A 72,089-nucleotide genomic window follows, 5' to 3' on the forward strand; every position below is an offset into this window, starting at 1 on the left:
GTCTCTCCTCTTCCTTACAGGCCTGCGTCTCAGCTGTGGAGAAACTTTCTGAAAAGGTTCACCAACTTGAAGAGAATCTATTGTCCTCCCCACCTGAACCAACCAGTGCCCACCGACCAAAGGAGAACACTTGGGAGAAACTTTCTGAAAAGGTTCACCAACTTGAAGAGAGATTATTCTCCTTCGCACCTGTACAAAGCAGTGTCTCAGCTGTCAGGGGTAGGCGTTCACCCACACAAGGAAGACGATATGGTGGGTACTCACCCCGTGCCACCCTGTGGTTTTACTTACGAGACCATGGAGAGGACATGAGAAAGTGGGATGGAAAATCTACCGCGACCCTAGAGGCACGGGTACGTGAGTTGCAAAAGAAAACAATCAGGAAAAAGGGATTCTCCGAAAAGTTTGCTGCTCCAACTTCCAGCAGACAGTCCTTCAAACACAGAAACGAGGAAGATTCTGACCAGGATTAGGGGGGCCCTGCCTCCAGCCAGGGGGAGGAAAGGGACAATCGAGTTTATTGGACTGTGTGGATTCGATGGCCTGGCACATCACGCGCACAGAAGTATAAGGCTTTAGTAGACACCGGTGCACAATGTACTATAATGCCATCGAGCTATAAAGGACCAGAGCCCATCTATATTTGTGGAGTGACAGGGGGATCTCAGCAGTTGACTGTATTGGAGGCTGAAGTGAGTCTGACTGGGAATGAGTGGGAAAAGCACCGCATTGTGACTGGTCCGGATGCTCCATGTATCCTTGGCATAGACTATCTTAGAAGAGGATACTGCAAGGACCCAAAAGGGTTCCGGTGGGCTTTTGGTATTGCTGCCTTAGAGACAGAGGGCATTAAACAATTATCTACCTTGCCTGGTCTCTCAGAGGACCCCTCTGTTGTGGGGTTGCTGAGGGTCGAAGAACAGCAAGTGCCAATTGCTACCACAACTGTGCACCGGCGGCAATATCGCACCAACCGAGACTCCCTGATTCCCATCCATAAGCTAATTCGTCAATTGGAGAGCCAAGGAGTGATCAGCAAGACTCATTCACCTTTCAATAGTCCCATATGGCCAGTGCGAAAGTCTAATGGCGAGTGGAGACTAACAGTGGACTATCGCGGCTTGAACGAAGTCACGCCACCACTGAGTGCTGCAGTGCCGGACATGCTGGAACTTCAGTATGAACTTGAATCGAAGGCAGCCAAGTGGTACGCCACAATTGATATCGCTAATGCATTTTTCTCCATCCCTCTAGCAGCAGAGTGCAGGCCACAATTTGCCTTCACTTGGAGGGGAGTCCAATATACTTGGAATAGGCTGCCCCAGGGGTGGAAACACAGCCCTACCATTTGCCATGGGCTGATCCAGTCTGCACTAGAGCAGGGGGAAGCTCCTGAACACCTGCAGTACATCGATGACATTATTGTGTGGGGTGACACAGCAGAGGAAGTTTTCGAGAAAGGGAAGAAAATAGTCCAAATCCTTCTGAAAGCCGGTTTTGCCATAAAACAAAATAAAGTCAAAGGACCTGCACGGGAGATCCAGTTTTTAGGAATAAAATGGCAAGATGGACGTCGTCAAATCCCAATGGATGTGATCAACAAAATAACAGCTATGTCTCCACCAACTAACAAAAAAGAAACACAGACTTTCCTAGGTGTTGTGGGGTTTTGGAGAATGCACATCCCAAATTACAGTCTGATTGTAAACCCACTCTACCAAGTAACTCGCAAGAAGAATGAGTTTGAATGGGGCCCTGAACAACGACAAGCCTTTGAACAAATCAAGCAGGAAATAGTCCATGCAGTAGCCCTTGGGCCAGTTCGAACAGGACCAGATGTAAAGAATGTGCTCTACACTGCAGCCGGGGAGAACGGCCCCACCTGGAGCCTCTGGCAGAAAGAACCTGGGGAAACTCGAGGTCGGCCTCTGGGGTTTTGGAGTCGGGGATACAGAGGATCTGAGGCCCGCTATACTCCAACTGAAAAGGAGATATTGGCAGCATATGAAGGAGTTCGATCTGCTTCGGAGGTGGTCGGTACTGAAGCGCAGCTCCTCCTAGCACCCCGATTGCCGGTACTAGGCTGGATGTTCAAGGGAAGGGTCCCCTCTACGCATCATGCAACTGATGCTACATGGAGCAAGTGGGTTGCACTGATTACTCAGCGGGCTCGAATAGGAAACCCCAGTCGCCCAGGAATATTGGAAGTGATCATGGACTGGCCAGAAGGCAAATACTTTGGGATATCATCAGAGGAGGAGGTGGGTCGTGCTGAAGAAGCCCCACTGTACAACCAGTTGCCAGAGAATGAAAAGAAATATGCCCTGTTCACTGATGGGTCCTGTCGTATTGTGGGGAAGCATCGGAGATGGAAGGCTGCTGTATGGAGTCCTACGCGACGAGTTGCAGAAGCTGCTGAGGGAGAAGGTGAATCGAGTCAGTTTGCAGAAGTGAAAGCCATTCAGCTGGCTTTAGACATTGCTGAACGAGAAAAATGGCCAGTTCTTTATCTCTACACCGATTCATGGATGGTAGCAAATGCCCTGTGGGGATGGTTACAGCAATGGAAGCAAAACAACTGGCAGCGTAGGGGCAAACCTATCTGGGCTGCTGCATTGTGGCAAGATATTGCTGCTCGGGTAGAGAACCTGGCTGTGAAAGTACGCCACGTAGATGCTCATGTGCCCAAGAATCGGGCTACTGAAGAACATCAAAACAACCAGCAGGTGGATCAGGCTGCTAAGATTGAAGTAGCTCAGGCGGACCTGGATTGGCAGCATAAAGGTGAATTATTTATAGCCCGATGGGCCCATGACACCTCAGGCCATCAAGGTAGAGATGCAACATACAGATGGGCTCGTGATCGAGGGGTGGACTTGACCATGGACGCTATAGCACAGGTTATTCATGACTGTGAAACATGTGCTGCAATCAAGCAAGCCAAACGGTCAAAGCCTCTTTGGTATGGAGGACGATGGCTGAAATATAAATATGGAGAGGCCTGGCAGATTGATTACATCACACTCCCTCAAACTCGCAATGGCAAGCGCCACGTACTTACAATGGTGGAAGCAACCACCGGATGGCTGGAAACATATCCTGTGCCTCATGCTACTGCCCGGAACACCATCCTGGGCCTTGAAAAGCAAGTCCTATGGCGACATAGCACCCCAGAAAGAATAGAATCAGATAATGGGACTCACTTCCGAAACAACCTTATAGACACTTGGGCCAAAGAACATGGTATTGAATGGGTGTATCACATCCCCTATCATGCACCAGCCTCCGGGAAAGTTGAACGATACAATGGCCTGTTAAAGACTACCTTGAAAGCAATGGGCGCTGGGACGTTCAAAAACTGGGATACGCATTTGGCAAAGGCCACCTGGTTAGTCAATACTAGGGGATCTACCAACCGAGCTGGACCTGCCCAATCAAACCTGTTACGTACTGTAGATGGGGATAAAGTTCCTGTAGTGCATGTAAAAAATATGCTGGGTAAAACAGTCTGGGCTACTCCTGCCTCAGGAAAAGGCAAACCTATTCGTGGAATTGTTTTCGCTCAGGGACCTGGATATACTTGGTGGGTGATGCAAAAGAACGGAGAGGTCCGGTGTGTACCTCAAGGAGATTTAATACTGGGTGAGAATAGCCCATGAACTGAATTGCACCATGTTAAATAGTATATTATACTGTATGTTATCACTACCATGATTACTATAGGTGACTAATTAGAATGTATGGAAAAGAGTGTAACCTGAGCATGACATAAATGGTATGGAATAAGGGGTGGATAGATGTCCTGGTTTCAGTTAGCACAGAATTAATTTTCTTCCTAGTAGCTGGTGGAATGCTGTGTTTTGGCTTAGAATGAGAAGAGTGCTGATAACACCCCGATGCTTTAATTGTTGCAGAGCAGTGCTTATACTAAGCCAAGGACATCTCAGCCTTCGCTCTGTCCTGCCAACGGGCAGGCTGGGGGGTGCAGTAAGAGCTGGGAGGGGACAGACCCAGGACAGGTGACCCAAACTAGCCAAAGGGGTATTCCATACCATCTGACGTCATGCTAAACAATATATAGGGGTGGCTAGCCGGGGGGAGGGGGCCGGACTGCTCGGGGTTAGGCTGGGCATCGGTCAGCGGGTGGTGAGCAATTGCATTGTGCATCACTTGTTTGTACATACTATTATTACTTTCGTATTATCCCCATTGTATCATCATTATTATTATTGTTATTATTATTTTTGTTATTTTTTTTTTTTCCTGTCTTATTAAACTGTCTTTATCTCAACTCACGGGCTTCACTTTCCATTTCTCTCCCCCGTCCCAGAGAGGGAGGGGGGAGGGTGAGCGAACGGCTGCGTGGTGTTTAGCTGCCGGTCGGGTTAAACCACGACACACAGGAAAAGAAATGTGCAGAAACTCTGGAAAACACTGTCACAGCAGCTTGATACAGAAGCTACAGAGTTGTAAGGTAAAGGTAGAATGAATATTAGCAAATGGAATGACCCTTACTGCTACATAGGTTTAAATACGTAAGATTCTGTATAGCATTGGAAAGTATACATATGCACAGGCATGGACATCAAGAAGTAGATCGAGGAAGATCTCTTCTCTGAGAGAGACTTCTGAAAAGTAGGAAGTTCAAGGCAAAAGGCTGTAAGTTGGAAACACCAGCTGTCAGGTGTTGAAAAGACTAGTAGCAGTAGTACAGAGCCTCTGTATTTCAAGGTCTGATCCATGATCTAAGAGAATAATGAGTAGGAAAGGATCAAAGTGGTATGGCAAAATGCCCTGTCTTCTCAACAGTGGGAGACCTAAAAGGAGTCCAAATGTTACATATGATAAGAAAATCAGTATGTAGTCTGGTCAGACTGCTTTCTTAAAGGTGAAAGTGTCATCTACTTTCAGAAAACTACTTCAGATCTGTGCACAAATAGTAGCAGGCTGCCTTAGTTTCTCTTAATATTATCTTAGTGTACTGATCTCTTCATTGTCTGAACTGATATTTCTCATTATCTTTCTAGATCTTGAGTTACTCTAGTAGTCCTACTGAATCTTCTGAATCTAGTAATTTTCTGAATCTTTACATGATGCTTTTACTCTTTCTAAACTGTGCAGACAAAAGTACTGTTACTACTATTATTGCATGTATTTATGACCAGTACAATAGTGTACATGTATAAATGAAATATACCACAAATGAGTATAGTGGCTGTACTTAGTCTGTTGAATAGTAATTTGGGACACTTTTTTTTTTTTTTTTTTAGCACACAGACATCATTAAAGCACAACACTGTTATAGAAAATGTATTACACAGTCAAGTTTTCCTGGGATAAAATACTTTTTATTTCCCCAGGAAGTACACTTTTATAAAATTCCTTTCCTGCAGGGATTTCCCATCTGCAGACCCAGCAATGTAAAGCATTACAATGTGCTGCTCTGCTTACCTGAGACCCTTCAGTGAGACTCTGTCTGGGACTACAGATCTTCTTCAAAGGTCAAGGGTGAAGCAAGGCACAAATAGTACAGACAAACACTGATGGGATTTTTATGGCATAGCATGTCAGGGAGGTCATCAGCAGCTGCAATATAATTGTATGCTGGCTTGTGGTGTTGATTTATGTCTCCCAAGAGTGAAAATATTTTTATTGTTCTTGACAATTATTTTCTTCACTTTCACCTTCACTGCACTGAAGCACACATGTTGATAAGCAAGCATAAACTCTAGCAGATACAAAACTTTCTTATCCCAACATCTGGTGAAGCTGGGAATCTATTATTTCTATTGCACTGTTCACATAGCAAGTTAGATTTTTAGAAAGCAAGAAAGGGAAAAACTGATCACCCATGGTGGTCATTGGCCATCTAAGGCCAACCTAAGTGCACAAATCAATGGAATCTGAGAAGATGCACCTGATGGTCCTGAGAGAACTGGCAGATGAAATTACTAATACACTATGACATTTGAAAAGTCGTGGCAGTCTGGTGCACTTCCCACTGACTGAAAAAAAGGGAAAAGAAGAATATCCAGGGAACTACAGGCCAGTTAATTTCACCTCTGTGCCCATCAAGATCATGGAGCAGATCATCCCGGCAACTATACTAAGGTATGTAACCTTAGTATAAGTATAACCAAGTATAACTAGAAAGTCAGATCTACTCCATTCCCCAAGAGATCCCACCAAGAGTACTGACTTCAACTCTAGGGCCTGCAGCCTAAGAAAGACATAAGCGTGTTATGGTCCAGAGGATGGTCACAGAGATGATCAGAATGCTGCAGCACCTCTCATATGAAGACAAGCTGGGAGAGTTGGGGTTGTTCAGCCTAGAGAAGAGAAGGTTCTGGGGAAACCTTATAGTGACATTCCATTACCTAGCGGGGGGCCTACAGGATAGATGGGGAGGGACTCTTTATCAGGGCTTGTGGTGATATGACAAGGTGTAACAGCTTTAAACTGAAAGAGGGTAGATTTAAATTAAATATTATGAGAAGTTCTTTGCTATGAGGGTAGTGAGACATTGGAATAGGTTGCTCAGAGAAATTGTGGATACCCTATTCCTGGAACTGTGCAAACCTGGTATGGCTTTTAGTAAACTGTTGTAATGGAAGGAATTCCTGCCCATACCAAGGAGGTTAGAACTAGACGATCTTTAATGTCTCTGCCAACCCAAACAATTCTGTGACTACATTTTATGATTCCTGAAAGTACAACATATTTCTGAAGAGTGAGAATCACAGAATTGTAGACACAAGTCTGTGAATACAAGTCAAAGAAAATTGGTTTCTTAGAGATGATTTATTTTGCAACTTCTTCTGAGATCCGCTCAGCTAAGAGAAAAATACTTCTTTTCGGGAAAGCGAAGTCAAAAGAGGACCTGAAGTCACATTTCAGCAGCTCAGATTTATTTATTTTTTTTCCCTGCCACTGAGCAAAAAGAATCTTACTGTGATTTGGCACTTATAATTAATTCCTCTCATTCCCTGAATGCTGCAAAACATTTTGTCCTTTATCTTTGTCTCATTAGTCTTGTCTTCTACATTTACTCTTATTAGCTTGGTATGTTTCATATTTAACTCGGGTATCTAAATCAAGTTCTGCTCAGCATACCTTTTTAGCATATTTGTATATTCATACAGAAAAAAATATTTTTGATGTTATTTTCACTTATTAAATATCTTCAGCTAATGTGATAATTTTAAATATTTGTTCAGAAAATATTTCAAATGAAAACATGATAATATCTGTATCAATCAAGGAATAAAGGAAAAATGTTATAACAGAGAAAAACACTCTTTCACAACACAGTTTGGATGGCAGACCACGTACCACAGCAGAAGAAACAACCAGTATGCACTTATCTACTCAGAGACTGCAGAGAATAAGCCAAATGAACACATTCTTACTGCAGTATGAATATGGAAAAGCAAATGGCAGTGTAAAACCTTGGAAAATAAATTATTTTGAAAGTTCAGTCAATACAAATATGATCTTGCAAATTTAGTGATAAAAAAAAAAAAAGTGTCATATTTATAAGGTTCCATCTTATTTCATTCAGAATTAATAGAAAGGAATTAAGAATATTATTCCACTTATCCATAGCCCTATGGAATCTTTATAGACAATTTTAGCAATTTAGCTGATAACTGTAGTTGTCAGCACACTAATCTGGAGAAGAATAAACTAAGGAAAATTAATGTTTTATATTATCTGGCCAGATTTTTCTCTAACATGCAAATGCACCAAAAGATTTTGCTCATCAAGGGAAAAAAATATCAAATTAAACATATATTTGAAATGTAAGAGATGACCATTAACCAGTGTAAACACAGGATCTCTCACAAGATGGTAAACCTGAAATATTATTTATTTTATTTTATTTTATTTATTTTATTTTATTTTATTTTATTTTATTTTATTTTATTTTATTTTATTTTATTTTATTTTATTTTATTTTATTTTATTTTATTTTATTTTATTTTATTTTATTTTATTTTTTTATTGTAACAGTAACTTGGAGGATTTCATCACATTCAGTTGCTTTCATCACATTTAATTCACTAATGGGTGAAAAATGTATGGTAAACTGACACAACACACAAACACAGAAACACAATACAGTCTTCTATCACTACTAGGTTAATGTCTCTTATCTTGCTTTAACAGATTATGACTGAAAGTATTTTAGTAAAGGTGCCACACATAGTGACATATAGAATAAATAAACAAATAAATAAAAATAAATGAAACCTTAAAATAATAATAATAATAGTAATGATAATAATAATAACAATAATAAAATAATAATAAAGCCAATACTCCTTCTGGTTGAAGTTAGAAATATATGTTAAAGAAAAGCCACTTTCACAATTATTCTTAATTGTCATCCTTGTTAGTAGAAGTGAAACAGAGTCCTGGTAGGACACAGAGACTGAGTCTCTGTTCTCATAGTCCCAGAACAGTCTTGACATCTTTGGATGCTGGCTGGTACACATTAGTAAGGGAGAAACAGAGATTAATCCATCAAATGGTCAACATAGTAGCTAGTGCAAAGCACTGATGCTCTTTTAAGAAAGGGAAGAATGGAAAAGATCACTAATTAACAAACATATTTTCAGGTGTATATTTTTCACTCACTTAATTGAGCTATAGTGACTCATAGAATCATTTAGGTTGGGAAAGACCTCTAAAATCTTAAGTCTATCCTTCAACCTGGATTACCAAGTTCCATCACTAAACCATGTCCATATGACCCCAGCACCTGGAGACAGATTATAGAAAATTTTAGCACTTTTTATAATAGAATCCATCAATAAACAAGTGCACTTGTACACACAGAGGCATGTATGCATAATTCCATGTATGCCAGATGCTGAGTTTCTGGAAACAGTTATTAGACATACACTAACATTTAAGATGCAGAAGAAACTTTGCTTCTTGTTTCTGATGACAGAAACCAAAAATATGTCTGTAACTTTCAATAGCAACAGCATTTAGTAAAGTCTCAGGATAGCTTTAAGAGTAGCACTGTTACATCTGTTCAAGATACTGACAGTGCCTATGCCTGGGTCTTCCGCCTCAGGAAACAATTCTGATTTAGAATTACTGTTCCATGCCAACAAGACCTTCAGGATGAATGTGATGGCTGTAGCGTTCTTGATAACACAGTCAATGGCATCATTAAATATTGTCTTTCTTTGGTGTTTTCATACTCTAGATTCGCAAAAATGATTTCCTCCAAAGTTCTGCAAAGCAATATTGCCTGAAGTATCAAAACCTGTATGACCTTTCATAAATTTTGTCTTATCGTTGTGTCAACTCAAGTCAGCAAACCCCTCAAGTCTACACTGAGTAGACTTGAACTACGTTAGAGCTTCAAATATGAAGCTTCCAGCAAAATGTCTAAGAGCATTGCCGTTGACATTCCACTGAGTCAGAAGTGAACTGATGTTTTACAGGGCATTGTGGTAGCAAAGAGGCTGTCTTGTTGAACAACGTATAAAACTGACTTTTTGCTTATCCGTGACAAGGAAGAATTCCTTGGAGCTCTTCACCAAAAAGATGACATCAATCATATTGTCTTAACTAAATAAAAAATGGAAATTCCAACCCCACTCTTTTTTTTTTTTTTTTTTTTTTTGTAATGAATAGCATTATTTTGTTAGACACAATTAAAAAGTTGCTGTTTCATACAGTATCTTACAATCAGTTCACACTTTGGTAGATAATTAAAAATAAGCAACTGTCTGTATTAGTCTTTCTTTGTAATAAATTAATTAAAAAAATCATCAGTTTTATAGTCGATGTTAGGTATTTATAGAAGTTGCACTTCAATGAAACAAATTCTATTAACTGGGATATAATGCAACTGAAATCTTCTCACTTGATGAATTTGACAATCATGCAAAGACAGCTTTTTATTTTATTTTATTTTATTTTATTTTATTTTATTTTATTTTATTTTATTTTATTTTATTTTATTTTATTTTATTTTATTTTATTTTATTTTATTTTATTTTATTTTATTTTATTTATTTTTCAGCAGGAACAGAATTGAGAAGCAAGTTAATGATAGGAGAAACATAATTAATAATAGTGTGATACACATTTTTAGCATAACAGGTTGCTTGATGTCAATCCATTAATCAGAAATTTCATTCAATTTTTGCAGTTATAGCACAAATCACAAGACTTCATCTTACGCCTAAAGGATTTTATAATTTGCTTTACAAAGTAAACTCATTTCTAAAGGAAAGATCAGATCTTGAACCAGATGCCTCTCTAATTTTTACCTTTACTTCAGGGAGAAAATGAAGCTAGTGATGTTTCCCATTTTATACATGTCAAGCATTTTAAGATTCATCCAACTCACTGAAGACTTTGCAAATCCATTTCCTTCTGTTGCTTTTTCTCCATTAAGTGATTCACTTAGCAATACAATCTGGTTTTCTAGGGAAAAAGAAATGCAGCACAATTTTACACAAGGCATAAAAGCATTCAGTTTCCCTATTTATCAAATACACATGGAAAACCAAACAGTATTCACATAGGTGAATAACATTTTTTGATATATAAACATGAACACAAATATGTGGTAAGATCGAAATGAATAATTTTATGTCTCATTTTGAAAATTGGGCTGATAGGTGGTAGGTGATTCTTTATATCACGTCAAACTATAAACCAGCAGTTAGTATGTGTTTGTTTTAAGGTTCGTTTTTTAGCGCTACATAGTGAACTAAAAAAAAAAAAAAAAATAATAATAATAATAATAATAAAAAAATCAATACATTCAGGCATATGCATATCCTATGCAGATATGGTTATTGCTATTTTTCCCCCCATTTGTATGTTGTATTTATTTATTTAATTATTTATTTATTTTTGAAATCATCATTCATATAATTTCTATTTTAGTACAAATGATTAGTCAACAGAATTCTCTTACAAGATCCATATTTACATTAATATCCATGTAGCAAACTTAATTGAGCAACAGAAGAGCTGTTATTCTGTTATTGATGTCTTTGCTGCATCACGAAGGCAGCAATTTAGCACTAAACTATAAATAGAAAAATACAGTGGATGGAACTGTCTGGTCTCATGTTTCTAATATTCCCTTCAGGATAAAGTATGACATAACCTAATTACAGTGGTAGAGATTTCACTGCAGGGAAAACTCTTACTCCATTTGACAATCAAGTAATTATGTTTTCTACTGGATGCTTTACTGCATGTTACTTATTAATCCACACACTAGAAATTATTTACAATTTAGCAAATAGTGCTAGAGTTATAAAAATAAAATTTTAACGTCAATAATTTTTACAAAATTATTTTGGGGCAGTCTTTTAAGAGGTAACTGTCAGAGTGCTTACTCAAGCAGAAAGAAGGTGTTCTTTCTGGTTACATCCTTGCTCTTTATTTCAGGGCATGGACTCAATCTGCATCCCCTTCGTCCTTCTCAGGGCCGTGGGGCTTCTGCTGAGTGCTGACAGCAAGTTCCTTTAAACAGTAACTAACAAAAGTTACTGAGCTGTGTAAATAGGTTAGTGGAGAGATAACTGGACCCAAAATTTCATGTAGTTGCAGAGATGTTTCATGAAAGATATTCCCCTCCCTATATACATGTATTTGAAGTATTCCCCTCCCTATATACATTATTTGAAGTCTTCTTCATGAAGTGCAGAATTCCAGTTCATGTTAAGTTAAATATTAACAATGAAAGGATTTGTTCTTTATTTTCTTCTGCAAGTAGCCATAAAATTGACTGGTACAAAACAAGAAAGAATCTTAAAAAAAAAATAAAAAAAATCAGCTGCATCTTAGCAAAAAAATCTGTTTATATTTGAATTTACTTTAACAACAACAACAAAAAATCATAATCCTGTTGTTCCTCAATAATTTCTTATTTTTAAATTACATTCACTGTAATCATATTGATGGAATTATAAATAATCAAACTTAATTGCATAAATTTAAGTGAAAAAGAATAACGAAGGGATAAGAGGGAAATATTTAATTGTAATATTTGAAAAACATTCTCACTGAAACAATTCAGAAATTATTGTCTTAGAGTCATAAACCTAAAGAATGGAAACAGAATTCACTAAAAGTAAAAGCTAGAAAAAATTCTTTGCATAACATGTCCTCAGAAGTTATACATTATTTCTGAACTGTACTTGCTGCATATACACAACATATAAATGCAATTTGTTGTGCTAATATAAAAACTTTCAGGTGAATAAAAAAATTGGAAGCACATGTTCACAGTTCAGGCATTTTTGTCATTGTAGCAAAATCTACATTACAGCATGTAGTCCGGAGTCAGGTGTATTTAAATCTGTGGGTAATTGTTATTTCTGTTTTTATCACTGCTCTTCCTGTTTAAATGTAGTCAACACAAATTGTGCTTGAGTTGAATTTTCAGTAGTTGGAACACTTGATTGTACAATTACTTTGATAGGCAGATTATGTTTGTCTTGCTTCTTCAAAATAAATGCAATTTGAGGGTCTTGTAGTTTGTTCCTGGTAAGTATGTGACTTGAAAATGAAAATATGCCATGACAGCTTGTTGGTTATACTTGAAAAAGACATAAAACTACCACTGTTGAGAAAGAAGAAAATAGTTCATCATCCCCATAAACTCGAAGGTTTAGGAGATCAGCTGTATTTACAAAGTTTCAGACACTGTTTTGTTCAGTAACTATGTACAACTAACAGAATCACAGAATCACAGAATCACAGAATTTCTAGGTTGGAAGAGACATCAAGATCATCGAGTCCAAACTCTGACCTAACACTAACAGTCCCCACTAAACCATATCCCTAAGCTCTACATTAAACGTCTTTTGAAGACTTCCAGGAATGGTGACTCCACCACTTCCCTGGGCAGTTTGTTCCAATGCCTCACAACCCTTTCAGTAAAGAAGTTCTTCCTAATATCCAACCTAAACCTCCCCTGGCTCAACTTTAGCCCATTCCCCCTTGTCCTGTCACCAGGCATGTGGGAGAACAGACCAACCCCCACCTCGCTACAGCCTCCTTTAAGGTACCTGTAGAAAGCGATAAGGTTGCCCCTGAGCCTCCTCTTCTCCAGGCTGAACAAGCCCAGCTCCTTCAACTGTTCCTCGTAAGAATTGTTCTCCAGACCGCTCATCAGCTTCATTTCCCTTCTCTGGACTCGCTCAAGCACCTTGATGTCCTTCTTCTAGTGAGGGGCCCAAAACTGAACACAGTACTCGAGGTGCGACTTCACCAGAGCCAACTACAGTAGGACAACCAGTTCCCTTGTCCTGCTGGCCATGTTGTTTCTTATATAAGCCAGGATGCTGTTGGCCTTCTTGGCCACGTGAGCACATTGCTGGCTCATATTCAGCCAATACTTCCACGTCCTTCTCTGCTAGGCAGCTTTCCAGTCATTCATCTCCCAGCCTGCAGCACTGCTTGGGTTATTGTCCCCCAAGTGCAGAACCTGGTACTTGGTCTTGTTGAACTTCATACAGTTGACCTCAGCCCACCGGTTCAGCCTATCCAGATCCTCTTGCAGAGCCTTCCTACCCTCAAGCAGATCGACACATGCACCTAACTTGGTGTCATGTGCAAACTTACTGAGGGTGCACTTGATCCCCTCATCCAGGTCTCTGATAAATATATTGAAGAGAACTAGCCCTAATACTTAATCATAGAAGGAGACCAGATTCATCAAGGACCTGCCTTTCATAAACCCATGCTGACTGGGCCTGGGCACCTGATTGCCCTGTAGGTGCGTGATGACACTCAAGATAATCTGTTCCATGAACTTTCCTGGCACCGAAGTCAGACTGATGTGATCCAAACCATTCTATGATTCTATGATTTACTGCAATATTCTTTACAATACGTAATAAAACTATGACTCATAACTAAAGACAATGAATAATACTTAATTAGAAAACCACTAAACTCTCACTCACTTTAAAAAAAAAAAAAAAAAAAAGAGAGAGAGAGAAAAAAAGGAAAAAGATGATGGAATATGATAATTCAAGCATATTAAGAGGAAAAGACTTCTCATGCCAATTGGGAAATTTAGAAGAACTTAGACCATATTTATTAAAAGTTCACATTTTAGGATGCCGGATTTTCTGAACAAAACATTTTTAATATAAAATACACACACAAAAAAAATATTGAAGTTTTATTGCCATTTTTATGATCTTATGTATCTGGAAAGACCATACATTTTAGGTAAAGATGTGATACAAGCACTGATAAAAAGATTGTAATGAAAAAAATAAAAAGCTTCCCCTCCATGCTTTACATTTCATCTGTACTCTGTGTCCATCTTTACCTGAACTACTGGACATCACTTCATTATAAATGCACATGTAAAACAATAATATATATATATATATATATTTTTTTCTTCCTAAGGTAGAATGTTTTTCCATGAACTTTAATCAGTAGTGTAAATTATCCTTCTAATATGACAGCATAAACCTATGAGATTCTAAGTAAGAGAGTTGTACATCACAACTCAGTGTTCATAAAACTATTATAACAAACTTTAATGTTGTTTTAAATTCAAAAGTTCTAAAGTCTGTTCCCAAATCTGCAGTGAAAGAAATTCCCCTCAATTAATCACTACATCAGCTTTGTCCCCTAATTAAAATATATCAGATCTTATATTTTGGCTGTCCAGTCAAGTTAAAGGGTGAATTTGGATAAGGCAAAAATAATTGAATAATTTTATCATACCATCAATATATCATCCGCTTGAAAAACAGAAAAGTACAACCAAAATATCTCCCAAAGAACTTTCACAGAAATATGTCAGAGAAATTTAGGAGAGCTGTCTCTTCCAGGAAAATCTGGTTTCTGAGTGAGGACTTCCAATGCAGGGACAATGTTTATATTGGTTTCAGTTAGGATAGAGTTAATTTTCCTCCTAGTAGCTGGTAGGGTGCTATGTTTTGGATTGGGATGAGAAGAGTGCTGATAACATGCTGATGTTTTAATTGTTGCAGAACAGTGCTTACACTAAGCCAAGGACTTTTCAGCTTCTTGCTCTGTCCTGCCAGCAGGCAGCAGGAGCTGGGAGGGAATAGACCAAGGACAGCTGACCCAAACTGGCCAAAGGGGCATTCTGTACCATATGGGGTCATGCTAAACAATATATAGGTGTGGGGGCTGGCTGCTCAGGGATAGGCTGGGCATCGGTCAGTGGGTGGTAAGCAATTGCATTGTGCATCACTTGTTCTGTACACATTATATTATTATTATTATTATTATTATTATTATTATTATTGTTATTGTTATTATTATTATTATTGTTATTGTTATTATTATTATTATTATTATTATTAGTAGTAGTAGTAGTAGTAGTAGTATTTTATTATTATTATTATCCTGTCTTAATAAACTCTTTATCTCAACTCACAGGCTTCAATTTCCCATTTCTCTCCCCCATCCCAGAGAAGGAGCAGAGACGGTGAGTGAATGGCTGTGAGGTGTTCAGCTGCCAACCGGGTTAAACCACAACAATGTTATCCACAAGTTGAACATTTTCCCCCTTTTCCTCCATACCAAAATACATTTGACCTTTGCTTGTACTAAGTTGTGCTGGACATTGCTTGTAATGGTATTTTAACAGAATGTCATTGTTTGTTCAGTATGTTTGTTCACTGCCAAACACAGTAGAGAGAAAAAGAAAAAAAAAATAATAAAAAAGTCGTTATAGCTTTCTTGTGATTATGAAGTAAAGTAATTATCTTGGAACTGTAGATCTAACTTCATTGTTGGGTTATGTCCTAAGAGATAGCCAGAAAATTTTTGTGTATTGCTTCAATATTAAATATAATTATTACTAACCTGTGCTTCTAGGGATTTTCTAGATTCAAAAGATCAATTCTCAGAGTTAAATCAGATACATAAAATGGGTTTCAGAATAATAATTTTCAAACATGAAACAACAACAAAACAAAACAAAACAAAGGTAAGATTCTTGTTGCTCCCTGTCCCAGTTGTTCTGCTCCCCGTTACAGACTTCCAGGTTGAGAGGCTGAGTATTCCAAGGGCAAGTGGTCTGGCTAGTAAAGACAGATGTAAAGAAGGAATTAAGAACCTCAGCCTTTTCCTTAGTCATGTTCCCCACTGCATCAGTAAAGGATGAAGACTCTCCTTTGCCCCTCCTCTTACTGTTAATATATTTGGAACAACATTTTTTTTTTGTTTTGTTATTCTTTACCATAGTGGCCAGGTTGAGCTCACACTGGGCTTTGGCTTCTGTTATTTTTATTCTGCATATGCTGCCAACTTCCTTGTACTCTCCTTGACTTGCCCGTCCCTTTTTCTACTGGATATAAACTCAGGTTTTCTCTCGGAGAGTCAGAAAAAGTTCTCTGTTCAGCCATGCTGGTCTTCTTCCATGCTGGCTCATCTAACAGCACATCTAACAGCCTGCTGCTGAACCTTTAAGACTTCCTTCTTGAGAAGCGTCCTACATCCCCTTCCCCTACTACGTCTGGTTTAAAGTCCAGCCAGCTGTGTGGCTAATCTGGTGTCAGTATGCCTAGTCTCTCAAAAGTACGTCTCTCAAAATTTTGTTGAACCCAAAACTGTAAGCATGGCAACAGCCACATAGCCAATTATTCACTTCATCCATTCATCTCCTTCTTGGGTCTTGGACTTCAATTCAAAGAACACTAGTTGTGCTCCTGATCCTTAACATCTTTCTGAGGAACATAAAGTCCCTTTTGATATTTTGGAGTCTCCGAGCTGCAGTCTAGTTTGATCTTATATGAAAAAGTAGGAATTGGTGGTAGTTTTCTGGCCCCAACAGACTTGGTAGCCTTTTCATGATACCATGAATGTGGGCCCCAGGCAGGAAGAAAACGTCTCTGGAGAGGTTATCTGGATGGTAAATAGGTGCCTCTGTGCCTCTGAGAGAGAAGTTTCCAATTATTAACACCTTTCATGCTTTTTTTTTTTTTTTTTTTTTTTTTTTTTTTTTTTTTTTGTGTCTCTGCTTCTGATGCTCTTTCTGAGCATCTTTCTTTACCATTGCTTACAGAATCTCCTCTCTCCAGCCTAAGACCATTGTATCTGTAGTGCTGGGGCACTTCAGGCGCAAGGCAATGACTCCTCCTTCTGCTCCAAGCTGAGACTAAAATCTAGTCTCCCTTGTGTGTGAGTTTTTTAAGTTTGTTTAGGGCTGGAAGCTTGTTTTCTTTCCCCTTGCCAGGACTTAAGGCAAGGCTATAGATTGTCCCATGTCAGGGCATAGTACATATATTAATCTCTCTCTCATATTCCTGGATGTTGTGTTGCCTGGTGTGTTCCTCTTCTAACACAGCCACCTATTGGAAAAGTTCATCCTGCTGGGCACACATATCCATGACACCCACGTCTGTCTTCAGGAGCTATGGGGACTTACATATTCTGGAGTTCTCTGGAACTGAGGGCCTGGGCAGCACTTTTGGTCCTTGGGAGGTCTGTTTGGTTGTAAGTGGTTGTGACCCCTCCGTCTGGGTTTCAGCCTCAGACCAGCAGGCTCATTGGTGCTCTGGTGAGGCCACACCTCGAGTACTGTGGTCAGTTTTGGGACCCTCACTACAAGAAGGACATCGAGGCCCGTGAATGTGCCCAGAGAAAGGCTACAAAGCTGGTAAGGGCCTGGAACACAGGTCACATGAGGAGTGGCTGAGGGAACTGTAGTTGTTTACTCTGGAGAAGAGGAGGCTCAGGGGAGACCTTATTGCTCTCTACAACTGCCTGAAAGGAAGTTGCAGGGAGCTTGGGGTTGGCCTCTTCTCACAGATAACTAGGAGTAGAGGGAATGGCCTCAAGTTGTGCCAGGGGAAGTTTAGGATGGAAATTAGGGGACATTTATTCTCAGAAAGAGCCTGGGAAGAGGTGGCGTCACCATCTCTGGTATTGCTTAAGGAAAGGTTAGATGTAGCACTTAGGGACATGGTTTAGTGGGTGATAGTAGTAGTGGGGTGATGGTTGGACCAGATTATCTTGAAGGCTTTTTCCAACCTTAATGATTCTATGATTCTATTACACCAATTCTGTTTCAGTAAAAAGGCTGCTTCGTGTTGATCCCAGGACAGAAAGAGACCCATCTTCTGCCCTTTGTGCATTCCCCCCCATGTGAACCACAGAGCAAACTGCTGCACCGTATCTTGTCTGACACACCATGCCCTGTTTGCCTGGCCTGGTCACTGTGCTCCTGGTCACTGTACTCTCTAGGGCCAGCTTTTGTATATGAACGTGGCTGCCATGGCTGCTTGCCCTGCCCAAGCCTTGTCAACCACTCTCACAAGGGCTGCCAGGTGCAGGCATCTGCCTCTGATGGCTGGGGTTGTCTCGATGCAGGAATCCCTCTGCATTCCACAGTCCCCATCTCCACTGCAGAGCACATCTGTCTGAGAGCTGATCGCCTTGGTGAGTGTCCTTCCTAAAGAGCCTGCATCCTTCCATTCCAACACTCCAGTCATGGGAGCTTGCCCACCACATCTCTGTAATGCCGATGAGATAATAGCCCTGCAGGCATACATACATCTCTGACTCTACTTGATTATTATTTTTACTTATTTTTATACATTTTCACCTGACAAAACGTATAAAAATAATCTAAATATTCCCTTCAGAAGCACTGTTTCTTACTCCACGTCCAGACATGGAGGAAGATAATAAAGACCGCTGTTAACAGAGCACATCAGTGGATTTTTTTCTTCACTCAAATTCTGTATCTTCAAAGGAAATTTAATATCCAGATTTCCAGAAAAAAAATCATACATCACTTTATTTTTCTGTGGTTTACTCTCACTGTTTCTTACCTCACCAACCGTCAAGCAATTTGCAATTTGTTCTGTAGCAGAAGTCTGTTGCTGGATAGATACTGTTTCTTCATATGTTGCTTTTAAAATTTGTGTGCATCTAAGCTGCTTATGGGACTCTCTATAGGTAACTCTCTGTCCGTCCTTCCTTCCTTCCTTCCTTCCTTCCTTCCTTCCTTCCTTCCTTCCTTCCTTCCTTCCTTCCTTCCTTTTTCTAAAATCTTCCAAGGTCATTCTGGCCTGGAATAGTGTATAAATTTGGGAGCTAGGGTGTGAATTCTGTGTAGGTGGTTCTGCATTGTCAGGGAGACTGACAAGGGATATGTCACTGGAAAGCAAGGATGAAACGTAAACACAACAAATCCCTGATCCCTGAAGTTATTGAAATGCACCTGGGGGACAATGCAGTCATTGGTCCCAGCCAACATGGGCTCATGAGGGATAGGTCCTGCCTAACAAATTTGATTTCCTTTTATGATATGATTGCACATCTAGTCAATCAAGGGAAACCAGCTGATGTGATCTTTTTGGACTTCAGCAAAGCTTTTGGCATGGTTTCCCATAGGATCTTACTGGACAAAATGTCCAGCATACAGCTAAGCAATAACATCATACGATGGGTCAGCAATTGGCTGACGGGGAGGGCTCAAAGGGTTGTAGTAAATAGGACCACATCTGGCTGCTGGATGGACACTAGTGGGGTCCCTTAAGGCTCCATTTTAGGGCCAGTCCTCTTCAATGTTTTTGTAAATGATTTGGATGTAGGACTTGAAGGTGTTTTGAGCAAATTTGCCAATGACACCAAACTTCGAGGAGCTGTAGACTCAGATGAGGTTGGAAAGGCCTTGCAGAGAGATCTGGACAGATTGGAGAGCTGGGCGATCACAAACCACATGAAGCTTAACAAAGGCAAATGCTGGGTCCTGCACCTGGGATGGGGCAACCCTGGCTATACATACAGGCTGTGCAATGAGACGCTGGAGAGCAGCCCCGCAGAGAGGAATCTGGGGGTTTTGGTTTACAGCAAGTTGAATATGAGCCAGCAGTGTGCCCTGGCAGCCAGGAGGGCCAACCGTATCCTGGGATGCATCAAGCACAGTATCGCTAGTCGGTCAAGGGAAGTGATTGTCCCACTCTTCTCTGCGCTGGTGTGGCCTCACCTCGAGTACTGTGTGCAGTTCTGGATACCACAGTACAAAAAGTACATTAAACTGTTGGAGAGTGTCCAGAGGAGGACAACAAAGATGATGAAGGGCCTAGAGGGGAAGACATATGAGGAGTGGCTGAGGTCACTGGGCCTGTTCAGCCTGGAAAAGAGGAAGCTGAGGGAGGACCTCACCACAGTCTACAACTTCCTCATGAGGGGGACTGGAGAGGCAGGTGACCTATTCTCCGTAATCACCAGTGATAGGACCCACGGGAATGGTGTTAAGCTGAGGCAGGGGAAGTTTAGGCTGGACATCAGGAAAAGGTTCTTCACAGAGAGGGTGGTTGCACACTGGAACAGGCTCCCCAGTGAAGTAGTCACTGCACCAAGCCTGCCTGAATTTAAGAAGAGATTGGACTGTGCACTTAGTCACATGGTCTAAACTTTTGGGTCAACCTGTGCGGTGCCAGCAGTTGGACTTGATGATCCTTATGGGTCCCTTCCAACTCGGGATATTCTATGATACTATTTTATTATAAATAAGGTTAACTATTGTGCCTTAAGATTGGGTTAGTGATAACTGCCTTCCTTGATGTTCTGTTAATGGTGTGTGACCAAACTCTTTTTACCAAAATACTTTGTACCATTATCTATGGCTTCTGGAAAAAACTAGAAGATAAAACTTTATTTTATTTTATTTTATTTTATTTTATTTTATTTTATTTTATTTTATTTTATTTTATTTTATTTTATTTTGATGCGTAAACATTTGATGCATAAACATTAGGGATAAACATAAGACATAAACATGCCTTTCTTCAGGGCTGCTCTTTACCTACTCATCTGCCAGTCTGAGCCTGTGTCTGCCATCCCATGTGCAGAACCTGACTTTTACTTTTGAGGAATTTCATGCCATCACTGATTACCCAATGCTCTAGTTCATCTAGATACCTCTGTGAGTCCTCATGTCCCACCAGGGAGTAAACAGAAGCTCTGAGTTTAGTATAATCACCAAAATTGCTGTGCATGAACTCCAATTCTATATCCAGGTAACTGATAAAAATTCCAATTCTATATCCAGATAACTGATAAAAATGTGAAACAGGACTGAACCCTGGGGAACACCACTAATGACCAGCTACCAGACAGCTGTAATCATGTTTGAGATTTACCATTTAGCCAGTTCATCAGACTGTATGGTGTGAACATGTTCTTCTCACAGTTGGGCCATTTGTCCAGAAAGATGCCATGAGTGACAGTATCAAAAGCCTTATTAAAATCCACAAAGATTATGTTCATTTCACCTACCAAGTGGGTGACTTTATCATAGGAGGATATCAGGTAACTAAGCAGGAATTTCCCTTAAATTTATTAAATTGTTTATTCTCTGTGAATGAAATTTTATTACAACTTCGTAAAATTTGAACATAATTATTTCAATTCCAAGATTATTTTATGTTTCACCGCAGTATTAAGAAAAATAGCTATGTAATAGTAATAAATAGTAAATAATAATAATAACAAAAATTATACTGTTGGCATTGGATATTAATTTTTATAAATCTTGGAATGGCAATATAATTATACTTTTCTATAATGAGCTCAGTTAACATGATAAATGAGACACAGTACATAAGGAGACTTTCACTCTGATCTTATCTGATATATTTTGTGGCATCATGTCACTTTCATTTACCTTTTGTACTTGTAGACTATATTTATTATTGAAGATACTGCTATAAAATGCTAAAAAAAACTTGTTAAAAACATGAAGGGATGAAATATTTTTGACTGGTATTGAGCAATATTCTAATACTTCAAAGTCAGATATGACAAATGTCAGTGGCACTGAATGATTGTCTTTATTATTGATCTGCTAATACAAAATCAACCCTGACCTCAGATTTCTTTCTGAAAACCGAGACACTTTTTTATTTTTTATTTTTTTTCAAAAAACGATTGAAGCTTAGACATTTCACTCTGATGTGTTATTAAAGACACCTAGATACCTGATGCATTTGTTTGGTAGTGAAAAACGACCTGTGATGAAAGTAGGAAATAGTTATTCCTTTTTAAAAGCTATTGAGGGTGTAATTTTAATAATGATTCCTAGACTTCCTACCATATACTTGCCCCAAGACTATTACCACAGATGACAGGTTACTAAGTTTTTTTCACAAATTGCTAAGTTTTCACTCCATTTCATTGTGTAAAAAATTTATTTTCTATTCCTCCCTGTTGAGCCTATAAGATTTTTAAGTAGTGCTAAAGAAACAGATGTTGAAATGGCTAATATGTGAATACAGGTAAAAAGCCTAGGAGAAAAAAAAAAAAAAAGTCTCTTTTTCAGTCAAAAATATTTTCCTATTAGAAATTCACTTTCCTTCTCTGAAGATCCCTCAAAAAAACATGGGACATTCTTATTTTTCAAAGGTAGATGTTACCTTCAACCTTGTGAGTAGTGCCACTGGGTTCAGGGTGGCTCTATCTCTGGTATGTTTAGTGTCATTTGGAGGCAGCCTGGATTCAGGTTGGCCTCCTCTGCTGTAAATACCATACTATCTTATGAAAACAAGTAAGGAAAAATCTATCTGCTGATGCCCAGGACTGCCAAACTGCTGATCCCAAGTGGAGCCTGGGTATCCATTTACACATTATAAGGGCTGTACTCCATCAGCCTCAGTCCCAGTGATTCCTAGAAGTTAAAGACTAGAAGTAATACTGAGTTCCAGCGTTCTTTACATGATTCCCTTAATTTCTCTCAGTTCTGTACATTTAAAATGTGTGTATTTTTAAACAGAACACTAGTACTTTTTCACTTTATCTGACATGTCTACTTATCCCTGTGTATTTTGACATGGTTGTATGGTGCTTCACACAACAGGATTCCTAATTGGTTTCAGTGGGGATACAGAAACATTGTGCAGTGGAATAACACATGAATACAGAAGCTATCAAGAACAATTTTCCTCCTCATAACCACAGAGTCCTGGTCTGGTATAAAGGAGAAATTCAGAACACTGCTTTAACTGTCAGAACACTGCATTAACAAAATCTAACCAAAGGCAGATCATATTAACATGGGCTGGGAGCTACATCAACATATCCATATTTCCAGTTTGAGTCATGGGCAGAAATTAACTACTTCAGAAACTTCAGTAAACTGTACTACATGAAACAGACGTGTCCTGAACATTGCTCTTATAGAAGAGCTAAAAGAAGTATTTAATTATATTGGATCACTTTTCATTGCTTTGATACCTTTATGGGAATAAAATCAGTTATTTTTACAAAAGTTTTTCTTTTTGGAAAGTTCAGCCTGAGAGGTGTCATGTTTCCAGCATGACTTGGAGAAAGGTAGGTGTTATATGAAATCCCATATCAACACTATTATAGTATTTTTAAATGTGCATTTTTTTCCACCTGCATTTTCTAGTGAGACAAAATTCTGCTTAGAATTTACAGTCACTTTTAAATTAATATTTATTTAAGTGTTATTCAATCATTATGTGATCTTATATCACAAGAGTTACATCTAGTATGCAAGAATTCATGGAAGCCTTTTTTATACTGTCTAAACCCTTTTTTTGACCTTTTTTTTTTTTTTTTTTTTTTTTTTTTTTTGACAATGGACTTACTCCCTTTAAGCCTCAAATAACTTTGCATATTATTTGGCTCTTTCTTCTACCACCATGTAAAGAATATGTAATGACCTAATTTTATTGCTCAGTTTCAAAATAGGTAATGAAACAATCTGTTATGTTTAAGACTTAAAAAAAACTATTAGAATAACTACTGGATTTAATACTTTTTTTTTTCTTTTCTTTTCTTTTTTTTTTTTTTCATTATTTGACTGATTTTTTTCTTTTTTTCTTACATATGTAAGACCTCTCTTCCTTACATGTGTTTTTCCTATGACAAACAGGGGAGTTGTTACAAAGGCTACAAGAAATAGAACAGTAGACTTTCAGAGGCTTAAGATGAAGCTTGTTTTCATTCTAGAACAGAATTAAAGTAGAGTAGAGTAGAGTAGAGTAGAGTAGAACAGAACAGAACGCAACAGAACAGAATCATTAAGGTTGGAAAAAAACTTCAAGATCATTTGGTCCAATTACCCACATACCCCCAATATCACCCACTAAACCATGTTCCTAAGCATCATGTTCAGCCTCTACTTAAACACCCCCGCAGACAGTGATTACACCACCTCCCTGGACTTGCTGGTCTCAAATAGACTTGGGCAAGTCTATTACTTGAGACAGTGATCCCACCACCTCCCTGGACCTTCAAGCTTGCTGGTGAAATCTGATTAGGCACTCTTCCAATGCCTAATTTCTTTATGCTGAGAAATTTCTCCTAATTTCTAACTTGAACCTCCTCTGGTGCAACTTGAGGTCATTGTCACTAGTTCTATCTCTAGTTATCTACTTGTCACTACTTATTCTACTTTCTGTGAATACATGTAAAACTTTGGGTAAATATACAGAATCATAGAATCATAAAATCATAGAATGGATCGGGTTGGAAATGACCTTAAAGATCATCTAACTCCAATACCCTTGCCATACTCAGAGATGCCACCCAATAGATCATATTGGCCAAGGCCCCATCCAGCCTGGCCAAGAACACCTCCAAGGCTGGGGCATCCACAACTTCTCTAGGCAACCTGTTCCAGTGCCTCACTACTTTCTTTTACAGTAAAGAATTTCCTCTTAATGTCTAGTTTAAATCTATCTTTTTATTATTATTATTATTTATTTTTATTTTATTTTATTTTATTTTATTTTATTTTATTTTATTTTATTTTATTTTATTTTATTTTATTTTATTTTATTTTATTTTATTTTATTTTATTTTATTTTATTTTATTTTATTTTATTTTATTTTATTTTATTTTATTTTTATTTTAAGACCATTCCCTCTTGTTCTATAATTATCTAGCCAAGTAAAAGGTCCTTCTCCATCTTTTTTATAAGACCTCTTTAAGTACTGAAAGGTCACAATGAGGTCTCCCCAGAGCCTTCTCTTCTCTAGGCTGGACATAGCCAGCTCTCTCAGCTTTTCTTCACAGGAGAGGTGTTCCAGCCCTCTGATGATCTTTGTAGCCCTCCTTTGGATTCACCGTAACAGGTTCACATCTTTCTTGTGCTGGGATCCCCAAACCTGGATGTGTTGTGCTGGAGTCCCCAAACCTCCAGGTTTTTCAAATTGTTCTTCCATGAAGATTAAATCAGTCAAACAAATGAACAAAAACTCCAGAAAATGTATGCTAGTGACAATACATAAACTTTCTCATACTCTCGACAACTAAATATTTTCAAAAGCTGTCTCAAAGTTCATTCCTCTGGACATATGTAAGCACACTAAAACACAGGAATGGACCAATGGACCACTTATTTGCTGATAGGTTGAATTTATCTGCAACTTCTCCTCCCCCTCCCCCCATTTATTGATCTAAAGGTAGAGTACTGATAGATTAAAAGTATGGGACACAACTCACAGTAAACAACAACAAATAATGTAGAGTTTCATGTTCTAAGTCTTGATGTATGATTACTGAAAGCTATGGTCAAAGTTATTGCCTCTGCTGAACCAGCTGACAAGTGTAACGCTTTACAAAGGTGTTACTTAACTAGTTCTGTGAAGATGAGGACAGCAAATCACTCATTATTAATGCTTTACTGGAAGAAAGAAGAAACAGAAACACACAAAACCTACCACAAACAACAGCCATGACAAAACAGAGAAACTGTGTTACCAATAAATAGATTGACAGCACTCTATTTAACTCCCCGTAAGTCCCTCTTCTGTTTCCATCTCATTTATCATTCTAAATATCTAGCCCTTTTTTACAGATTTTTAGAGCTCTCTGCCAAGCTGTCATACACCCTTTTCCTTAGCAAATCTAAAGAGCTCATACAACAGACATCTTAGTCCTTTAAGCAGACTACAGGTTATTCTTTGACTCTGCCTCCTGCTTAAATAGTTCTAAAATTTGTCATCAGATTAGAGTGCTGGGGGAACAAGATAAAGGGTAGGTACATCTATATGAAGGTTGAAGTACTCTAAACTTAGACATATGAGTATCTTCCAAACTTGCTGGTGAAATCTGAACTTTGAAAAATGAGTGTAGAAATCCATGGAATCCCATGAGAACATTGTTTTATTTACTTTTAATGTATTTTAATTAAGATGTGAAAATCTAGAGATCTGTTATTCTAAAAAATTGAGAATGATATACTAAAAAATAAACCCACAGTAATCCTAGCTGTTGTGCAATTCATGTCCATGTCTGTAAATAAAAGCTGCAATCTCCATTCAATCCATTTACCATTTACCATATTGCTGCCATCATTTCACCAGAATCAATATGATAGTTTTTCTGCCCACAACAGTTGGAACTGTTCAAATCAGATTGTCTGTGACAATGCATGAAACAGCAAAACTGAAAGAAGGCTATGAACTGACATAGTTTCATTGAATCATGCTGAGCTATACTAGTCATGGTTCTTTTTTACATTTTGATTTTTAAAAGGAAAAACAATACAATAAGTGTGAGAATTTGTGGCAAGAACAAGAGGACAGAATGGAAAGAATGCTGGTTGCAACAAAAATATATAACTAGCTATCCAAGTTTTCTGAAATATATCTCGGGAAAAGATTTTGTAGGAGATGTGAGCAGAATCAAGAAAGCTTTGTATACAGGCAGAATGGAAAAGAAGACGGTCATTTAATAAACCAAGTTATCTTAAAATCATATTTTCTCTAACTCCAGCTTTCAGTGCACATGGTAAACAGAAGGGCTGCACCCTAACTTCTATACACGGAGTTATACGGAAAGTAAGTTAACCTTACTAAGCATAATGATTTTATGAAACTTTAAACATGTTCATAAAGTTCTCCACAGCTTCTGAAGCTCCGTGGATATAGGTATACAGGAAGAATGATCAGGTTAATTTACTATTTGTGGGAGTCGTAATTCATGTGAGATGATTCAGAAGATAAGTAGGAGAGTTATTATGACAGCTATCTTTTCCTAATCTTTGTATCAAAAGCACAGCAATTGGTTGATATCCCCAAAGTCCACTCTCTAAGTCAAATTTGTTATTGGTCTATAGAATTAAAAATCACAGAAAGCTGGCCAGGCAATATGTCTTCCCAGAAGAGGCATCCTTTAAGAAGATTCAGGAAATTAATTTTCTTTGTCTAATTAGAATGTACCTTCTTTCCAGATTTGTATGTTTGTATGTACTTAACACAGTTTATTTTGTGGCTTGAAAATAATCTTAAATAGAAAAAAAATGAAAAGGTTTTCAGAAGCTTACACCTTTTAGAACTTTCTTTTTATCTGTGATTTCATCTGTGTAATACTTGGATTTAAATATGAGTATTTGCTAGCATATACATTCAGAGCACTGATATAAACAAATACAAGAACATGCAAGAACATGCTAAGCTTCTGAAGGTTGTCATTTATAACAAAAATACAAAAACATGGACTTTAAAAACACAACTGTGTCTGAAAATAGGTCTTTTCAGTGGACCTGAAAGGTCCACCAACACATCTGTAGAGACATCCTAGGAAAAAAATTGAAGTTGTCATTGCTACACTGCAGTTTTTGGCCTAGGACACATATTCATGAGATCTTCCAGGTAACAGTACCAAGCAACACTAGCCAAAATGAAATTTCTCCTCATAAACAGAGTAATACCTATGTAAGTCATAAGATCTTAATGGATGTAACTTAAACATCTAGAATAACAGTCCAGATTAATAAAATATGCTCTAATTATAAATACATACTATATATTGCGGGTACTGCTCTCTGTGACACTGTCGATCCCAAAAGGCTTACAGCAGACTCCTCCACCATTATAGGATTTAAAAATAACAATGAAAAAAAAAAATAAGAAGAAAAAAAATTCATCTTCTTGTACAGTCATTTGCTGTATTTTTATACAAAGTCATCTAGATTCTTCTGCCTCTACTTCTATGCTATTTCATTTGATTTCAGTTATTAAATGGTTTCACTCTCTTTTATCTCCTTTGTTGTATACCCTCTTCATATATATATAGACAGATATTTCAGTCATCTATCTGTCCTCAGTGAAATGCCAATTCATCAGATATCAATAAGGAAAATGAACTGCCTTTCCAGATCCTCAGTGCAACTCATAGTTTCATATATTATTGTCATACAGAATCTTTTTTTTTTTTTTTTTTTTTTTTGGTTCGAATACACCATTTTTTGAGACAAGAAAGATTAGAATGGCACATGATATGAAAAGTATGGACAAACCATAAAAAAATATGGACAAGAGTATGCACAATGACAAGCTGATAATTTACTCCCTGAATTCAAAGTAATATTCCTTAAATTTTTCTGAAGATCATCAGAATGGAGTAATATCTCTACTTTGAGGTATTCAGTTTCAATACATTCAAATAGGAGTATGTTGATGTGTTTTTTGCTGTTATAATAACAAGAAAAAATAAATTATAATTTTATTTATTACTCACCTTGTTTTGTACAGTTGCCTGCACAGACAATATGCACTTCTCTTATGTGGACCCACTTCCTTCTATCAATATGACTTCTTTATTCCCTTCTATCATCTCCAAATTTCTATACTAGCCTTAATGTTTTGGCCTTACTGATCATTTCTTCCTCTTTTGCTGGAGCTATATTCCTTTTTGTTCCCTCATTATGCTACATGTTTTCCAGTATATTTGATTGCATTCTTTAGGTTCAAGAGTTAGTTTTTCCTTTCATTGCTTGTCTTTCTCTATTGGTCTGGGTCTTACACTGCTGCTTCACTGTGCACAACAGTTTACAAACACTTAATTCAATCTTCTACTGGTTCCTATAGACCCTGCATTCAGTTGACTAAATTATGTTCCTTCACTCTTTAAATTTCTGTCCTTAATGTCTCCATCATAACTTAGCAAAAGTACACAATCAAGGCTAGTACTTTAATTACTTCTTCAGTGTTGATTTAATGACCCTTTTCATTTCAGCTTCCTTAAAAATGTTCAGAGGCTTTACTATAACTTTAAAGAAGAAAGCACAAAAATCATATGGATGATATTGCACTGAAAGTATCCTTTCTGCTATCCATCATTTATTGTCACCTTGAGACTGGCTGATGGACATTTTGCTCAAATGAGAGCTGGCACCAAGTAGAAAGCTGACTTTGTGATAAAGTCACAAATGCTCTCCAAAACTTCCTCTTGGTGTTTCTTCATTCTCTGTACATGACATGGTCCACACGCAGAAGCTTATTCCTAACAAGCAAAGAAAAAAAAAAATAAAAATTGTATTTGATCTGTTTCTCCTCAGAGGCAAATCTTGTTTGCGGACATATTTTTTCTTCTCTATGTCTTCTGGGTCCTCTGAAGCATGATTTATCAAGTAACTGAAAAGTTTTGAAATACAAGATCTAATAACTGAAACCTTTCATTTTGTTTTCCCCTAATATATTTAAAAACCAACCAACCAACCAGCCAACCAACCATAACAATCAAATAAATTAACACACAAATTTAATTCTGATTGATGTAATTCAAAACTCTCACCATATATACGTATATTCTTCAATATCCAGAAACATGTCAGGTCCCTGAGTAGGCTGTTCTTACTGTGTTAGGACCACATAGCCAAGTTCAGAAGCATTAATCACTCTACTGACCTCAGGAGTATGGAAAAAATGTTTATTACAAGGAAAAACTTGGGTAGATAATTATAGGACAAGGGGGAATGGTTTTAAACTAAAAGAGTTCAGATTAGATGTCAAGAGGAAATTATTCACTCAGAGAGTGGTGAGGCACAGGAACAGGCTTCCCTGGAAGGGCTAGAGGCCAGGTTGGATGGGACTTTGAGCAACTTGGTCTAGTCAAAGGTGTCCCCGCTCATGACAATGGGTTTGGAACTAGATGATGTTGAAGGTCTCCCAAACCCAAATCCATAATTCTATATAAAAGACATGTTAAGGATATATCTCATGTTAATGAGATAAAGTGATTCAAGACAGCCAGCATGGCTTTGCCAAAGGCAGATTTTGCTGAAACCATCTGGTGGCCTTCTATGATGGAGTGACAGCATCGGTGGTTGAAGGAAGGGCGATGGATATCATTTACCTGGACTTGAGCAAAGCCTTTGATATGGTCCCTCACCACATTCTTCTATCTAAATTGGAAAGGTATGGATTTGAAGGATTGACTGTTAGATGGATAAAGAATTGCTTTGCTGGTCACAGCCAAAGGATTTTGGTCAAAGGTTCTATGTCTGTGTGGAGGCCGGTCACAAGTGGTGTCTCTCAGTGGTCAGTCTTGGGTCCAGATATACAGTAGTCAATTCAATAGAAGGAAGAGATGCCATCCAGAGGGGCACGGACAGGCTGGAGAAATGGACCCATGAGAACCTAATGAGGTTCAACAAGGCCAAGTACAAGGTGTTGCACTTGGGCTGGGGCAATCCCAGGTATTTATATAGACTGGTAGAAGAACTTCAGAACAGCCCTGTGGAGGAGGACTTGAGGGACAAGAAGCTGGACTTGAGCTAGCAGTGTGTACTTGCAGCCTGAAAGGCCAATTATATTCCACTCTGCATTAAAAAAGGGTTGGCCAGCAGGGAGAAGGAGGTGATTGTCTCCCTCTACTCTGCCCTTGTGAGATCCCACCTGGAATACTGCATATGCAGGCCTGGGACCCCCAGCACAAGAAGGACGTGGAGCTCTTGGTTGGAACAGGTCCAGAGGAGGCCCACTAAGATGATCAGAGGGATGGAACACCTCTCCTACACAGAAAGGTTGAGGGTACTTGGCTTGTTTATCTTGGAGAAGAGAAGGCTCTAGGGAGACCTAAGTGCGGCCTTCCCGTACTTGAAGGGAGCATATAGACAGGAGGGGGAGTGCCTGTTTATATATGTTGGTAGTGGTAGGACAAGTGGGAATGGTTTTAAACTAACACGGGGGCAATTTAGGTTGGAAATTAGGAGAAAGTTTTTCACTCAGAGGGTGGTGAGGCACTGGAACAGGTTGCCCAGGGAGGTTGTGGATGCCCCATCCCTGGAGGCATTCAAGGCCTGGCTTGATATGACTCTGGGCAGCCTGCTCTAATGGTTGGCAACCCTGCCCAGAGCAGGGGTGTTGAAACTAGATGATTTTTAAGGTCCTTTTTAACTCAGGCCATTCTATGATTCTTTGTATGCTATAGAATAATTTCCCTTAAAATTATCTGTTACGTGATTTGGGCTGTTTCCTGTCATTGGTTTAGTAATAGATTTCTGTCTCCCACAAGAGCCCATCTGACTTCAAGGCTTAATATTTCTGCAGGGTAGTTTTGACCAGAGGTTGCTATTTAGTGTTCTCAGAAGCTCATGTACTTGAAGCAGTCACGATTGGATTAGACAGATATGCCCTGAAGGCTTTAGATCCTTTCATATGCCTTTTGGCATAAGCCTGAATCTACATCCTTGTTCTACTGGGTGAAGAGATAATATAGCTCTCATTGGTCCCTCTGATTGTCTTTGTACTTTATTATTATTTATGTTAATACATGAAAATAATTAATTAAAGAGAGAAAGAAAGGAGCATAATGTTTCAGTATTTCAAATGTAAACAACTCCAAGACAATTATATTGGAGAAGTAAACTTCTGAGTGAGCAAAATAAGGTCCACGATAACATCAGTAATAGTAAGAATTTCTGAATGGTGAGGGAAAAGTCAGGTTTAGAGACAAAGACATAAACACTCCATTTGTTTTTAACTGTACAGTAATAATTCATGAATATACTTGTCATTGAGCAACTTCTTCCAAACTGACAGTTATTCCTCACTGTTCTTTATGGATCCAAATGTGATCACTCTGAGCTGGATTCATACAGATTATGTTACCACATAGATAATTATAAACTGCCATTTTGATTCACAAAGTTAAATGTCAAGCAGTCAAACTCTCCTTTCAGTTTTCATTGGTAAATGTAGGTTGCTGTTAATAGAACATGCTGGTGAAATTTCTAAATAACAAATGTCTTTGAGAAGCATTACTACAAGGGGCCTTATGATGTTTGAGATGATTTATCAGACAAATATTTTGAAGTGCTATCTTCTTTCAAGGCTTATTTTTGAATGTGAAAATAAGTAACTGATAAATAATTGTACTAAAGTCATTGAGTTGCAATTGTAATTAAATAGATTTTTAAACACAGATGGTTTTGGATGTCACATTGTAGCATTTCTTAACTTGAACTTGAATGTTTCAATAAACAAAGACAATGCAGGTGAAATTTATAGAATATACAAAAGTGGGATATTTATATTTGAATTTCTCTGAATATTCAATGTTGTTTTTTTCTTTTTTTCTTTTGTTTTGTTTTCTAATATAACTAAAATAGTGAAAGCACCTTAGAAATATTTCACAGAATCACAGAATCACAGAATTTCTAGGTTGGAAGAGACCTCAAGATCATCGAGTCCAACCTCTGACCTAACGCTAGCAGTCCCCACTAAACCATATCCCTAAGCTCTACATCTAAACGTCTTTTGAAGACTTCCAGGGATGGTGACTCTACCACTTCCCTGGGCAGCCTGTTCCAATGCCTCACAACCCTTTCAGTAAAGAAGTTCTTCCTAACATCTAACCTAAAACTCCCCTGGCTCAACTTAAGCCCATTCCCCCTCGTCCTGTCACCAGGCACGTGGGAGAACAGACCAACCCCCACCTCGCTACAGCCTCCCTTGAGGTACCTATAGAGAGCGATAAGGTCGCCCCTGAGCCTCCTCTTCTCCAGGCTGAACAAGCCCAGCTCCCTCAGCCGCTCCTCGTAGGACTTGTTCTCCAGGCCCCTCACCAGCTTCGTCGCCCTTCTCTGGACTCGCTCAAGCACCTCGATGTCCTTCTTATAGCAAGGGGCCCAAAACTGAACACAGTACTCGAGGTGCGGCCTCACCAGAGCTGAGTACAGGGGGACGATCACCTCCCTAGCCCTGCTGGTCACACTGTTCCTGATACAAGCCAGGATGCCGTTGGCATTCTTGGCCACCTGAGCACACTGCTGGCTCATATTCAGCCGACTATCAACCATCACTCCCAGGTCCTTCTCTGCCTGGCAGCTCTCCAACCACTCATCTCCCAGCCTGTAGCTCTGCTTGGGGTTATTGCACCTCAGGTGCAGGACCCGGCGCTTGGCCTTGTTGAACTTCATGCAGTTGACCTCAGCCCATCGGTACAGCCTATCCAGATCCTTCTGCAGAGTTTTCCTACCCTCAAGCAGATCGACACACGCACCTAACTTGGTGTCGTCTGCAAACTTACTGAGGGTGCACTCAATGCCGTCGTCCAGATCATCGATGAAGGTATTAAAGAGGACCGGCCCCAGCACCGAGCCCTGGGGGACGCCACTAGTGACTGGCCTCCAACTGGACTTGGCTCCATTCACCACGACTCTTTGGGCCTGTCTATCCAGCCAGTTTCTAACCCAACGAAGCTTGCGCCAGTCCAAGTCAAGAGCAGCCAGTTTCTTGAGGAGAATGCTGTGGGAAACGGTGTCAAAAGCCTTGCTGAAGTCAAGGTAGACCACATCCACAGCCTTTCCCTCATCCACCCAGCACGTCACTTTGTCATAGAAGGAGATCAGGTTCGTCAAGCAGGACCTGCCTTTCATAAACCCATGCTGACTGGGCCTGATCGCCTGCTTGCCCTGCAAGTGCTGCGTGATGACTCTCAGGAGGATCTGCTCCATGAGCTTCCCTGGCACTGAGGTCAAACTGACAGGCCTGTAGTTTCCCGGGTCTGCCCAAAATTAATGTACAAGTATATCACAGCCTATTTAAAAATTATATGAATTACCTACATGTATAAGAATGTATGTTATATGCTTATGTTATAAATTTATAAGCAATATCGCCTTCCTTTTATGTTCACTTAAAACATACCATACCAAAACTAGTTAAGACGTAGTCTTTTTCTAATACACGTAAATTTTTGTGTATGATATTTACATGACATTTTACATGACATTTACTAGGCCATGGAAAACAACTCTAAAAACATGCATATGTTTTACTCATGCCAGAGAACGAAGAGCAGGGAACCAAGCATCAGTTTTAAATTTGGATTGCTTCATTTTAACACAAATAGTATTTCTAGTTTAATATTGAGTTAAATAATCTTTTTTTTTTTTTTTTTTTTTAATATTTCTATCTTTTCCTGAAATAACTCATTTTTTTCATCTTTTACAAAATAACTCTTGCATTCCTCTGATATTTATCTAGGACTATGAAACCATTAACCAATTACAACATTCTACTTCATTGATTCTCTCTTAAATACCTAACAAAACACAATTTCTCTATTTATCTATCTATCTATATATCTATTTATTTATTTATTTATTTTAATGATAGATTTATTGTCTTGGATCAAAAGATTATTTAACTAAAGATCAAAAAATTATGCAGTTTATCTCTCATAAACTCTACTATTAACTTTTCCTTGTGGCGTGATTTCACTGTTATGTTCTAGCTATAGCTTTCTTTTAGATACATCTTAGTGATGGGGTAGGGTGTTCATTATAAAAAGAGTACTTTGATCAAAAACTCTGATTGCTGACAAGTTGAAGAAAGAGAAAATCTACAGAGACAAAAAATAAAGAGAAGGGAAAAGGAAAATAGTTTATCTGGGATATGATAGGGCAAAGAGAGGGAAAAAAAATAAGAAGTTTTACCTTATTTGCTGTTACAAATATAATATATGGTTTGAACTAGGAAAAAAATATATCACTCACCATTAATCATATTATTCAAAGGAAACAGATGCAGCTGTACACTTCCATTTAACCTGAAAATGAGATACTGGATTTCTTACAAAATTAGTTGCTGCAGAATCAGATATGAAAAAGCTATTCCCCATTTTCTGCCACTTTGAATAAAGAATCAAGACATACTTACTTCTTGAACCAGCTAAAGTACTTTAAAAGCTTAAAGTTTTATGCACTAGTCTCCATATATAGTTAGAGAAAGAATACTTTGATAGGAGTAGAAAGCCTAACAATATTTGTACACTTGGCATAAGCACAGACCCTGCTAGTCTTTGAGCCTTTATGGAAGTTTGAGCAATTGAACTGGTATCACAATGCATTCATACACTTGTAAAACACACTTCTAAAACTGATATACTAAAGATTGCACCCTTCACACTTCTGCTTTCCACGTTTGTGCTTTGAAGTAATGCATATCATAGCACTTTGAATCTCACATTGACCCAAACTGTCTCACATCCATCATTATCAGCAGGGAAGAAGGGAAGAAAAAGGATGTGGCCAAACAGATTTACCCTGGTTGTTTGCATTCCCTTCACCTTCAAGGTGGTGCTAATGAGCTTTTTTTTTTTTTTTTTTTTTTCCTTTTTTCTTTTTTCTCTGCTTCTCTCTCATACTATTTATTTCTTTCCCTCTCTCTCTTTCATTTTACATGTTACAAAGAGACGAAGCATCTGATTAAAGTAACTAAATTCATGATTGTTCATATTACCAAAAGTGGTATTGTGTAATCTATGTAGATGATTAGTAACCACTCAGCTGTTAAGAAAGGATATTATTAGTTCTCTGATACCATGTCATGGTGAAGATGCTGTAAAATGTAAATAATCAAAAAATCTTCACAAATTAAATCTCTTTCCTGTGTTTTAGAATCTTCTGTACATGTCCAAGGATACTGGCACATTGTTACTTTCTGTGTTCTGACATTTCAAATTTATTCATTTTCATTATATTAAAATGGGCATAATATCCACAAAAGAACAAGACTGGGAGATAAAAGTACAGTGAGACACTTTAATTAGTGTTAGACTAACCCTGGGAAAAGTAAGAAATGTCAGTATTCTCTGGGAACCACAAAGACAAGACTGAGTTTAGTCTCTAGATCCAGGAACAAGTAATTATGATTTGTTTCTTAGGAACAAGCAAATTTATAAAACATAAGCCTTCTTCCATCTGTGAAATATGAACTGATACTGAATTACACTGACACTCACAGTAATAAAAGTCCTGATCCTAAATCCATAGATATCAACAGCGGCATTGATGCAGGCACCACATGTCAGCTGGCATCATTGTAAAAGTCCCTTGCCTTGCCTTGCCTTGCCTTGCCTTGCCTTCCCTGCCCTGCCCTCCTCTCCCCTCCCCTCAGAAATTGCTCAGTAACAAGCAGGAATATGTCCATTGCTAGAAAGTAGCTGAAGCTACAGTATCCCCTGTATTCAGATATATTCAGTTCTGTGCCACTAGGATAATAAATGTTATTCAAGTGACATTTTGAACTCATCTATCAAGGCACTTTCTGAAGTCTGTTATTCATTTCTATGCACATCCATGGTGTCTACCACTGCATATGGAATATCACCATTACAGATGTGAAATCACTATCTAAAACTAAAGAACAATTCTCTGTTTAGGAATGATTTTTTTTATTTTTTTTTTGACAAAGTTTTAACAGAAAGTTTAACCAGTACTCTATAAATCTTTTGTAAGACATTGAATAGAATGGCAAAGGCTAAGTTGCTTTTTAGTCTGCAATAAAATTACTTTTCTTCACTATTAACATCACTCCATGATATTCTAATATGCTACATATATTTAGTGTTAGTCTTGAAACACTTAAACCATTAAAAAAAAAAGTCTTAAGCAATGTATTCTTACCCAGCTGCTAACTTTAAATTTTTCCCTTATGTGGGAAGTGTATGCATTCTCACCTGGAGGTCTACAGATAGGATGTTTGAAAAAATTTTAGCAGACCACCTCATAGTTAGAGAATTTTATTTCTTGGAAAAGAGAAAGAATATGAAGGATGACATGATATTTGACTGTCACCATGAGTTGGATTAAAATTGGGTAGGTGAGGTAATCAGAACATGACTGTGACTATCCACTTTCACAGAGAAGCAAAATAAAAATTTGTTGGGAAAAAAAAAAAAAAAAAGCTAAATTTATTTTATTTTCTGAACTGCCTTAGAAATTGTGCTTTTGAGATGAGGTTAGCTACTGTGTAAAGGAGAGGTACTGGCTATTTTGTGCTTCTTTAGAAGCACAAAGAACTTGGAAAATTCTAAAGCTGGAAATATTCTACATGTGCTATGCAAAATAATAAAAGGAAAAGAAAAACTACACTATATTTTATTGAAGTAAAGAAGTAAAGAGAGTGATTTGATTGCCTGTCTGGGCAAAAGAGGAAGAAAAAAAAAAAAAAAAAAAAAAAAAGGAAGTAGGTAAATACACAATCAAACTGACAGAAAACACTTTTCACTGAGAACAACCTTTTCTAATTACTTCAGTGACCTTTACATTGCCATTACAGTCACAATAACAAAGCAATAAAAGATCATTTAAGATCTCTATTTTCTTGATCCTGTATTTAAGCAACAAAATACACTTGGCTACTATATGTTCCTGCCATTCCTGATAATTAAGTGTGGAAAGAGTAAAGAGAGTTCTAGCCTTTGCCAGTTTATCCACCATTCCAAACTGATTACTTTAAATTACCTTTGCAGTACTCTTCCCAGAAAATATAAGTTAATTTTCATATCCTTTTTCAGAATTCCAAGAGTTAAACTTAGGACTGCTTAAAACACTTTTGTTTCCAAATCAATCAGCAAAATAAATAAATTGTGGGGACAAAATGACAACAATGTATAGCTTCCATTCACTTCCTCTCTTAAATCAGAATTAAACCTCACCTTAGTAAGTACCAAGAGGTTTATATGCCTTTTTCACAATCACAGCTCACAGAAACAATAGATGGATGGTCTACCAAGAATAAGAATTATTATTATTATTATTGTTGTTGTTGTTGTTGTTGTTATCATTCAAATTTAATGATTCCGCAATAATTTAGTTGTTACATAGTTGAGATATTTTCTGCTGTTTCTAACTAGAAAACCAACATATATAATTATATAACTAAATTATTTTAAACAACAAATAACTTATGGAATTTTTCAGTGCAGCTTGCCTAGGAACAGCGCTGCTAAATAGTCAATATTAATAAATTAACAATGCCAATATATTATGCAAGTCTACCAGTAGGAATTAAAACAAACAAACAAAAAAACAGAAGAGGGTTTTATCGTAAAAGTTTAGGGCAGCAATTCTGTATTCTCCTGTTCACTGCATACTAATGGGAAGTACATAAGACCTAAAAATATTCATAATGAGAAGGCAAAATATGAACTTAATTTTCGAGAGAGGAATGCATATTATTCTGGGTATATCCAAATCTGTAGAGAAATAACTCCAAACCAATAGTGAAAAAATATCAAACTTTAAGGAAGTCTATTTACAACAGTTACTGTATCAAGTTTGTTAGATATGATCTCAAGAATCTAAGGTGGGAATTAAAGTTTCTTTGGCAGTCACTATAGAAGTGTATTGTATTACTATTAATTCAGAATATTTTAGTTAATTTCTTCTGGTATATGGTGTGAATTACTTTTACTTTTCTAAATTCTATTTTACTCAAATAAATTATTAAAAACTGCCTCTCAGAACAAATACTAATATTATGGATATGATATACTATTAATTTCCAGGAGATGAAATATTAATATAGTACAAATATTTATGTATCATCTATTTGAATTTAATGTTTATAAATGAATATTATATATAATATATTACATGTATATATATACATGTAAAATAAAATATTTGATTAAATATTTTGAAATATTGAATAATAAAAGAACCTGACAAACTGAAATTTAATATTCACACTGATTTGTAATATGGTATTTTCTTTGCAGTTGAATTAACTGGAACAGAACTGACTTTGAAACAGACAGGGTTTTAAAGGACAGTTTGATTTGGAGGACTCATTGTTTCAGTATTTTAAAGAAGTTACTCTTACTATTATTGTGAGAATACCCGTTCTCTGATTTCTTTAGCATGATGCTATATAAATACAGTAAATAATAGCCAACAGAACAGGGTGCCCCCACCTTTCTAATACCCAGTCTGTTAGTATAATTGCTCTGCTGTATACTTGCTGCTTTTCAGGCAACAAACCCAGATTTTTATTTCACAACATATTTTGTTTAAACCACTTTATATCACCTAGTTTGTCTGAATCAGACTTTCAAAGTTAATGTACTAAGGACATCAGTCCTGTAAAGACACATATATTTACTAAATCTAAATACTGTGAATTATTATGAATATTTCATAGAAATCTGTGTAACTGAGACTGTGCATTGGAAGATTATAGGAGGATAAGAGAAGAATGTGTTAACTTACAACATAAAACATAATTACTAGTGTATGTGATATAAGATCTTCAGTCTGCTAAGATACAGGTACCTGAAAAAAATGCTTACACAACTAATTTTCTTCTGATTTCATCGTTTGGCTAGTGCTGAAAAGTACTATAATATAATACAGTTATTCAGAGTAATTTTACACTGTCTTCTATCATGCACAGTAAATTAAAATATTCCATTAACTAAACAAATTTACAATGTCATAAGTCAAACCACACTAAGTAAATCACAGCTAGTAAACACAAAATTTTAATTTCATCACAGTGATTAAGCAGAGGATAAAAATAGTAAAATATATCATTTTTAATGGACAAAATATTATTAAGAAACATATAGGTTTGTGGGGTTTGAGCTTTATAAGATTTTTGTTTTGTTTTGTTTTACAGAGTTATCACAAAGCAGGTTACTGTTAAATGTTCAAAGCTGATAAGGATTCATTAAAATCATATTAAAGTCAAGGAAATGAAAGAAGCATGTTATTAAATAAATGAGGCTTTCATTGGGTATATTCTCTCCATACTCATAATGTGAAGTAGGACTACTTCACATTCTGTAAAAATAAATAAATAAATAAATAAATAAATAAATAAATAAATAAATAATGCAATAGGCAGATGTGGTGGTTTTACTCAGGTTTACACATCCTGGGAAGCAGGGTCTCAAAACGTGTAGTGATTGTTCAGGAGGAACAGCTCCCTCCCCCACGAGAGCCCCCCTTTTTATTGCTGAGTGTGACATCAGGTGTTATGAAATAGCCCTTTGGTTGGTTTAGGTCAGCTGCCCTGGCAATGTCCCCTCCCCATCACTTGCCCACCCCTAGCCTGCTGGCTCCTGGGGGCTTGGAAGGAGTCGTGATGCTGTGCCAGCACTATGCAGCAATAGACACAACACTTGAGTGATATCAGTGCTGTTCCAACTATGAGTGCAGAGCACAGCACTGTGTGGGCTGCTGCAGGGAAAAGATGACTCCAGCTCAGACAGACCCAACACAGCAGATGAGATAATAAACTAACATAATGCAAACAATAAATGTATGAAACAATAACCCATGAAACAATATGTATGAAACAAAATGTATGAAACAATAACAATAACTCTTTTGTGTGAGGTTTTTTTATTTTTTTTAATTCACAGAACTGACAACTAGTTGTAGTTGACTGACCAGCATACAGATATGACTTGTTTTAGCTCTTTACTGATGTCAAGGGCATGTTAATACCAGAGAGCTCATTCAAATGAACCAGTCAAGCTGAACATTGTAATAAACCTATCCAACAGTATTCTTACTCATTTATTTATTTTTAATACATGTTAAATTAGAATATTGAAACTTGTAAATGGACCAAACATAGAGGGCTTTTTGTATTTTTTTTTATTATTTTTTTCTGTACATATATATATATATATCTTTTTTTTTTTTTTTTTTTTTTTTTCTCATAGAGGACTTAAGAATACTAGAGAATTGAAATATACTTGTTGCAATATAAAAATTTAAATGTATGACATGTTGACATATTAAATTATGACATTTGATACTTTTGTTCTCAAACTTGATAAAACAGATCAGACAGTTTGTTTGCTTGTCAGGTTGGCTTCAGTTAGGCTCAAGGGTCACTCGTTGAAATTTTGGTTTGAAGTGTTCAGAAAGACATTGCATTTACGGTTTTCTGAATTGTCCAATCAAAATCTACTTCAGAAAAGTATTTCATCATTTTAATTTTTAGATGCTTTAAATTAATAAAAGCTTTTTATGACATTAAACATAACCCGCTGTTTAAAACAGTTAGATGAGTGGTTCAAAATCTTACTGAAAAAAAAAAAAAAAGTCTGAATCTCTTCTTTTTATTTATTTATTTATTTATTTATTTTCATCGTATTTTATTTCTCATAAGTGACCAGCACAGCAGATGGACATCTAATTTTTCTTTGTTTAAAAGCTGTTCTTACAAGCCAAGAACTGTGCTATACTTAAATTATTAAAATTAAAATTTTCATTTGCAAACTTATAGAAAATTATTTTCAGCTAATCAAATTTTGACATTTGTTAAAACAGAATTAGTGGAAATTACTTTCTCCTTAATATTGCAAATATTGAATTACATATTTATATATTTAACATAAACTTAAATATTATCAGGATTAAGACTTCAATTTGATATTTGGAAAAGAAGTTACCTTTGAATAACTCTCCTCTCTGAAACCAAAGATGACATTTATAAATTATAAGACACAATTCTGTTTGCAAATACCCATTAGAAATTTTCCTCTAAATCTGCCTCGCCTTGCCTCACTGTTTTCATCTTCACTTTCCTTCTCACATCCTAAGTCTTTACTTTGGCCTACATAAAACACAGCTTTGACCTTCCCAAGCACACAGCGACAATTTGAAGAATGGATCCATTTTGTCCAAATGAAGTATCTGATCATAAAATCCTTACTGAAGCAAAACTCCAACTGAAGTCAATGAGTTAACAGGAGTGGCGTGAACACTGAAATCAATGCAACCTTATTTGGTACGGACTATGAATCTAGAGTTGGATTTTCCCTAACGTCTCCAGTAACTACACTTTTTTTTTTTTTCTTTTTTCTTTTTTTTTTTTCTTTTTTTTTTCAGATATTTGTCTCCAAATGATTGAATCCTCTCCACAACAATGCTTCCACAATGTCATTTTCAGGTGGGCCTAGCACCACAGCACACATGAAAGTAAGAAAATGATAGAGAGAATGGCTGCCAGCTTAGAAGTGTTCAGAAAGTTTTACAGATGACCAAATTGTTAATTTCATCTGTAAACCTCATGATAAATTAGTAACATCTAGTTTCTTCAGTATTACTTAAAGTATTATAATGTATGTATACTAACCTTTTATTTCTTGATTGTAATATTGATGACTTCAACCAGTGAATTAACACTAGTTTTAAGATTTGTGTCCTTTTCCTTTCCTACTTTATATCAGTACTTTTTTTTTTTTTTTTTTCCCTACAGAATGGTTTCTAAGTCCAGCAGCAGAGCAGTCTCTAAGATGTTTTCTCTGTTACATACAATTTAATTTGTTAGTGCTAGACTGGAATGTTTCAATTTGAAAAGTGTTTAAAAAAATAAAAAAATTAAGATTGCAAAAAATGAATACCTAGATTTCAAGTTTAAAAATTGTCAGTCAGACACAAAAGCAACCTAAATAAACAGCTAAAGCCTTGATTCTCTTAGCAGAACAAGATTTTAATTTCAGGAGGAATTTGCTCTTTGATCGATTGGCTATTAAATTCAATAAGATCTGTTGGGCTTGAGCTAAAAAAAAAAAAAAAAAAAGGATTAATTAATTACTCAGACAACTGATGGTCCTGTCAAACTGGCAAATAAGTTCATTGATCTTAAAACTAAGCTTAAAGCAAATGAAGGATTGACAAAATAATATGCATACAGCAATGTAGAGGCTGATGAAGGTGGGAAATAATTGTGAAAGGGCAGCAGACGCTTTCAAGAATGGAAAGATGACCCGAGTCAGAAGCTTGTATTGAAAGAAAAGAACACTTTTAGGCACTTGCATTTTACTGCAGTCAGAGGATACACAAAGTACATTGAAAGTTGATTATTTTTTTCACTTTTTTTCACTAATGATGGCAGCAGAAAGGAAAAATGAACACAGAATGAAAAACAAAGCAAAGCAACGACAACAAATCAAATCAAAACAAAACCAAAGAAAGCTGTATTTGTATTTCATTCTCTTTATTATACTTACTGGTAGCTGATTTTATTCAAGTGAAAAAAGACCACTGCCTACTCCTTAAACTTTTAAATTCTGCCTGGAAAGAAGCCTTTCTCCAGACAAGCCTACTTTTTACATATTTGCCTAAATGCAGTTATTTTTACATTATATTTTTTCTGTTTCTTTGTTTGTATGTTTTATATAAATTATTTATATACTGGAGTATGGATGTATTGGGTTTCTATGGCAAGTTTTCAAAGCAGGGGGGCTGCAGTCTGTGAGTCCTGAAGCTGCCCCATGTCAGATCAGAAACAGCTCTAGCCACCTCCAAAAGGGACCCACTGCTGACCAGAGCTGCAACCACGAATGATACTGGTTGTGCCTTTGTGAGACCAAATTTAAGAAATGGAAAAAACTGTTTCAGAACAGCAGCTGGGAGACAGAGGAGTGAGAAGCAGCCCTGCAGACACCAAAGTTAGTACAGAAAGAGGACAGGATATACTCCAGGTGCCAGAACAGAAGTTCCACTGTGGCCTGTGGAGAGGCCACAGTGGCCTGTGGAGGTGGAGCAGGCCATCTCCCTACAGCTCATGGGTACCACAGTGGAGCAGATTTCCCTACTGCAGCCCATGGAGGAGCCATACTGGGTCTGGCTGGAATGTTAACTTTCCCGGCAGCAGCCCGTACAGTGCCGTACTCTGTACTTGTAGCTGGAACAGCAGTGTTATCACACCAGTGTTGTGTCTACTGCTGAGCAGCACTGGCACAGCATCGGGCCTCTCTCTAACCCTCCTAGGGGGTGGGCAAAAAGTGAGGAGAGAAACATCACTAGGGCAGCTGACCTAAACCAATCAAAGGGATATTCCATACCATGTGGTGTCACACTCAGCAATAAAAGGTGGAAACAGGAAGAAGAGGGGAAGGGTGGGCTCTCGTTGGGAAACGTCAGTCCTCCTCTCGAACACCGGCTACATGCATTGAGGCCTTGCTTCAAGGACGTGGTCAATCATCGCTCATTTGTGGGAAGTAGAGAGTAATTTCTTTCCTCTGCACTTCCATATAGCCTTAATTTATTTTGTTTGTTTGTTTTCCTCCCTTCTTTTTTATTTTTCCTTTTCCCCTCCCTTTTCCCCTTTCCCTTTTTATTTCCCCTTAGTTAAATTGTTTAGTTCATGGTAATCTTTATTTAATTATTATAATTATTTCCCTTTAATTAAATTATCCTTATCTCAACCCATGAGTTGTTCTTTGCTTTACTTCTCCCCCTCCTCATCTAAAGGAGGGGGAGTGAGAGAGCGGTTGTGGGGTTTAGCTGCCCAGCACGGTAAAACCACCACAGGAGCCCATGGTGAATGTGGTTTGAAGGAGGCTGTAGCCCATGGACAGGCCTCCCCTGAGCAGGCCCCAGGCTGGAGCCTAAGCCTAAGCCCAGGCAGGACAAGGTGATCTGGTGGGAGCTGCCACCTGTGAGGGTCCCATGTTGGAGCAGTTTGCTCCTGATGGATGGACCCCAAGGGTATTGAGAGAACTGGCAGAGGAGCTGGCCAAGCCGCTTACCATCATTTATCAACAGTCCTGGCTATTGGGGGAGGTCCCAGTTGACTGGCGGCTAGCAAATGTGATGCCTATCTAAAAGAAGGGCCGGAGGGCAGACCCGGGAAACTACAGGCCTGTCAGTTTGACCTCAGTGCCAGGGAAGCTCATGGAGCAGATTCTCTTGAGAGTCATCACCCAGCACTTGCAGGGCAAGCAGGTGATCTGGCCCAGTCAGCATGGGTTTATGAAAGGCAGGTCCTGCTTGACGAACCCGATCTCCTTCTATGACAAAGTGGCGCACTTGGCGGATGAGGGAAAGGCTGTGGATGTGGTCTACCTTGATTTCAGCAAGGCTTTTGACACCGTCTCCCACAGCATTCTCCTCAAGAAACTGGCTGCTCTTGACTTGGACTGCCACACACTTCGTTGGGTTAGAAACTGGCTGGATAGCTGGACCCAAAGAGTCATGGTAAATGGAGTGAAGTTCAGTTGGAGGCCAGAGTCGTGGTAACTGGAGTGAAGTCCAGTTGGAGGCCAGTCACTAGTGGTGTCCCCCAGGGCTCAGTGCTGGGGCCGGTCCTCTTTAATATCTTCATCAATGATCTGGATGAGGGCATTGAGTGCACCCTCAGTAAGTTTACAGATGACACCAAGCTATGCGCGTGTGTCGATCTGCTCAAGGGTAGGAAAGCTCTGCAGGAGGATCTGGATAGGCTGCACCGATGGGCTGAGGTCAACTGCATGAAGTTCAACAAGGCCAAGTGCCGGGTCCTGCACCTGGGGTGCAATAATCCCAAGCAGAGCTACAGGCTGGGAGATGAGTGGTTGGAGAGCTACCAGGCAGAGAAGGACCTGGGAGTGATGGTTGATAGTCGGCTGAATATGAGCCAGCAGTGTGCTCAGGTGGCCTAGAATGCCAACAGCATCCTGGCTTGCATAAGAAACAGTGTGACCAGCAGGGCTAGGGAGGTGATCGTCCCCCTGTACTCGGCTCTGGTGAGGCCGCACCTCAAGTACTGTGTTCAGTTTTGGGCCCCTTGCTAGAAGAAGGACATCGAGGTACTCGAACGAGTCCAGAGAAGGGTGACGAAGCTGGTGAGGGGCCTGGAGAACAAGTCCTACGAAGAGCAGCTGAGGGAGCTGGGCTTGTTCAGCCTGGAGAAGAGGAGGCTCAGGGACGACCTTATTGCTCTCTACAGGTATCTCAAAGGAGGCTGTAGCGAGGTGGGGGTTGGTCTGTTCTCCCACATGCCTGGTGACAGGATGAGGGGGAATGGGCTTAAGTTGAGCCAGGGGAGTTTTAGGTTAGATGTTAGGAAGAACTTCTTTACTGAAAGGGTTGTGAGGCATTGGAACAGGCTGCCCAGGGAAGTGGTGGAGTCACCATCCCTGGAAGTCTTTAAAAGACGTTTAGATGTAGAGCTTAGGGATATGGTTTAGTGGGGACTGTTAGCATTAGGTCAGAGGTTGGACTCGATGATCTTGAGGTCTCTTCCCACCTAGAAATTCTGTGATTCTGTGATTATTTTGATAATGAAAGTGAGCCTGTGTGGATAGCCAGACCCAAAAGAGTCATAGTGAATGGAATTCAGTGTATCTGGTAGCATGTCACCAGTGGAATTCCCCAGGGCTCAGTATTGGGACCAGTTATGCTTAAAATTTATAAGTCATCTGGATGAAGGGATACAGTGCACCTTCAGTAAGACTTCACTATATAACAAGTCGGGCAGGACTCTTGATGTGTTTGTGGGTAGGAAGGCTTTTCAGAGGCACCTGGATAGGCTATGTTGATGTCTAACCTCATGGCATTCATTTCTCACTATTCTAGTAATATACAATAAATTATATTAATCTTCCTATGCTGAGTCTGTTTTGCCCATGATGATAACTGTTGAGTGATATCCCTGTCCTTATCTCAACCCTTAAGTCCTTTTCATAGTATTTTCTTCCCGTTTCCTTCAGGGGAGGGCATTCAGAGAGCAGTTGTGGTGGAGTTCAGCTGCCCTGCCAGATAAATCCACAACAATAGATTACACAAAATGTAATTTAAATATATGTGTGTGTGTGTTTGTATGTGTATACATATATATATATATTTAACATCTGATGGAGTATATATACATATATATTTCATATACCACACACACACACATATATACATATACATATGTATATACTCCATCAGTACTATATAGATGCAAAAATAATGCAAATATAATGAGATTACATGATGCAGGCTGGTGGGGCCTGGGGAAGTCTCTGGTTCCAACCTCTGCACAGAGCAGGTATAGTGGCTCAGCATGGTCTCAAAGCAGGCTGTTCAGGACTTCACCCAGTCATAGCATAAAACTCCCCAGCCTAGAGACTGTTTCAAGATTTTAACTTTTAACTTGAAAATTTAGCATTTAAATCTGTTGGCTATATATGTCCTAAGTACAAGTAACACACTAGCCAGGATGAGCAGTAATTACCTCTGCAATGGTAATTTTAGCTTAAAGTCATTGTGTTATGCTGGGCTCTGTTTAAAATAATGTTGCCAATCTAAAATCAAATTATGCAAGATGCAGAAGAAAGCGTCAAAGTCTTAAATACAAGAGTTCATAAGATTTTCTTCTACACAAAACTATTACAAAAACTGCTTCACTGGTCAAAATGATTATAATCAAATGGAATATTTAGTATGCAGTGAAACTAAATCAGATTGATTGATTGATTGATTTTAACATGAACATTTAGAAGTTTTATGTTTCTTTAAAGCTAAAGTAGTATAAATTCAAATAGTTTAGACATTGCATTTAGAGCTTCCACAAGTTTATCAACTCTATTTTTGTAATGAAAATGTAAATTTTTGAGCAATTTTTTTTGCAACCTTAACATGCATGATTTAGTTATAAATAAGATATATAACATTCTAAGAAATGAAAACATAAGAAAACATAGGAAATGAACATACCATTTCTTTAAACATAAGAAATATTTTATAAATGAGCTTTATTTTATTATTATTATTATTTAATCTCTATATTATTTAAATTATTTTCAAATGTAACAATACGTATATTACATGACAATCACAGTTAGGTTTTTATATAAATACAATATCAGCCAAGGGTCTGATAGAAAGTTAGACTTTCTGTAGCAGAAATTCAAAGATTTGTCCTCTAACATTGAAAGACCACAATTCAAGATCATTAGATAGGAAGACACCTCAGCATATCTTTAAGGGTGGAAGTATTCCCAATGACTTCAAGTTGACTGTTATTTTCTGTCTCAGAGAAATCCAGGATTTAAATGACTTTATTGATTCAAAATCCATGTAGAATCACTTAATTGTGTTCCATCAGCTGTTAAAAAGGAATATTTATTTATTTATTTATTTATTCAAAATGTTCTCAAAGGCAACATAGACAGAAGCTGGTAAAAAGGTATCATACATCTACAGATAATTTCTATAATCATGGTTTCATGGACCATAGACAAAATAGATTTTGTTGTGTCTTTCTAATTAATTTCTCATATTAAATGCTGTTCAAAGTAGCTATCCCCCTTCGTTCTGTCTCCACTTGATCTTTAAGGAATAATTTATATGCAGGTGATCACATTGCACTAAATTATATAGATTCTCAAACAGTGCTTCTTGAATGATGTCGTGCATGTTTCTGATTTTTAATAAATCATTTATATTCTATCAACTCATCCAGAAACTTCCTTGCTATTTTATGATTAAAGAGAAGGGTGAAGGAGAAGAAAATGCCTTAAATATTTTCATCTTAAAATCAGATTTAAAAAATAAAATAAAAATAAAAATTGTGAAAGAGTTTAGAACAACAAGCAAATAGGCATAAAAATTTTAAATAACTCATTTTATTTTTTTTTGTAGAAAAAATAGTTATTGTTTTCTTCTTCACTTTTTCTAAAAGATTTTACAATGTCAATACAGAGAAATAGTGTATAACTTGATCATTGTTTTGGCTTCCTTTGCCAGAAAAGTGAACTGGTTTCTACTTCCCAGCATATAGTAGGCATTCTGAGTGTTTCCATCTAAAAAGGACATGCTTCTGCAATGAGATTCTCAAATAGTAAAGCAACACTTGTACAACTACAAGGTAACTACTGTGGAGCTTTAACTGACATATTAATGGAAAGACTGTAAAGATGAGAAGTAGAAGGACAGTTTAAATGAACTGTTAATTTCCTAGTTTGCAAGGTAGAAACTTGTTCCAAAAGTAAGAAACAGTTTTGGAAGAAAACAAGAGAGAAGAGAAATGGAAAGTAATAGAGATATATTAATTGAGAGGAATAACCGGCAGCTGGGATAAAGAAGAAAATGTGTTACAAGACCTGAGGATACAATTAGAGTTTTGGATTTGACATACACATATATACACCTGATGTACTAAAGTGATAAAATCTAAATAGAAATGCTTATCTACGTAGATATGTTGGAAAGACAAAATATGAAGAAAATAATAGCGAGGCTGAAAAAATGAAAGAATTTACAGTTACTTGGGAAAAAATTTCAGACTCTTCTGGGTATAAAGCACTTAAGAATGCTTAATGAATACTAAAGATGAGCACATAAGCTCATCTAAGTATCTCTTTTGTCAGTCCAACTTCTAGTGAATGACATCTACGAAGTAAACGTATGACACATATGGTGGTGGTGGTCACCTGAATTATTTGTACCCATTTCATGCTGACTATACAGAGCAGTCAATTTTTTCCGTCGTCCTTTTCCCAGGAAACAAGTAAAAATAAGTAAAAACAAGTAAAACAACAACAACAACAAAAACAGTAAATAATTATTTATTTATTTATGATATTTAATCCTGTGACAAGACACAGGAGAGATAATAATGCTGTTCTTACAGACTTGTGAGTTCAGGTTCTATAATGTGAAAATTATATATGAAATTAAAATTTTGAAGATATAAAACAAAACAAAACAAAACAACAAAAACAACAAAATATGATTTCCTGAAAAAGAAATGGAACTAAAACTTTAAACCAGTGATGCAGAGGAAAGGTTCTCTGTTTATTAAATAAAGACTTAAATATATATATATTTTTACATGTTGTATGTAGTAGCTGAAAACTTTTTCAAACCAACAAACAAACAAATAAACAAAAACAGATTTATGAAAATGCTAAAAACAAAAACAAAAAACTAGCCTGATCCAAATTAAAAAATAAATCACATTGTATTACCTACTTTCATTACCAGTCCACACAAGACATTTGCAGAAATTTATGTGTACAACTTAGAACTATGCACCACTACAACCAGATCTTTAAATCACCTTCCAAAAGAAGTCTTAGCTGACACAGGTGTTAGCATAGTGGGTACTGAGCACTAGATGCTGTAAAAGACAGATACTCAGATTATGAGCAGACTACTATAGGCCTTACTACAGCTAAGAAAGACTCATGCCAACCATTAAGTTAATGTTTGCACACAACATTCCTCACTTATTCAAAGAAACAAGGTAATTTTCATTCATTTTGTCTGTTTTATCTATCTATTTATTTATTTATTTATTATTACAGAAAGAAAGTGCTCCCAGGAACTCTGAAATAATATTAAGTATTGTAGTTACATTTTAGCCTGTCTGAAACAATGGGAGGACACATTTCCTGGTACAATAGACATTACACACAAGTCCTTTGATTTATGAGGACAGTGACATCAAAAACATAACAGATTAAATAAGGATTTGTCTATGATACACTGTTAAAAAAATAGATCTGTTAATTCATTCTTTCTGTTAACTTTGCTTGTAATTTTTCAAATCAAGGATTTTTTTTTTTTGAATTATTATATATATTTTGTTGCTTGTTATTCTTTTAGACATTTCTTCAGAATATCTGTGGGTGAATTAGGTTCACAAAAAAAGAAGTTTCTACTAATACTGACAAAAATCAAGTACCCCTGTGATTTTCTGTCCGAAGTACTTTTATTCTTATTAAAGCTCCTCTGCTCCTCCACAGATATGAGAGAACAATCTATTGATATATGCAGTTTGTAATTACCAAAACTGCTATCTGGAAATTTCAGTAAGATTAAAATTTTTTTTTTAAAAAAATGTAATGTTTATCAAAATTATTGAAATTATGGCCAAAAACAACAACAACAACAAAAAAAAGTTTTGTTTTTGAAGTCAAAATCCACACAAGAATGTGGGTGAGGATGCTACTAATTTTTTTTCCATGCAGAATTCTAAGACTGAAACTTAAAGAGAAAAACTAATTCAGAATATTTCAGAAAAACTAATTCAGAATATTACCTCTTGACTCCTTATCTAGGATTTCAAAAAAGAGCAATAAGGTCGCCCCTGAGCCTCCTCTTCTCCAGGCTGAACGAGCCCAGCTCCCTCAGCTGCTCCTCGTAGGACTTGTTCTCCAGGACCCTCACCAGCTTCGTCACCCTTCTCTGGACCTGCTCAAGCACCTCGATGTCCTTCTTGTAGCGAGAGGCCCAAAACTGAACACAGTAAATATAACATATTTAAAGATAACATACCTCTGATATTATTCTACAGTGTAGTTTTCCGAAAAGCTTTTCACAGTATTTCTTTACACTAACACAAATGTTTTATCTCTTCTTTTGTAGAGCTACTGGTCTGATTTTCCTTATATTCCTGGAATCTAGCACACTTAGGTGTTCATCTTGATGGGATACCGGAATAGTGCAGATAATTCAATATAAGAATGGTGGAAGCTGAAATACTCCAGTGAAAAACATCAAACTACTTAATCCTGTTTTCCTATGTTATTTTCCATGCCAAAGTATTGGTAACACCGCTACAAGCGACATCTCTGAGACTTTGATACAAGCCACATACAGATCAAGTACAACCATGTAGGAGTTACTAGTCCAGTTACTGAATGAACCAAAGTTAAACTACAGATTACAAATCCTTTTTTCATGAAATATCAGTACAGGGATTGTTTCCCACCCTGTATTTATGGAGTTGATTATGCCTGTGTATTTCAAATCCCTTTAATTCTTGCTGAATTTCATTCAGTATTTTGTAACTTACTCATTTTCCACCATCATTTCAAATTTTAACATACTTGAAATCTTTTACTGCTTAATGCAATCTGCACATTTTGGAATTGTATTTTTCTCTTTTCAGGCTGCTCTTGAAAATATCTATTTTTACACACATGGCAGATAAAATTTCCTTTGATATAAAACCATTAATTACAGTTCTTCTTCAAAACCTTATTATAGAAAAACATTTTAGAGTTATTTTATTGAGTTCATATTTCTCTTTCTTGCCTATGAACCTTGTGATACAGTATCTGAGTGATTGCTTTTAAGTAATTCTTGGTGTCTGTTATGCATTTCCAGTTGTCTTACAATTACTTGCTGATAGTTCAAAATTTTCCTCTTTTCTATTTTTTTCTTTTTTTTCTTCTTCTCCCTCCCTTTCCCTCCCCTCCCCATAAACAAGAGTTAGGCAGAATGGACTGTAATGTTTCTATGGTGTTTTGCAAGAAGGTAGACAGTTAGCAATATTGAGATTGTTTCAGTTAATTTTTTAGGAAATTGATTGAAGTTCCAAATCTCACTCCATAGGAAAATTTCTTCCTCCTGTTTACTACTTTAGAAACCACCACTACTGGTAGCACCTAGCATAAACCTCCTGATTATATTTTAATGTTTTAGCCTCTAAATATTTGTGTCATCATTAGTAATAACAAGCCACAAGATTTGAGCCTTTTTAACATAAAGGCCTCATGACTCATGAGATGTTATTTGAATTTGAACTCTGTTTTAACTTTTTCAACTGTTAAGAAAACTATTTTATATCCAAGCTACGTACATAATTGTGTGACATCGTATATATTTTACTAGCCAGTATAAGTAAACCTTGATATGTATAGAAAAATTGGGTTGTGATCATGTTAAAAATACCACAAGAAGAGCCTTGTGTGACTTGGAGCAACCCCTTATTTTCAAAGTCATTCTAACACCCCTTCCCTCAAAACAATGCCACTAACAAACAACAGGATCACATGGAGAGTAACAGAGTGAATGTAGATAATGTTATAATAACTAGCAAGTTTATGTTTAGCAGCTATAGGTTGTTGTTGTTGTTGTTGTTGTTGTTGTAGAATCATGTTTATCTTCTTTTCTTTAAGTAGCACATCTGGGAAAATGATAATTCTTAAATTATAAATCTGTTACAATTCCTTTTTGGGTAACAACCAGCTTTTGGCTTTGTGTTGAAAGTGGGTTTTTTAGTCCTTCAAACTGAAAAAGATGCAGTCCAACAAATACATAATGAATGTAGGTAACCAGCTTTATTTTGGGATTGTTGAGAAAGTGAATATTTGTAAACTGTTGTTCTTTTTGTACAGAGTTTTGTGAAAATATTTTCTGAGCATTAGACTATGATAATCAAAGACCAGCAATGTAGGTAACATGTATATGTTCATATGGTCCTTCTTTATTGATTAATGTATTAAAACCTTCCAAGATCTTTTTTTCTTTCCTATGAAAATATTTGTAGAATACATTCTTATTATTAAGATTAATCACAGATATCTCATTTTCTATGTTGACATTTCTGGTTTTATCTGTACATTGTATTGTTAATTGTACTGAAGGTATAAATATAATGACAAAATAAACTTTTGGACAGCAGAAATGGATTAAAATCACTATAAATATGTGATCGTGTTTGAAATAAAGAAGAAAAGCTGACGACAAGCTGTGTTTTTATTTGAGAAACCCTATTTATATCCTCATTTATTTAGAATTCTGTGTTTTGGTATTATTGTTTTAAATTTTACAAAGTTAAAATACATTGTACCTAATGATAATAAACTAATTATCTTCCAGACTAATTTGAAAACTATTTTCCAATTTGAAAATATGTTTTCTTCTTTCCTATGTACTTGGTAGAAACAACAAAGAACAAAGAGTTAAAATATTTCTGCATTAGTAGAATCTGTTACCCAGTGATATAATTGCTTATTCTGTGGCTACTTAATGTTAAGTTTAAAAAGCTTTGTACCATGTTATGTGCTTATAGGATGGTGAGAGTCACAGCAATGAGACCAAGTAATCTGATTACTAATTTCATCAAAATAAAACTGTGAAATACAGAACCTAAATCTCATATCTTACACTTCATAGACATTGTATTAGAAATATACATTAGTGCTAAACTAGACTTTTCTGGAAAGATCTACTAAAAACAAACAAACATTCTAAAACAAAGCAATTCTTACAAATTTTGCACTAGTGACTTTGACTTAGCCAGCGTAATTATACTTACGCTGGCTAACATATAACATAATTATATCTTCCCCAATGTTTCCCCCAGTGTACACGATTTCTTCATGGTTATATTTAACTTCAGTAAAATTTTAGTGTTCATACAAATGAATAATACTATAATTACCCAAAGATTTATAATAAAATCAGTAAGAAAAAATGGGTAAAGAGAAAAAAATAGAGAGAAAAATGCTCCTATTACATATTCTGAACCACACAAATGAGAAAAATTAAAATTCTTAAATATTCTTTAAATATTCATAAATTTGTGAAAAAATATGCTAGTACCTACAAAGGTTAACACAGGCTTTGTAGACTAGTGTATTTAATTTACAGGTAAGATAAAAGATAACAAATACTTGCTTGTTTTTGCTTTCTTAAATGGTGTTTCAAATTAGCTTGAGATATAATATTTTGTACAATAAAATTAATACTTGTATCTGCAGATTAGAAATTATTATTGTTATTGTTATTATTATTATTGTTATTATTATTATTATTATTATTATTATTATTATTATTATTATATCCGGGTCCAGAGAAGGGTGACGAAGCTGGTGAGGGGCCTGGAGAACAAGTCCTACGAGGAGCAGCTGAGGGAGCTGGGCTTGTTCAGCCTGGAGAAGAGGAGGCTCAGGGATGACCTTATTGCTCTTTACAGATACCTTAAAGGAGGCGGTAGTGAGGTGGGGGTTGGTCTATTCTCCCACGTTCCTGGTAACAGGATGAGGGGGAATGGGCTTAAGTTGCACCAGGGGAGTTTTAGGCTGGATGTTAGGAAGAACTTCTTTACCAAAACGGTTGTTAGACATTGGAACAGGCTGCCCAGGGAAGTGGTGGAGTCACCATCCCTGGAAGTCTTTAAAAGACGTTTAGATGTAAAGCTTAGGGATATGGTTTAGTGGGGACTGTTAGCGTTAGGTCAGAGGTTGGATCTTGAGGTCTCTTCCCACCTAGAAATTCTGTGATTCTGTGATTATATTTATTTTATTTTATTTTATTTTATTTTATTTTATTTTATTTTATTTTATTTTATTTTATTTTATTTTATTTTATTTTATTTTATTTTATTTTATTTTATTTTATTTTATTTTATTTTATTTTATTTTTTAATATGTGTAGCACCAGATATTTTGAACTTTGTTTGTTTATTTTAAGGTGTCATGTTAAGGGGTGTAGCCGATTAACCGTTATGGGTCCAGTGGGATTCACCAATAACGCATTAACCGTTAGGGGTCTGGTTGGATTCAGAGCACTGAACTACCACGGTCATGGATTAACCAATAACATATAACCACCCTTACTCTAGTCGCGTTTAATGAGAACTATCGCGGCTAGGAATAATGCATTCAAGTGCAATTTATTACAGCAACAGGTACACAGGTTCTTTGGATTGCCGGCGATACTTATTGTCTGCAAAAGCAAGCTAGCATGCATGAAATACACAGGTGACACAGGTGTGCAGCCTGAGAATTAACATGTTAAAAGGCACAAAGTCTCTATAGAGATTTTTAAGTTTCCACAGAGACACACGGTATAATCAAGTGGTCAAATCTCACCCAAAGGCATCCCAATGGCGGGAGGGGAGGAAAAGAGGCTCAGCCCATCAACTGATCCCAGGGGTCAGGAGGTCCTTGGGATGGTGTATTCCCTGGGGATTGTATCTCCCCTGACAGTGGTATCTTCCCTAACTATGGTATCTTCCCCAGCATCTCCACTCTCTTAGGCCAATTTATGTTATTTTCTACCTTTTAGGTGGAAGTTGAGTGATTCTAGTCAAGCATATCTTAGTTATGATTGGTGACATGCACCCAGTGACCTGACCATGTGCTACTTTTTTTCTTTGGAGTGGAGTATCTTTCAGCCCGTAATTTAGTTTATCTTGCCAGTGCTTTCAAAGCACTGAAATTTATATCTGTACATTTTCTAGTAAAGTCCTACACACATATGGCCTCAAGTGTATCATACACTGATATAATATCAAATTTTTGGTTTAAAATATTTTAGAAGTCCATGCAAATATTTATCTGCTCTACAACAGGTATCACTTTATAGAAGCTTTGTAAGCAGCAATAAGGTGTTGTAGTGAGTTAGGCAACATATTCAGACTGACAGTTTGCCTTTTGTATGGGTCAATGAGAAACTTAAAGGCAATTAGCAGTGAAAGATAATTACCTTACCTAGGGAATTATTGATCTGACAGTCCTATCTTTTAGGACCATGCATCATATTTAAAATGAAATGTTTTGCCCTGCACCTCCAAGCAATCAATTAATGTAAACTATCTGCAATATATTAGTAGCACAACTTTCCTTGGGAACACATTTACTTAGGTTATTCTCCCACAAGAGAAGGAGGTTTTGTGTTTAAAGGGATAAATAAATAAATAAATAAATAAATAAATAAAGTGCAATAGAAACTTTCTAGAAAAATGATCATTTCCTTTTTGTTCTTTTCAGGATTTTTGGATGTTGGTCGATGCTTGCCTGAACATGAGCCGGCAGTGTGCACAGGTGGCCAAGAAGGCCAATGGCATCCTGGCTTGTATCAGGAATAATATAACCAGCAGGACCAGGGAGGTGATCAGCTCCCTGTACTCTGCTCTGGTGAGGCCACACCTCGAGTACCGTGTTGAGTTCTGGGCCCTTCACTTCAAGGAAAACATCGAGGCCCTGGAGCATGTCCAGAAAAGGGCTACAAAACTGGTGAGGGGTCTGGAACACAAGTCTTATCAGGAGTGCCTGAGGGAATTGTGGTTGTCTAGTCTGCAGAAGAGGAGGCTCCAGGGAGACATTATTACTCTTTACGGCTACTTGAAAGGAAGTTGTTGGGAGCTAGTGGTCAGCCTCTTCTCACAGGTAAGTAGTGAAAGGTATAGAGGGAATGGGCTTAAGTTGCGCCAGGGGAGGTTTAGGTTGGAAATTAGGAGAAGTATCTTCTCAGAAGGAGTAGTCAGGCACTGGAACAGGTTTCCCAGGGAAGTGATGGAGTCACTGGCCCTGGGGGTGTTTAAGGAAAGGTTGGATATGATGCTTAGGGACATGGTTTATTGGGTGATATTGGTGGGTTGGACTGGATGATCTTGGAGGTCTTTTCCAACTGTAGTAATTCTATGATTCTATAATTCTGTGTATTTTATATTCATATAAAAAGACATAACTATTAGAGAGTGTCTAAAGGAAGGTTATGAAGATGATGAAGGGTCTGAAGTGCAAGCCATATGAGAAGTGGCTGAAGTCACTTGAGTTGTTTGGTTTATAGAAGAGTAGTCAGCATGGGTTTATGAAAGGCAGATCCTGCTTGACGAACCTGATCTCCTTCTATGACAAAGTGACGTGCTGGGTGGGATGAGGGAAAGGCTGTGGATGTGGTCTACCTTGACTTCAGCAAGGCTTTTGACACCGTCTCCCACAGCATTCTCCTCAAGAAACTGGCTGCTCTTGACTTGGACTGGCACACGCTTCGTTGGGTTAGAAACTGGCTGGATAGCCGGGCCCAAAGAGTTGTGGTGAATGGAGTCAAGTCCAGTTGGAGGCCAGTCACTAGTGGCGTTCCCCAGGGCTCAGTGCTGGGGCCGGTTCTCTTTAATATCTTCATCAATGATCTGGATGAGGGCATTGAGTGCACCCTCAGTAAGTTTACAGATGACACCAAGTTAGGTGCGTGTGTCGATCTGCTTGAGGGTAGGAAAGCTCTGCAGGAGGATCTGGATAGGCTGCACCGATGGGCTGAGGTCAACTGCATGAAGTTCAACAAGGCCAAGTGCCGGGTCCTGCACCTGGGGCGCAATAATCCCAAGCAGAGCTACAGGCTGGGAGATGAGTGGTTGGAGAACTGCCAGGCAGAGAAGGACCTGGGAGTGATGGTTGATAGTCGGCTGAATATGAGCAGCAGTGTGCTCAGGTGGCCAAGAAGGCCAACAGCATCCTGGCTTGTATCAGGAACAGTGTGACCAGCAGGGCTAGGGAGGTGATCGTCCCCCTGTACTCAGCTCTGGTGAGGCTGCACCTCGAGTACTGTGTTCAGTTTTGGGCCTCTCGCTACAAGAAGGACATCGAGGTGCTTGAGCGGGTCCAGAGAAGGGTGACGAAGCTGGTGAGGGGCCTGGAGAACAAGTCCTACGAGAAGCAGCTGAGGGAGCTGGGCTTGTTCAGCCTGGAGAAAAGGAGGCTCAGGGATGACCTTATTGCTCTTTACAGATACCTTAAAGGAGGCGGTAGTGAGGTGGGGGTTGGTCTATTCTCCCACGTTCCTGGTAACAGGATGAGGGGGAATGGGCTTAAGTTGCACCAGGGGAATTTTAGGCTGGATGTTAGGAAGAACTTCTTTACCGAAAGGGTTGTGAGACATTGGAACAGGCTGCCCAGGGAAGTGGTGGAGTCACCATCCCTGGAAGTCTTTAAAAGACGTTTAGATGTAAAGCTTAGGGATATGGTTTAGTGGGGACTGTTAGCGTTAGGTCAGAGGTTGGACTCGATGATCTTGAGGTCTCTTCCAACCTAGAAATTCTGTGTGATTCTGTGAGATTGAGGGGAAGACCTCATGGCAACCTGCAGCTTCCTTGCCAGCAGAGCGAAAGGGCAGGTGCTGATCTATTCTCTCTGGTGACATCTACAGGAACTGAGGGAACGGTATGGAATTGTGATGGGTGGTTCAGACTGGTTATTATAAAACAGTATTTCATTGAGAGAACATTCAGTTAATCAGGCACATCGGAACAGGCTCCCCAGGGAAGTGATCATGGCAGCAAGCTTGTCAGAGTTCAATAAATATTTCAGCAATGCTGTCTGTTATATGGTCTGATTATTGTGAGGTCCTATGTGGAGCCAGGAGCTGGACCTGATGTTCCTCGCGGGTCCTTTCCAACTCAGGATATTCTACAATTCTATGATATTTCGATGTGAATAATTGTAATCATATATAAAACCCTTTATATTTTTTCTCAGATTCTAGTTAGATTTTGAATGGTAGCCTCTTGTAGCAACTGTACTTTATTAATTTCAAATAAAAATATTTGTGTCAATGAAAATTTATGCAAATATAAATTAATTATGGAATTACAAATAACCATTAATAATAACCATTAGTGAACTTTGACCAACAGTTCTCTGTTTTTACCGAAGTTAAATAATTCTTTTTTTTTTATTTTTTCTGCCTAGGTTATTGAAGTAGATCCCTGGTCAGGCAAGCCAGCCTTCTGGTCCGCCTGCTTGACTTCTGACATTTTGCATTTGCTTGTATCTGTGCTTTTACGAGGCAGTAATTGAAAACCGACCAGCACTGGTGGACTCCAAAGCCTTTAAAAGCAGTTTAACTGGGGACCTCACTAACTAGTTACCTCAGCTGGCTGTATTCCGTCTTCCCCAAAAGCAGGGTTGAAGTTTTGATGGCAATTTTCATGCTATCATGCAAATTTTTAAACTTGACTGTTTCATGGTCAATATGAAAATTAACTATGTTTGAATTACAAATAATTACCATTAGTGAATTTTGACCAACCGTTCTCTGTTGTTACTGAAGTCAAAGAAATTTACAGTTTATGCAAAATATTGTTCACATGTAAGAAAACTTAGCTGTCTGGAACATGTTTAGTGCACCATTGCTCATGAAACTAGCTCCAAGCAAGCAAACCATGATGAGAATTTACTTACAGCATCTGTCTATGAATACAAAGTTATGGAGTATAAAGGTATTTACACTCAGGAATCCAACTGCAAATTGCTTGCCCACAGAAAAGTACATTGCTATATTGTCAGTCAGCCTGGAAGGTCTAAATCAACTGGAAGCTCCAAATGCTGTTTGGTACAGAGACAGATTTGTCATCAGCAGACAAGTCCACATGCTCCATGAGACTGTCACCCTTATTTCTTGAATGAAAAACACATATCTTTTCAGGATTTTCTTCCTTCCTAGAAAATTATAAATATACCAAGCAGGAATACAGGGCTGTAGAGTCTCCCTAATGATTATATTCATTTTTTATATTCTTTACTATGTTATTTTTTTTAGAGGGAATCTAGACCAGATTTTACGGCATAAAGAAACTGCTCAGAAGTTGATATATAATTGAATATTATTTAACTGTTAAAATAAAATTTCTCAAATAAATGACTACCATGTAAAATGTAACTCTATGAAAAACAAGAATAAATAAATAAATAAAAAAGTATCTAATAATCACTGGAAATATTTTGAAATTATTTTGAAATATTCACGATTAATAAAAAAATATCAGAATTATGAGGAATATTTTATTGAAAAATAATCATGTTTTTGGAGAAAATATTTAAACACAGATAGCAGTAAACCTCTTAATCTCAGACCAGTTTTTTATTGTGCATTCACATGCACATTTTCCTCCCCTGAGTAATTATAAACGTGTTTGGCATTCAAGTTCTATTTCGTTTATTTGTGATATTACTGGGAGAAGGAGAAGAAAGAAAAAAAAAATTAGTCATATATTCCATTTAAAAAGGGTGGATGAAATAAACATGTTGAAAAATAATAATAATAAAAAAATGGCTTCAGTTTCTGAGAAAGCATATTGATGTGCTTTTTATACACTGTACTTCTTACTTTTGTTAAAAGAGTTGTATAGACATTTCACACTAATCGATAGTGGAGTATTGATCCAAATGGTAATATGACCTCCCATCAATGAGGAGAAGTATATTATGGAACATGCTATACTTCTGCAAGCACACAGTTTTGTTTTGCGTTTTGTTCTGCTATCATAAAATGTAGAGTCAAGTATTATTATCTATAACCCTTGCTTTCTATACTGCTACTATTAAATAAGAAAAAGGTTTAAAAATAAGCTTTACAGAATGCAACAAAAATATGCCATCAAGAAAATATACTCTAGAGAATATATTCAAAGCTCTGTCTGCATATAATCAAGCTCTTTATTCTAGACATCCAAGCTTCCTATTAACATTCTTGTGCAGAAAAAGAAATTTAACAGTTCATTCTCCTTTACATACTGTAGTACCCTTCTTATGTTAACTGTTTTGTAAATAAAAGCATTTTAAAAACAATTTCTATTATGGATTTATTTGTCAAGCATTTTTGTCAACATTGGTTGACTCATGATCCATGTGATGCACAGTCTCAATAAATAATATAAGTTATGCCTCCAACTCACTGTAATTGAACTGAAAATTCACTCTGCTTTGCTTGTGTATGTTATTGCATTTATAATAGAACAACTCACAATAATTTTATTCTAAGTGGACTACTTAGCACAAAAAAAAAACAAGCAAACAAAAACAACAACAACAACAAAAAAACGTGGAAACAGACATAATACAACAGGTACTAAGTAATTCACAAGAGGTTATAAAAAGAATAGGGTCAGAATCGTTGACAAAATGAAAGTCTGCTGACCCCTACTGCATGGGGTTAACTTATAAAATGTGATGCCTTGCAATCTTGATGGATGTGATTTTGATTTAGTAAGAAAGAGAGCAAGCTAAGATATTCTTTCAGTAATATCTTAGTAATACTCTACTCAGTTTTGTAATTAAAATGTTTATTCATAATACACCAAGACCAGGAGATAAAAATCTCCTGAAAATAAGGTGTTCTTAAAATATACCGAAAAATCTTTCAGATCTAGTCCAACTCCCTCCTTGATTAAAGTTAGCATGATCAAGGAAGTCATGTGACAAGTGATAAACAGGATGAACAGGAAGAAAAAGATGTGATGTGAAAATTAACTTGAAAAAAAAAATGTTATTAATATGTGTTCATAAACTTCTCAACTTGCTACTGCTAGATGAAATAATACAAATTTACTCTATCATGTTTAAAATATTACTTAAGAATTCTTGTACAATGCAAAGTATATTTGCATATTGTTACAGTCTGAGACTTTTCTCAGTCCCATACTACATCACCACATACTACATCACATTCAACAGCTCATTTAGAAACAGGCATCAAAGCAATGTCTGGTTTTGTGTGGTTTAGCCTGAAAACTTGTTTATTGATTAAAAGATCATCAAAGTTACCACTGAAAACAAGGATTACCAATAAATACAAACAATTTTTCATTGAAAGATTGCCTTAAGTTATAGGGGAGAGGAAAGTTTCATAGCATACGTATTTCTACAGCAAACTAACTTTATGAGCAAAAAATTGGAAATCCTTCCATTGAGAAGTTACACAATATTTCCATGACTGCTTAAGCACTGTTTGCTCCCTTTACGCAGACTTTCCCTTGTCCCAGTGTGTCTCAATGTTATTTGTCAGTACCTGACACCTACAGATCATTCTCCTTCTTAGCTGAGCCAGAGGTTAAACAGCAGAAGTGAAAACTTTCCTTAAAAGCATAATAATAATAACAACAACAATAACAACAATAATAAAGAAACCATAGACAAGTAGAAAAGACCATATAAACTTTATGCCACCTTGAACAAAGCTTTATTTCTCTTTTTCTTTCAGGTGGTGAGATCCCTGATATTGTTAGATGTCGTAACATCATCTGTTAGTATGCCATTCTTAAAACAATGGAGTTCTTGTAACTCCTAAATCAAAAGACAAAAAATTGCATTCTGTATTTCTTAAGAACTTAGCCTGACTCCAGATCAACACAGATATTCTGTCATTCCTATCTTTAGGAATAAAGTTTTAAAGTTGTATGGAAACAAAAAGAATAAGCTATCTTCAATCTCTCTCTGAGATTCAGTGTCCCCATTGTTTTCATTTTTACATTTTTTTTCATCTTGACTCTGCTTTCAAGGAAGGCAGTCCTGGAAAAGAATCAAACAAACTACTTCCTTGTCAACTCCAAGACACATCTTGTTAATAAAAATGGCAAAAGCTCCCTCCCACATAGTCTTTCAAATTCCAACATGAAAACAAACAAGCAAAAAAAATAAACAAACAAATAAATAAATAAAAGAAGGAAGCTGACTGGGTTCAGTGCTACCTGAGGGAGGCTTGAACCATAAGCTCCAAAAGAGATTTTTCAAGATTAAATTTACATCGCAACTTGGAGGATTCTGACCCAGAATGAAATAATGTCTACAAGGCGGTCTAGATTTGAGTCTCAAAACCACTGTTATTCCCTTGCATACTGCATTATGGCTAAACTATTTGCTCTGGAATGACAATGCCAGAGACACTTCAGCAACTTTCTTGTTTGGAAGTTCTAATTTATTCCAGGAGTTTGTTTTGAAATAAAGAAAAGTATGTAGATGAAGAGGGTGGCATTTACAGGCTTCCTGACAGAGTAAGAAAGTGGGGAAAAAATGATGGCATACATAAACTATATACTGCAAATTAAAATTTGAAAGTTTGAAAACTCTCATCTACAAAAAGAGCTGTAAAAACAGTGCTTAAAAATAGAAAAACATGGGGTTAAAAGCTGCAGATCCAATTTTGTTCAAGTTCTTACTTATTTTGTACATTTGGCCACTTACAAGTGTGTAGGTTATGATATTGCTTAGATTAGCTTTAGGTCTTTAAATATTGAAAGTTAGGCAAGGGAAAAGGAAAGTTATGTTACACTAAAGATTTTTTAGTCTGAATAAAGCATAAAGAATGGAAACAATAATTTCTACTTGGATACACCTCATTTTCTCTATGTTTCTTTTTATTAATCAGTATTCTAGTCTCCTGCATTTGGAAGAGTTTGAAAATATACCAAAGGACAAAACAAATGAAAAAATAGTATTGACTATGAAGGAAATGTAAACAAGTAAGCAAATTTTTTTCTTATAACTGTTTCTAATTTTATAATACCACAGAACAGCTTAGACACGATTCAACCAGACTTCCACTGGCAGAATACGATACAGTCATCCAAAGGTCTTCTTAAGAGTAAGATGGCCATGAAAGAAATCATGAAGTAATGTTATTTATTCTGAAGACTTCACAAAGATGAAGAAAAGTATTTTGCTTGAATATCAATAAGGGCTCCTCACAGATAATAGATGAAGACAGCAGAAACAGGGACTCAGTTATTGGACTTGTATCCATAATATATAACATATATATTGTATATATATGCATAATGGACTTGTATCCATAATATATTTTGGGGCACCAAAAATCTTCTCCAGTTGCCTAGTGACATCAGATGAGTCTAAGATAACGAGTAGCTTGCAAAACTACTTAAATACTACTTAGACTCTTAAATGCCATCATGGGTTAGGACACCAATCAGAGACATAGAAAATGGTAAACATATTTTCTTATTGTGAGACCTCACTTTGTCCTCAGTCTCAGATTTAGGTTAATTTATGAACAATTTTTCTGTATTAAATAAATTTATGATAAACTTCCCCAGAGATCACATTGGTCTTCTAGGAGTACAGGTGCCACTACATCCACAGATATAAGACACTTCCAGATATCATGAGACAGATTTCTGGAAACTTATTTTGTTAGTATGCTGTTGGATGAGAATTTGAGAACACAGCTGTTGCTGCTGACCCAGCTGCCTATTCTTTCATATACTCCTGTGAAACACAGGAGGCTCAGTGTAGGTTTTACAGCCAACAATTCACAGACAGATTGTTGGCATTTTTGTAGCCACCAGGCAGAAGGAACACATGTAGGGATACAGCAAAGGTTATTGTTATCTAGGCATACACAAGATTCTAGGAGTGGTAATAGATCTGAGCAGAATTTGCCTGCTGTTTATTTTGTGCTTAAATACACTTCTTCACTAGATTCACAAAAATAAAACAAACAAACAAAAAAACATAGCTAAAACAGATTTTGATCTCTGCAATTCTTAGCTTCTGCCTGGATCTTTTTCGGAGCATTATTGTTTAGACATTACCCACACGCGATCCAATGACCACAAAGAATACTGAATTTATATTGTTCAGTAATTGGAAAATAATCTCCTTTGTTAAATTTATTTCTGATCATATCAAACATTTTATTTCTCTATTTGGATACAATAATTATGCTTAGAAAGTGTTATTATCCACAGATCCTACACCTCAGTCACTGACAGAATGTAACCTTTAAAGCTTAGGTGAAATTCTGGCAAATGAGAGGATTTATAGAGATGACAAGACTGTTAATAACCCACTCTGGACCAGTGTTGTGCCTTCATCTCCAGACTGGAACATCATTACTACAGTGAAGCAATAAAGATGCTTGAGTCAGAAGGCAATTGAAAATTAAAATACTAAATATTGTGAAAAAATGAAACTCAGAAAAGAATTAAATGTTTGAACCCTCTTGTGATGGGGCAGGGAAACCTATCGATACACTTATCTGCAGTTTGTCTCCAATTGAAATGTAATTTAATTACCAACAGTAATATTCATAGAAATAATTCACTATGAAGTATGGAAAAGTAGATGACAATTGTACTGCAACTTTTTGTTTAGTGAACATAGAGAAATTGCTGTTATTTGCCCAATATTTTAATAATATCAGTCCTCACATTTTCATAATCTTTTGTTTTGTTTTGTTTTGTTTTGTTTTTATTTGTTACATTTTGTGTTACTAGACAATGGCAGCAACAAGAGAAAAGCGTATGAAATCAGACTCACATTCAGGTATTGATTATTTTCTTAGTTATCCATCAAAGGATTTAACATGCTGACTGACAGAAAATGAGATGCGATTGCTTGATATTGATTGTAATGAGCTCTGCATTGGCTTGTAATACTAGGGGAAAATCTTATTATTTTATTTTTCATTCTTCCTTTTTTTTTAATCAAATTTTATTTTATTTTATATATAATATATATAATAATATAATAATATAATAATATAATAATATAATAATTATTTTTATTATATTTTATAATTATTATTTTTAAATAATAAGTTATGTCTTTGAACATGTGATATGTCTGACATATCTCTTTCAGTTATTGATGAGGGTGTCCAGGTGCATATGTTTCTAATAAGATTTTGAAATATTATAACAATTTTAATATATGAATAAAATATTGGATGTTTTTCCACTTTTTTCCATATGTTCTAAATAGTGTAAGACTATCTACATTTCATTTAGTACTTTTACTAAGAATTTTAGTACTTTAAATTACTGCTTCCTGAATGTGTGTATATGAATATGTATATACATATATACATATGTATATACATATATACATATGAATATATATACATATATACATATATATATGAATATATATGTATATGTATATGTATATATATGAATATATATGTATATATATGTATATGGCATGCTCACACACCTGTGATTTTACACGTTTACAATTACATTAGATAAACGTTGTAATTAAGTAACAAATTAATATATTTTCCATCCCATTTACTAGTTATAGACATGCCGGTGAATAACTAAAGCAAGAAAATACAGACTGATCAATTGGTCTCTCTGTCAGAGAACTACAACAAATGAAATAAAGATCTGAATGAACTGATAAAGAAGGGGAAAGGGTTTAAAAAAGTGTGTGTCCCAGGCTTTTAGGCTTCTTTCCAATTCTGTAAAGACCAGATCATTTTAAAAGTGTGTATTAAACTATTTTGTTAGAGAAAAAAACATTCGTATGTATTCTGTAAAAAAAAAAAAAAAAAAAAAAAAAAAAAAAAGTGGTCTATGCAACACCACCTATAATTGCAGTTTAACCCAGAAAGCAGCTCAGCCCCACACAGCCACTCACTCGTTCTCCCCCAGTGGGATGGGGAAGAGAATCGGAAAAAAAAAAAGTGTAAGAATTCATGGGTTGAGATGAAGTTTACTACACAAGGAAAAAGCCACTCACACAAAGTAAACCAAGGAATTCATTTACAACTTCCCATTGGCATGTAGGTGTTCAGGGACTTCTGGACTTCATTAGCCTCTACAAATAAAGTTAACTGTATTCTAGTCCAAACTATGACAAGAGCAACTCAATCATTTATTGTTTTTAAAGTATAACAAATGGTCTAAGTAATGCCAAAAAGTTACTATGCTTTCTACAAGTCCCCCAGTTAGTTCCAATACCTTATTTCAAAGAACCGTAGTGAATATGTTCGGCATTTCTATGAAATATATTCAATAGTGTGCCAACATCTCTTGGACAGGATTTATGTCGGCTACACAATTTCATCAAGAAGAGCTGAAGGCAAGAGTATTTATGCTGACATAAATACCACCAATATTTTATTAAGATATGATTTAAGGAAATATATTTTCAAATTTCTTTTGAGCTTAAAAGGTAACTTTATTTAGAAATATAATAATACATAAAAATATATTAATTTCAAATGTATGTATGGTATTCATGTGTGTGTGTGTTTGTGCATGAAATTTTTAAGTCTATATTGATGTTGAAATACCAACTCACAATTTGCCTGTAGATATACTACAGTATCTAGGCCACAGAGACTTAAAATATTTGAATTCACTCATCTATAGATATTCTACCTTCCTTATGTAGTGTTGTGAAGTTGACTAAACACTTCTGACTTGTGACCTATGACTTCTGATAAATGTAATAGTTGTTAAAAGATAAATATTTATAGATGCAATGCACATACTTTTTCTCTAACAGAATAATATATAATATTTTAATATTGTAACAATAAAAACATGTTCATTAGAATTATGTTCAGGTAGATTTAAATCTACTTACCATTTGTTTGTTTTGAAGTGGATGTGAAGTTAGATAGCAGTTAGTCTAGAATGAATGGCATAAAAAAATGATTACCTATTTTAAGACTTGGAAAAGAAATTACATTTGTAAAAAAGCACCCTCTGAGACATGTACCTGTTTTTAATGAATGTGAGGAAATAAGATACTCTGCAGATCACATTTTCTTCAATTTTTACCTTCTGCATTTTCATAATGTACAACTTATATGTAACCAGACAGAACTGCTTTTTGAGACAAAATAGGCCAGGTACACTGCTGCTCTGTTCTAATGTTGCAGAGTCTAAGTTCCTATCAAATGAAGAAGGTAAAGAAAAACTTCAAGATACTCTAAAATGGCATTTTGATTAATGAAAATGTAACTACCAAGCCAGTAAACTGAGGATAAAAAAGTGGAGGATAGATATTTAAAAATAATTATTGATATGGCTTTGAAACAAAGATCTAAGTATACTCATAGTACTAGTCATATTTTCCTAAACTTCACTGGCAGTAGTAGCATACCTGCATGAGATATGATATCCAAACTAACCAGAACAAAGATCAGTGAGGTCAACAGAACACTCTCCCTTTGACAGCCCAAACTATTATATTTTCTTTCTGAATCACCTCAGGTGAATTCAAAAGATTTTGATGACTAATGTTTTTTGTTGTTGTTGTTTTCTTTTTCTTCTTTTTCCCTCAGCTGCTACACAAACTCTTAAAACAAACATTATTTTTAAGGCATGTAAGTCAAAACTCAGTGCAAAATTTCTTAGTAAATAACTTAATCTTTCTTTCTTTCTTTCTTTCTTTCTTTCTTTCTTTCTTTCTTTCTTTCTTTCTTTCTTTCTTTCTTTCTTTCTTTCTTTCTTTCTTTCTTTCTTTCTTTCTTTCTTTCTTTCTTTCTTTCTTTCTTTCTTTCTTTCTTTCTTTCTTTCTTTCTTTCTTTCTTTCTTTCTTTCTTTCTTTCTTTCTTTCTTTCTTCATGGCATGGATATATACACCAAAGCTCTGTAAACTAAAGCAGCTTATTGACATATGGTTAACCAATATGTTAGAACTACACACTCGTGCAGTTCAAGTGAAATACCATTACACTGTGACAGAAATAGAGATAAAACAAAACAAAACAAAACAAAACAAAAACACTGGCCAGTTACCTACAACTTTCTCTGTAGCCTTTTCCAACTATTTTTAGAACTATGTCACTCTCCTTCCTCATTTTTCTCCTAGAACTTAGTAAATAAAATTATTAGAAACAGAAAGCCATCTTGTTCAAAAAGTAGCCTCTCTACCACTCAGCAAAATCTCATTTTGAGTCCCTGATTTTACTTACACTTTTCAAGAGACTATACCCTTAATTTTTCCTCTTAAATCCATTCCTCTGTACAAATCATACACTATTGTTGAGGTGAAAAGAATGGAAAAAAGTATGAAAAAAAACACTGGTAAGCTAGAGAATTTAGAAAATGCTGGAAAGGCTGGAATTCAGTTTGCCCAAGCCAGTCAGGAAGAGAAAGATTCTCCCATATTCCACATGAAAAAGCAGTCTATGGAGAACGTTCATCTCTCACAGCTTTATAAACAGCACTTCCTGAGCCTGAAATAAAATACATTTCTTTTAGCAATGTTTAATACAATCAGTGTTCTCTGGCTGTGGGTTTATACATTTTCAGTGCCACATTGTTTCTGTGATATCCATAAAAATTATTCCAAGTATTTTTCAATTCTGTATGAATTACATATTACATATTTTACATATGCTATTATAGCTATTTGATAATTGCTATTATATGCTATTATATGCTATTTGTTATTATATTATATAGCTATTTATTATTATATGCTATTATAGCTATTGTAGCTATATGCTACATATATTACATATGTTATTACATATTAATTCTGCAGTATCTTCACAACCACTCTTAACTATTTTAGGAAAGAAAAATGATTATTTTTTTTTTTTAACGTATTTACATTTATATTACATTTGTTTTATATATTTACATTTATCTTGATTTGAAAATTCTGAATAAAGTTGGAAATAAAACTGTTAAATCTGGAATGTTTATTGAAAAATACATTAAATTTCCTAGTCTGCATATAAACATAAATCTGAGAACCATGTAAGTGCCACAATATAGGTTGGAGGAGAAATAGAATAGACATTTCCTGCCCACCACTTGTATCAGATGTGAAAGGTATAAAAATATTCCTGTAATCCTCTGAAAAGTTAAACAAACAAAGGCCTACAGGCCTTGTGATCATTAAAAATCCACTGGGTTTTCTCAGAAGACTAAGAAAGGCTGGATCTTTAAAAAATCCAATTTAGTTGACAGAATCATAAAATGGCCAGGATTGGAAGGGACCTCTAAAGATCATCTAGCCCAAACCATCTGCTAAACAGGATCACCTAAGGCATGTTGTGCATCCAGGCATGTTTTGAATATTTACACGGAAGGAGACTCCACTGCCTCTCTGAGCTATCTGTTCCAGTGCCCTGTCACCCCCACAGTAAAGAAGTGCTTTCTCATATTTATCCAGAACATCCTGTGATTCACTATGTTCCCTTTGCTTCTCATCCTGTCGCTAGGTACAACTGAAAAGAGACTGGCTCCATCTTCTTGATACCCTCCCCTCAGATATTTATATGCTTTAATGAGGTCTCCCCTAAGTTTTCTCTTTTCTGAGTTAAGCAGGCCCAAATTGTATCCTGTTCATATAAGTTGCTCCTGCACACTCAGGTTTAAATTTATTTATTTAAGACTGGCTTATGTACCAGTGTTCCAAAAATGTGTTTAAATAGTTATAATCCTATTCTACATAGGAAGTTCCTCATTCCTCGTGGATTAATAGTTCTTGGAAAGTTTTCAAACAAAATGTATCATGCAAATATATATATTATATTATATTATATTATATTATATTATATTATATTATATTATATTATATTATATTATATTATATTTATTTAAAGTGAGAAATTGAAGAGGTGTGAATCATAATGGCCATGCACAAAGGAAGACAGGACATGAGTAAGATTGTTTAATTAGGACAAAATTTTATTAACTCATATGGTTTATTGCACATCAATAAATCATACTGCCTAGATAGTTATTTCACCCTTAATAATCTGTTTGAGAGATGCTGAAAGATGCTGTCAGCTTTTTTAAGACCCCACTGCTGTCTAATTTTACAAAGGTTAAATGTACAGAGACAGATTTAGTCCTCTCTCTCTCTCTCACCTTCCCCCCCTCCCTCCCCCCCAACAAACATACATATGCATAGTTAAGGGTTTATTTCCCTCCAAGACCGTTATTTAGGGAAATGGACAGAGTTCTGCCAACAACTCAGTGTCAGTAGTGGATAGCTGGATACCTATCACTGGATAATAACTAATACTTTGAACCCTACTGATTAAGGAGACGTTGGGGAGGCAAGAGTAATAGACATTTGGGAGGCAAGGACAATCCCCAGACAAGGACTGTATATCTCAAAACAAGACTCTGGAACTCATGATAGGGAAAAGGCAGATGGACAGAGAAACAAATGTAAGGACTATAAATCTCGAAACTGGACATTGGAATTCATGATAAAGATACAACAAACGGAAGAATTAGCAACAGCCAGCTCTTGCAATTAAGAAATGTGCCAACTCAGCAGAATCCTGACCAAAGGTGAAAAGTACACTGTGAGGAAGACTCAGGGTCTTCCTCCCAAAGACCACTGCCCACGTCCCGAAGACCCCTGCCCACAATTCTTGGGAGGCTTTACACAGGCGCAAGCAGCTAAAGAGCTAATTAGCATGAGAAGCAAGGGAAGGCGGGGATAGGTGATGAATATGTATAGGCGCTTGTAGAATATTGACAGATTGATTGTATAAATTCAAGACTGCTTTCCGCTTTGGGTATGCATGATAGGTGGAGAGATCCCCCGTGCATCCAGCGCTGCAATAAAGAATATACCACTTAAAGGAATTTCGGCTTTGATCTTTGAATCACTACCCAGCCTGTGAACTAACAGTGAGACAAAATCATCTCCTAGCATTCAGAAAGGCAGCTGGAAAAGCTGGGTCCTATTTTGATGCCAGTAATCAACCAGAAAGGCTGAATCACCTGGCTTGGAGCTTGTCTTTCCTCTTCCAAGGTCCTCAAAGTTAGGTAATGAACTTGAACCCTGAAACTTAACCCCTTTATCTGTTGTATTTTTTGTTTTATCTCTCACTCTCTATGAAGACAATACCCCTCTGTTTGAAAGGTAAGAGTTTGTACCTTCTCTTGACAGTGAAAGTTTGATTAATATTCTACATTTAATATAATTGTGTTTCATTAATTTATGATGGATTTGCCAACAAAAGCTTAAAAATTCATCATCCTGGGTACACAAATACTTATACATTTAATAGCATGGTCCATCCAAACAGGTTCTCTCTTTCTCTCCCTCTCTTTCTCTTTTTCTCCCTCTCTCCTCTCTCTCCCTCTCCCCACTTTTGTATTAGCTCTTAATTAATAAGTGTATATCTAAATGGACTTCAGAGCAGACGGCATGGACAGTTTATGTAAATCTCCTAAAATTCTCAATAGGAAAAGGCTGGCTTAAATATATTTCTTTCCAGTAAACCATGAGTATGGTTATCTCCTTTTACAACTACATTTTGCAAAGAAGGCCAGAAAGCTATTTTCTATAAGGGCAAATA

The sequence above is a fragment of the Netta rufina genome, assembly GCF_964035555.1.
Source record: "Netta rufina genome assembly, chromosome: Z".
Taxonomy (NCBI): Eukaryota; Metazoa; Chordata; class Aves; order Anseriformes; family Anatidae; genus Netta; species Netta rufina.